The following is a 68604-nucleotide window of genomic DNA, read 5'->3' as shown; positions in this document are numbered from 1 at the left end:
GATGGTAGAGTAACATATTGTGATAATGCCTGTAGTGGGGTCTTAAAGTCCAAGGCTTTGGACGGCATCCTGTTCAGTAAATATACAGCGGTAGTAATACTGTCACTCCAATATCTACCCGGCACCTGTGCTCCAAATAATAATGCCCGTGCTATTTCTAAGATATGTCGGTTTTTTCGTTCTGCCACTCCGTTTTGTTGTGGAGTCTGACTACAGGACATTTCATGCAAAATCCCTTTCGTTCGAAAAAATTCTACGAAGTTATGATTCACATACTCCCCCCCATTATCCGATCGAAGGATCTGAATATTTGCTGAAAATTGAGTATGAACCATAGCTTCAAACATACAAAACACATCAAACACTTCATCTTTACGCTTCAATAAATATAACCATGTCATTCTAGTACAATCATCCACAAATGTTACAAACCAGCGTATGCCGGAAACAGTGGTAATTGGTGACGGACCCCATACATCAGAGTGAACCAGGGCAAAAGGAGTATCACTTTTATTCAAGCTAATCGGAAAGGATACACGATGACTCTTGGCAAGAATGCAAGTTTCACATTTAAATTCTGCATAATTCAAATTCAAAAACAATTCTGGAAACAAGTACTTCATATAGCTAAAAGATGGATGTCCCAACCGATAATGCCAAAGCCAAATCTGATTTTCTTTTGTCAGTAGTGATCGTCTCACGGTGTTGACATTGCCGATGTTGAAGTCATCCATGTAGTATAACCCCTCTCTTTTAGTGCCACGCCCAAGGATCTCCTTCGTGAGGATATCCTGAAAAAGGCAGAATTTTGGATACATTAGCACAACACAATTTAGGTCTTCGGTGACTTGGCTCACCGATAACAATTTATTTGAAAGAGAAGGCACAAGTAACGTGTTGGTCAATAATAGAGAGGTTGATATATGCACGGTTCCAGCCCCTGTGACAGGGTAGACCACCCCATTGGCATTAGAGATACCCGTTCTCCTCGGTTCTGTGGTGTTTGAAAAATCATCTGAACAATATGTCATGTGGTCCGTTGCACCAGAGTCCACAATCCAGTCATTTTTAGATTCTGTGTTACCTTGGTCGTTGGGCAGACTGGTGGCAGCTTCTCCGGATTCAACCAACGGTGCTAATGATAGTTGGGGTTTAGTATTTGCCAATGATGCTTGGCCTGTGTCCCCAGATGAGGTTCTCTGTTTCCTTGTCTTCAATTCACTCCACCAATCGGGATAACCATGCAATTTAAAGCATGTCTCCCGTGTATGTTTCATATTTCCACAATGGGAACACCCACTGCCTTCACTCTCCACCTGTCCTTTAGGCCTTGCTAGGTGATGCAAGTTACGCCCTGCTGTCGGCGCCATCCCTGCTCTGTTTATTTGAAGTGTTTGCTGTCGTGGTAAATAAGTTTTCCCCCCTCTAGAAACCATTGTTGCAGCAGTAGAATTTCCGTTATTAGTAAGCATGACAGTCTGCCTAATTGCTTCCCTCCTGACATAGGCATAGGCTTGTTCAACAGTTGGGAAGGGTTTCAATTGGAGTACATCACTCCGTATATTGTCAAGCCTATCGTCCAGCCCATCTAAGAAAGTATACACTCGATTCTCTTGCAGTAGATCATTGAATCGTTGTATATCAGCAGCACATTCCATAGGATTAGGTCTACGGAAATCAATTTCCCTCCATAAACCTTGAAGGCAATTGTAATAAGTTTCTATGGATTCTCCTGATTGTTTCATCCTTGTTACTCGCCGCTTTAAATCATATACTTGAGAAGTATCAGATCCATCAAAAGGTCATTGTGCAAATTCATTTCCACTAGTTCATAAGAGTGAAATAACGTTAGCCCGCACCAGCTTCCTAAGACTGACAAGAAATATCAGGTTAGTCAATAATTAATTAATTAATTAATTAGTGCTTGACAATATCAAGCTTCTCCCTTTCGTGGAAAGATACTCTCAGGATTTTCTCTAAAAAAAAATAAATAACTTGCACTGTAAGTAAAACAGAATAAATAAAATAAAGCTTAATTTGAACCACTACGTACTAGCTAGCTAGCCGGTAATTCGTTTGGGGTTGAGTGTTAAACATGCATGATTAGCTAGCTAATGCATTATTAGAGATGATATTGGCAAAAATAAAATAAATTAAAAAAAAAAACTGATGAAATAAGTAGAAGGGAATTTATTTTTTCAGGCATTAATTTCTTTCCGTGGAAGACAGACGTGAAACACATTGTGGATAGCATGAGCCCGAGAAGTTTTAATTAAAACTGCAAATGATGGCAGGATGAGAAAGAGTCGCAAAAGCATTGAAATTAAAGAATAAAGGCCACAGCACGAATAATTGTAGGATCTAGCTAGCTAGGGGCAGCCAAGGCATGATGATCCTTTGCCCGATAGAGAGAGAGAGCGATCATCATCAGGCATTGATAATTTCCAATAGCAAAATTCATTTCAAAGAGATATAAAGTATTGATCTACATCTTAATATACCTAACATTAATATTTTTGGTTTTTTTAGAAAAAACATTGAGAAAAGCTGTGGAGATTAAAAAATAAATATTTAAATAATATCTATTTTAATGCTTGTGGCTTGTATGAATGACTATATATATATATATATATAGCTCTTTATTAATTTGACTATCTTTAATTTGGAGCTGCAAAATTAGAAGAAAAAAGCTAAACAAAATTATTATTTTTTCTTTAGGCTCTTTTTTTAGCTAACAATATATATATATCAAAAGGTCATGGTGCGGGCTAACGTTATTTCACTCTTATGAAGTATCAGATCCAATTGATGCAGCCGTAGTGTCATAGATAACCGATGGGGTCTGGGTCTGGGTCTGGTTTTGGGTTACAATCTGAGCCATTCTCGTCGTGAGATCATCAAGAGTTGCCACCGTATTTTGCTGTTCTTGTTCTGTCATTTCAGTTGGTGTTTCCATTCTGTATTTCACCCTTACGCCTTCTGTCAGATTTTTGAGTAGCAAAGAATGAACCTTTGCTCTGATACCATGACAATTCTAGGAATTTCACTTTCTTTCTTATTTTGAAATTAGGTTACAAACTCTTTCTCTTATAGAGAAGCTTTACAAGATGACTATAAAACGGCAAGTAATTAAAGAATCCCTACAAATCGGGATACAATGAATTAGAATCAGTTACGGAATAATTCCTATATTGGACTCTACAGCTCATGCTAATATTAATTCCTAAACCGTACAGCTCACGCTAACAATGTAGACCCCTGAGAGAGAGAGTCGTTCATTTTCTTGTTGAGTAAAAGGGAAATTAATGTGTACGTACCACCAGCTAGAAGATGAGTACTCCCGTGAAAAGAAATCACGTACGGGACATGAATCCATTAATTACTGATCTCTATATATAATACCCAGCAGCACTATATATGATCCCTCTTGAAATGAACATTATTAATTATTCACCCCTATTTTCCTATTTCTTTTCACAGTATTTCTCCGTAAGAATTAGTCCCTTGCTAGCTAATGAGTCATTCTCTGATATTAAGAAAATAAAATAAAAAATCGAAGAAAGATGACAAAAGAAAAGAAGAGGCAATGTGAATAACCTTCGATCAAAGTTGCTGAAATGAATGAAATCCTTTTTTGTTTTGTTTGAATAAAGAACAACCAATCAATCGATTGCCTGGAAATATTGTCGCTGACTCTTGGAATGCATGTCCAGTCTATAAGTCTATTGATCATTTCCGAGTGATCGTGAAAGAAAATGACAAAACATATATAATTATATTATTGATGATAATATTTATTATTGAAGAACTGGATTAACCCATACATTTCAGTAAATGATTATTAATTCATACATGTAATTCATGACGTCATTCCCTCGTAAGAATACTCATCCCTTTTCTTCTCTTGAAGCGAGTATAGCCCCTCCTCCTTAGACTCTTTTTTTTTTTTTTTTTTTTTCTCTTTTCTTTTAACTTTTAATTTAAAACGCCGAGTCCATCTTTTTAACTCCAAAGGGTTGACATTATAATCAAGAAGATTCGCTCTCTCTTTTTTTTTTTTTAATTTCTTTTTATAAGTTCAAGTCTCGAGACTAGGTAGGATACAGAAGGGATTTATCACATTGATGCTGTACGATTTATGATATATATATAGTTTAATATTTAGCTGGGTACTTGAACCGTGATGAAATCTTCATCTTGAAACCTTGCATGCCGATAATTGATTATTGGTGGTTCGCAAGTAAATAAACATAAACTAGTCATGAACAACATATCACATGGCAAACAACAAGTATGGATCATTTGATTATGTCTTGATCATAAACTGATTTCTACGGCACTACATTTACTGGTGAAATTAATTAATAAATATAGCTAGGATTGAATTGTGAAGATTGAGAGAGGATCAGCTCAGCAGAAGGGAGTAATTAATATTTCAAGATATTTAATTATATATATATAAATCACCTACGGTGCCTTGCCTTCAGCCCGAAAGCCATCACCTCTACTTCTAGCTACCTTCCCCAATATTTATAAATAAATTAATTAATAGGGAGGAAAGAGTTAAATGCCCAACAGTACTCCCATCTGATCAGTTAATTTCCCACAACTTGAGCTAGCTAGCTTGGTTAGGATCACTCGGTCAATGTTCTTGCAGCCATACGTACAGAGACGAATGAAGATTCAACCCTCCCTTTTCTTTTGAGGAGATGCATGAGAGAAATATTAATATCATGTTTAATTAAATTGGATGTATCAATTGACTAAATATTAACCTGGCTGGGTCAGATTGACCAAGATATATATATGCATGGAGAGAACTCTCAACTTTGGCAACTTCGGAAATTAATTCCCGACCTGCCAAACTTATTATGATCAGTCATTAAATTGCATTTTTTTTTTTTACTATTTGACCCAGCGCTGCTATGACTTGAATTATAAGGCATTAGGAAAATAATAATTAGAAATTAATGCCTGTTTAATGTGTTTTCATCAGTTCACTAATTAAAAGATCCTCTATATATGTACGTTATAATTAATTCAGAGTACCCTTTTTATTATTTAAGTCAACTTTCTTTTCATTTTAATTAATTAATATCATCATCCTCCTTACCCCCTCCATTGAATAGTTTTTTTTTTCTTTAAGTAATTTGTACTCAATTGCCGAGAATTAAAGTAAAAGACAAGGCCATTTTTTATGAGATGGTGAAAACTCAGGTGCAGATAATGGATTTAGCTGAAAAAAAAATAGTAAAAATAAAGCACCAATCGCCAGCCCATGGCATTAATTTTTTTATTTGGTAAAAATTGCGATTCAATATTTTGAAAATGGTTTTTATATTTTTAATTAGGATGATAACTAATAACATTGTTGTTTAGTTTAAGCTAGCAACCTATTAGCGTCTCTTTCAAATAATAATAATAAAAAAAAAAACCCTATAATTAAAGATATCTTCATTTATTGAACTTTGGTTTGTAGTATAGAGGTAAGGAGTCGCTTTAGAGTGCAAGGATCCATGTTCTTAGCTCGAATCCTATCAATTATCTTTTCAACTTTTACATGTAAGTTTATGTATAATCATTGGTGGATATATTTTGAGCTGACGAGTTTTTAAAATTTTTTTTATTTTTTTATTTTATTTTTGTTTTAAATTAATATGTTTTTGATGTTTTCAGATCATTTTGATGTGTTGATGTCAAAAATAATTTTTAAAAAATAAAAAAAATATTATTTTAATATATTTTTAAATAAAAAATATTTTAAAAAACAATCATTGTAATATTTTCAAACCTTTTATATATTATATATTGAAAAAGGGAGGGGGAATAGATAACAGAATGTTTTGACCGCTATGTGGTGATGAGGTCGGACTTCAAGAAAGACAGGCTAACAAATCATATATAATATTATTCAATTAGAATGGAAGGTAGCGGTCAAAATCTCCTTCTTTCCAAGAAATCTCTCCCTCCACCTCTCATGCTTTGCGTATACACACCTCCATGACTTCCATGCTTAATTATTTCCCACCAGGTTAAATTAAATTAAAAAAAAAACAAACAATTACATAGTTGGTAGAAATATTTGACGTGTGTTCTGTTCTCGCCACCTCCAAGCCATTTCTTATGAATTATCCACTATTCCAGCATTTGCACTAATTATTTATATTTCAATATATATATAAAACTTTAATATATACTTGTCGGCAAGAGTTTCAATCTTAATTAATATATGAAAATTAATTACCCCTATATATCCCCCACACAATTTGGAGAGAAAAATAAAATAAACAAATAAAGGTGAACAAGCTAGCTAGCTAGCTAGCTAGCTAGCTGTGAGCATTGTGCAAATTCATTTCCACTAGTTCATAAGAGTGAATTAACGTTGGCCCGCACCAGCTTCCTAAGACTGACAAGAAATATCAGGTTAGTCAATGCTAGCTAGCTGTGAGCATTGTGCAAATTCATTTCCACTAGTTCATAAGAGTGAAATAACGTTGGCCCGCACCAGCTTCCTAAGACTGACAAGAAATATCAGGTTAGTCAATAATTAATTAATTAATTAATTAGTGCTTGACAATATCAAGCTTCTCCCTTTCGTGGAAAGATACTCTCAGGATTTTCTCTAAAAAAAATAAATAACTTGCACTGTAAGTAAAACAGAATAAATAAAATAAAGCTTAATTTGAACCACTACGTACTAGCTAGCTAGCCGGTAATTCGTTTGGGGTTGAGTGTTAAACATGCATGATTAGCTAGCTAATGCATTATTAGAGATGATATTGGCAAAAATAAAATAAATTAAAAAAAAAAAACTGATGAAATAAGTAGAAGGGAATTTATTTTTTCAGGCATTAATTTCTTTCCGTGGAAGACAGACGTGAAACACATTGTGGATAGCATGAGCCCGAGAAGTTTTAATTAAAACTGCAAATGATGGCAGGATGAGAAAGAGTCGCAAAAGCATTGAAATTAAAGAATAAAGGCCACAGCACGAATAATTGTAGGATCTAGCTAGCTAGGGGCAGCCAAGGCATGATGATCCTTTGCCCGATAGAGAGAGAGCGATCATCATTAGGCATTGATAATTTCCAATAGCAAAATTCATTTCAAAGAGATATAAAGTATTGATCTACATCTTAATATACCTAACATTAATATTTTTGGTTTTTTTAGAAAAAACATTGAGAAAAGCTGTGGAGATTAAAAAATAAATATTTAAATAATATCTATTTTAATGCTTCTGGCTTGTATGAATGACTATATATATGTATATAGCTCTTTATTAATTTGACTATCTTTAATTTGGAGCTGCAAAATTAGAAGAAAAAAGCTAAACAAAATTATTATTTTTTCTTTAGGCTCTTTTTTTAGCTAACAATATATATATATATATATATAGTGTTACTTACAATCAGTCATATTTATTTGACTTTTTATTTATTTATATTGTATGTATATATTAATTTATGCGAGTCCCACAAAATGCATGTTTGTGCATATTTACCATACGTACGAGGAATGTTAAATATTAAAAAAAATAATAAGGAATTCTCAAAAATACATTAATATCATTACACAATACTAAAGTTCGTGTAATTATATCATGAATAGTTTTATTTTTTCTCCTCGAATAGTATTTTCATTGAAATTAAGAAAATTAATAACCATTAATTAATCTCGTGTTAAACACGAATGAATATTCTTAGTCTTTTGACGAGCATCAATTGTGGAAAGCGAAAGAATTAACATAAATGAATGAATGGAAGCTGCAGATTCTGGGGGAGAAAAACTTCAAGCAAACAATTCCAGCAGTAAAAGTTGAGGAAGTGACGTCTGATAAGACAACAACGGCGATGAAGAGGTCAGCCACCTCTCTCTTGTTCCGCTTTGCAGGCTACTGACGGCCACTGGCCTGCTGAAAATTCTGGGGCCTTCTTTTTCCTTCCTCCTTTTCTAAGTACTATCTCTTTATTATTTTTTTAATTTCTTCTTCTCATTAATTAATTAATTTTACAAAATCCCACTAAATCCAACTCGGTAATGAGAAACATAGAAGAAATTTATATGAAATGTTCTATACAGTGCTGTAACTAGGCATATAATACAATGAAATAAAATAAAATAAATTTTAAAAATATGTTTAATCATTTCATTTGATGAGATGGTTGAAATAATTTTATGATTGTCTAAAATTATTCAATTCCTTGATTCCCTTCTTTTATTGATTAGAAAATAACCAATAATATTTACATTGGTTATTTTCTTAACTTGTTCTTTAAAGCTATGATAATTTTATTTTTCATGAGTTTGACATGCACTATTTTTATTATCATTACAACCTTATCTATTTATATTCAATAACTGTATTTTTCTAAACACGACTATTCTTAACCATTTTTTTTAATTGTCACATTTCTCCAGCCAAACATCTTTTTTTTAAATTTAGTTTTTCAAGTGGCTATTCTATTTTGACTCACTCTTCATCAAACTAATGTTTTCTTCTTATCATGGCTTCTTGCCCATTTCCCATCTCTTTCTCGAGGAAAACTTTTTTTTTAATGTGCGGTTTCTTTAGTAACATTTTATCTTTTGATGTAGAATTTCAATTTTTTTTTGTTGGGCGTTTTCATCTTACACATCTATTTATTTTATTCTTTGGATGTTATTTAATCATTTACATGATCTTGAGATTTTTTCTTATCATTAATTGATTTATCATTGAAAAATGATAAAAAATAAAATATTTGATAGACAACAAAAAAAGATTGTAAACAAATTAAGTGTTTTAAAATGATCAAATGAATGACATAAAATCATTTGTTGAAAAAGTCAAAGCTAATATGCAAAGCAATATATGATCTACTCTGATATCAAGAAAAACTTTAGAATAAAATAGCATGTTATTATTTGATAAACTTTATATGTGTGTAGCTAATTTAAAAAAAAAAAGGATTTTGATAATTATGCTTAGACTAATGATATAAATTTCTTTTAGTTTTTTTTATTGCTATTTTCTTTATCTTTTCCCAACAATATATATATATATATATAGTTGTGATGGTCATATTTATTTGACTTTTTTATTTATTTATATTATATGTATATATTTATGCGAGTCCCACAAAATGTTTGTCAATATCTACCATACGAGTAATGTTAAATATTAAAATAATAATAATAATAAGGAATTCTCAAAAATACATTAATATCATTCTTCAATACTAAAGTTGGCGCAGTATCAGTAGTTTTATTTAATTTTTTTCTCCTCGAATAGTATTTTCATTGAAATTAAGAAAATTAATAACCATGAAATAATCTCGTGCTAAACACGTACGAGTGACTATTCTTAGTCTTTTGACGAGCATCAATTGTGGAATCCATGGGAGAGAAGAAAAGGAAATGGTAAGAAGTTTTGAATTACTTGACTTAGGAGAGGACCAATCAATGGGGGCTGGGAAACTACTCCGACTATATGATTCCAACATCTTCCAAGAATTAGAAAGACTTAATTAGGTTTGATTCTCTTTTGTGCCGGCTCGATGCACACCTATTTAACTGTTAATGATGGCACCGATTAATTGTAAATTAAAAATACAATATTTTGATTTATTAATTAGATGTAAGTGAGAAATATGGAAATATAGATTTATTTGGGACTAAATTGTGTTTTTTTATGAATTTAAAATCTTAATCATGGATTAAGAAATCTAATTAAGATTACCCTTGGATTTGATCTGATATAACATATGTAGAGTTGATGCTCTACTGCCTCTACATGTATTGGAAGAACGTACTAGGTAATTAATCCATCCATCCTTCACGAACCAAACTAAGAATAAATCAACCGGAGCTAGTGAAATGTTATTAATACATCAAGATTATTTGAACATGCATGTGTGATCCATATATATATATATATGTGTGTGTGTGTGTGTGGGTGCATGTATGTGCATGTATGATGATGATAGTGATGATAATAGCTAGTGCGTAGTGCAGCTGGTGGTCGAGGATTTGGTCTTTGTTCAAACATGTAAACCTAAATTGAATAGAATAAAATAAGAAAACATTATGTTTGTTGAAGGAGTAAGATTTTGAAGAAAGAAACAATGCGTGCCCTATGATCTGTTCTCCACGCACAACTACATCAATGGCGGTATTTTTTTTGCTGTAAATTATATACGACGACGACGACTTCTTTTAACTTTTAATTGGTCAACAATGGCAGGGTTGAATAATTTAACGATGAGAATTGGGCTGCCCCACCACCCTCTCCATTCCTCTTTATAAAGAGCACCTTCGAAAGATAACCTCCACACTCATTACTCACTGCTCCCTCGTCATCTTATCACTACAAAACTCTCCGATCCGATCCTTAGATCATTTTGATCTCTTTTTGTGGTAAGTCGTTTGTGCTCTATATGCCTACTCATTTGGGTTGCTCCAGCTAGCTTGATCACCCTGTAAAATTATAAGCCTTTTCTCTTCTCTTTAATTTGATATAATCCCAAACCAAGATTTGTTCTACGTATGCATGGAATATATATGTTGATCATCCAGTAGTTATTTCGTAAAGCTAGCATTTACATGGATGATAACTAAGAACGTGATTTAATTTGCATATGCTTAATGCAGGGATTGAAGGGAGGAATTAAGGGAGATAAATTAATATTAAAGATCATATATTATAGTTAAGAAGAGAAGAGATCAATATATAATCATCATGTGGAGGCTAAAGATTGCAGAGAAAGGGAACAACCCTTACATTTTCACCACGAATGAGTATGCTGGAAGACAGATATGGGAATATGATCCTAATGCCGGAACTCCTGAAGAGCGAGAGCAAGTGGAAGAGGCTCGCCGGAACTTTACTAAGAACCGCTCTAAGGTCAAGCCCAGCTCCGACCTTCTTTGGCAATATCAGGTACGTACTCTAAATATCTTCTTTTATTCTTCCTCAAAATTTACTAACAATTAATATATACTGCTTTTTTTCTTTCCTTAAAAAAAAAAAACAAAATCATGTGAAGCACGGATTAATTACTAAACTAAATAACTACTCCCCATATTGATTATTGGAGTCTTTTTATTTTTTTTAATTTTGTAAAATAAAAAAATCATAAAAATTGTAGTAATATATATGGCATCCTCCTTAATTAATTCTTTCTCGAAATTTAATAACAATATTTATCATTGCCTCTTTTCTTTTAATTTATGCAAAGCTTAATTCTCTTAAAATAACCACTCCCCTTATATATTGATTATTATGGAGTTTTTTTTTTTTTTTTTTTTAATTTTGCAAAATAAAAAAAATCCTTTAGATAGTACTATTCAAATACGACGACTTGAAAAATATTAGGATATCATGCTTTGATGTTGACATATTAAGATTACTGTAGATGGACATATTAAAACAAGAATAAAATGATGCCGTAGATTTCCATCCGCTGTCTTAAGCTGATTACTTCAAGTAAAATATTATATTAATTTTAGTGTGAGATTAATTCAATCGGTCCATATAGATTTTGCGAAGGATTTAATTAAAGTAGTCAACCTAGTTAATTAATTACTTAACATTAATAAGACCTCCGACGACCCAAATCAATGACTATATGTTAGTTAATGCATGTAATTATGTGGAATAATGACACGTTTTTACCATGATTTGTGTGATACGTACTATGATCTCTCAATCATAGTAGCTAATTATTAATGTTAATATTGTCTTAACCACCACCAATTATGAGATGGAGGGAAAAGAAATGAACGCGAAAGAATTAACATGAATGAGTGATCGATGCAGATTCTGAGGGAGAAAAACTTCAAGCAAACAATTCCGGCAGTGAGAGTTGAGGAAGGTGAAGAAGTCACGTACGAAAAGACAACAACGGCGATGAAGAGGTCAGCCAGCTTTTATTCAGCCTTGCAGGCTAGTGACGGCCACTGGCCTGCTGAGAATTCCGGGGTCCTCTTTTTCCTTCCTCCTTTCGTAAGTGCAATCTCTCTCTCTCTCTCTTTTTAATCTCTTCTTCTTCGTCTCATTAATTAATTCTTTTTTAATAAAACCCCACTCATGACATCACCTTGGTAATGATCAGAAACGTGTGCCAAACCATGGCTGCTAGCCTGCCTTCCTTATTTATTCCACTAGATCTGTTGATCATTTCTTAATTAATTATCTAATTAAAAAATGTGTGTGTCTATACCTTTTGTAATAGTGGTACTAAATATTTATGCTCTTAGAGTTTATGTGTGTGCAGTCTGCTCTTAATTAATTATTTCTCGCCAAAGAACAAAAAGAATTAAAAGAAGGAAAGAAAAGGGACTTTGGTAATTGAAAGATAATTAACCAGGACAAAAAACATTAATTGCAGGTGTTTTGCTTCTACATTACTGGGCATCTCAACACCATGTTCCCTCCTGAGTACCGCAAAGAAATCTTTCGTTACATATACAACCATCAGGTAATTAATTCCGTATCACTTGAAATAAAAATTAATTTCTTCATCAGAAATCTAATTAATTATGCAAAATCAACACTTTAATTAACATGATATGTATGCTGCAGAATGAAGATGGTGGGTGGGGTCTGCACATAGAAAGTCACAGCAACATGTTTTGCACAACCTTCAGCTACATTTGTCTACGTATGCTTGGGGTAGGGCCAGATGAGGAAGCTTGTGCAAGAGGAAGAAAATGGATTCTTGACCGTGGTGGTGTCACTTCCATTCCCTCCTGGGGCAAGACTTGGCTTTCGGTATGATTGTTTTTTCTTTGGGTTATAAGGATTTTTAGACAATCACACTCATATATAACACACACACACACTAGCTAGTCCAATTTATGATTGATAAGTGGAGTGTAACAATGTTTCTTCTTGATTTTGTTATAGATTCTTGGCCTGTTTGACTGGTCTGGTTGTAACCCTATGCCCCCAGAGTTTTGGATTCTGCCTACTGCCCTTCCTGTTCATCCAGGTAATTGATTAGCAAAACAGTACGTTTCATTGTTTTAGCTTGATTTGCAAGTTAATGATGCTAATTAATATAAAAAAAAAATGCAGCAAAAATGTGGTGCTACTGTCGATTGGTTTACATGCCAATGTCATATCTGTATGGAAAAAGATTTGTTGGACCAATTACACCTCTGATTCTGTCATTGAGAGAAGAGCTGTACCTTCAGCCTTACGAAAGCGTAAAGTGGAAGCAAGTCAGACATTTATGTGCAGAGGAGGATCTTTACTATCCACATTCCTTGATTCAGGATTTCCTTTGGGATAGTCTGTATTTGATGTCTGAACCTCTTCTTACTCGCTGGCCCTTCAACCAGTTGGTCAGAAAGAAGGCTCTTGAAGTAACAATGAAGCACATTCATTATGAAGATGAAAACAGTAGATACATTACTATTGGTTGTGTTGAGAAGGTGCTGTGCATGCTTTCTTGTTGGGTGGAAGATCCAGATGGTGTTGCTTTTAAGAGGCATCTTGCTAGGGTTCCTGATTACTTGTGGGTTGGAGAGGATGGAATGAAGGTCCAGAGCTTTGGGAGCCAGTTGTGGGATGCTACTTTTGGTTTTCAGGCTTTGTATACTAGTGAGCTTGGTGAAGAAATCAAGCCGACGCTCGCTAAAGCATTTGATTTCATCAAGAAATCTCAGGTACTAAATCATGAATTCAACCCAATTATTTTTCTTTTCTTTTCTTGCTATAATTTGGTGGCCTTAACTGATCAAAATGAACTTCAAATCTGCTCAAGGTTGTGGATAATCCAGCAGGTGACTTCGTGGGCATGTATCGTCACATTTCTAAAGGATCATGGACTTTCTCTGATCAGGATCATGGCTGGCAACTTTCTGATTGTACAGCCGAAGCTTTAAAGGTTAAAATCACATCAACCGAAGTTAAATTTTATGATAACATTTTTGTAAAATAAAGCAGCACTAAATTTTATTCTCTTTTGTACAGTGTGTTCTCTTCGCTCAAATGTTGCCCACTGAATACATTGGTGAGAAAATGGATCCTCAGATGATATTTGAAGCAGTCAATATCATTCTTTCACTGCAGGTGAGTGATTTTTGCTGCTTTGTGTTATGAACTGTTCTGTTCTTCACATGTTTTTTTTCTTTCAAAGAAATTCATCTAGAGTACTGGTATCGGAATTTTGATCTTCATTTGATCTTCATTCTATAAATTCAGGGACCAAGAGGTGGTCTAGCAGGCTGGGAGCCGATTCGCGGTGAAATGTGGTTAGAGGTAACTTCTATGCTAACATTTTTCCTGTTCTTTTTAGAATCAAAATTTTCTTTTAACACCATATATATATCAACTGAGTATTTTTTGGTCCTTTTGTGTTCTTAGAAACTCAATCCTATGGAATTCCTGGAGAACATAGTCATCGAGCACGAGTAAGATTTTTCACACAATTCCTTCTTCCCATTTTTGGTTTCTTTTTTACCGTAAATATTAATATCATCCGAGCCTGATTTTATTGTCATACAATGCAGCTATGTTGAGTGCACATCATCTGCAATCCATGGATTTGTGATGTTTATGAAGATGTACCCTGGACACAGGAAGAAAGAAATTGAGACTTTCATTGCAAGAGCTGTCGATTATCTCGAAATGATTCAAATGCCTGATGGTTCATGGTATGGAAACTGGGGAGTTTGCTTCATTTACAGTACATGGTTCGCACTTGTTGGTCTAGCAGCTGCTGGAAAAACCTACTATAATAACCAAGCAATGCGTAGAGGAGTCGATTTTCTACTCAGGGCACAGTCTCCAGATGGTGGATGGGGCGAGAGCTACTTATCTTGCCCAAATAAGGTAATTAACTTCATTTCTTCAATTGAATTATGACTAGCCAAGAAGACAGATACATTGAATAAATATTAATGTGTGTTTCATTGCTCAGATATATACACCTCTCGAAGAAAAGAGATCAACTTATGTGCAGACAGGATGGGCTATGCTTGGTTTGATTCATTCTGGCCAGGTCAGTTCCTAGTGAACCTGTTAATCTTTGCCTAGTTGCTATGATTTTGCATATACTTTATGCTCAATTTCTTTCCGGATTTCAAGTCATGTGGTAATCTTTTTGTTATGGTTTTTTCTTGAAATAGGCGGATAGGGATCCGACTCCACTTCACCGTGGTGCTAAGTTGTTGATTAACTCTCAAGCTGAAGATGGAAGCTATCCTCAGCAGGTATCTTGATATGACCTAGTCGTTGTAACAACACACACACACACACACGTTTGATTTGGTCATTATTGCTCAAATTTTCTTGAATTTTCACTTGATTTTGTTTAATGATCATTCAAATATTTTGTGCAGGAAATTACTGGTGTTTTCAAGAATAACTGTATGTTACACTATCCAACATATAAGAATGTTTTCCCCTTATGGGCTCTGGCAGAATACCGCAAAAATGTTCCATTGCCTTCCAAGAAGCTTTGAGTCAATCAAAGGATTTTGTACAAGAGAAAGATATATAGCTGTTTGTGTAGAGAAGCTGGAAATTAAATTGTGAATTTTAAGCCATATGCTTATGGTTCTGGGGCAGGTCATAATAAATATGCTCACAGAAGCTTGTAAAAAGTTGAACCAAAAAGCAAGGTTCTCTTAATACCATGTATCCATTATATTAATCAAAATTTTTCAATCTTTCTGGTCCTGTAAATTAGCATGGATGATCTTCTAAAAGAAACTACTCATTACTTCGGCGCAATCGATCATCTATTCTAGGCACGAATCATTTACAATCCCAGCTAGTTTCATCTGTCAATATGGATTTTGGTGATTTGCTTTGATTTTTGTTTCTTGTTAGTGCCTAAGTAGCCAACAAAGCAAAACTTAAAACTGAAAAAGAACATCAGATAGTGGCTGCATAGATATAGCAGGTCAAACAATTAGTCCAACATTAGACATAACCTATAATTAGCATATCTGCTTAATATAGCAGACCAACTACTAATCAGCATAACAAAATCAAAGGCTGGCCCTGGATCTCTCCTGTATTCATCGCAACCTCTAAAATACTTCCCTTCTAAGCTGTTACACAGGCAAATCTTAGTCACTTAGCCAACTTCTATTTTTCCTTTCCATTGTTACCTATGATGCATCCTGATCATCTTTACTATTCCTGGCATTGCACACCAACTTCATCTCTGTCCTGGCTAATGCATTTTGCATTCCTGCAAGACCAAGAAAGACAAAAATATGTGATTCAAAACTTCTTACATTTGAAAATTCTGGAGAGAGTAGTAAGCATTTGAGAATTCTTGAGCATTGTACTAATGGTAATGGCTGCGCACGTAGCTATGCTTGCGCGCGCAACCACCTCATCATTAGTCCTCCTTGTTCTTGCATTCGTGTTATCTATTGTGGTTACATCATTTGGCTCACCAGATTCTGATGCCCTTTTAAAGTTCAAGGAACAGCTAGTGAACAATGAGGCTATTAGTAACTGGAATGTCTCAGTGAATCCATGCGAAAGGGATAGATCAAATTGGGTTGGTGTGCTTTGTTTCAATGGAGGCATTTGGGGTTTGCAGCTTGAACATATGGGACTCGCTGGCAATATTGATTTGGATGCACTAGCTCCCTTGCCTTCCTTTCGAACGTTAAGCCTTATGGACAACAATTTTGATGGTCCATTGCCTGATTTCAAGAAACTGGGGAAGTTAAAAGCGTTGTATTTGTCAAACAACCGATTCTCTGGAGACATTCCTGACAAAGCATTCGAAGGCATGGGTTCATTAAAGAGACTGTTTTTGGCAAATAACCTGCTTACAGGAAAGATTGCTTCATCACTTGCGATCTTGCCTAAGTTAACGGAATTGAAGCTTGATGGAAACCAATTTGAAGGCCAAATACCCAATTTTCAACAGAAGGGTATGAAGACAGCAAATGTAGCCAACAATGAATTGGAGGGTCCAATCCCAGAAGCCCTGAGCAGATTGAGTCCAAACTCATTTGCAGGTAATCGTTTTATCCAGCCACGGATTACTTATGTATCTTTATGATTTATCTCTGACCTTTTTTCAGCAGCATTTCCCTGATAAAATCTTTCTTAACTAAATCATTTTCAGGCAACAAAGGACTTTGTGGACCGCCTCTAGGACCATGCATACCCTCTCCACCTTCTACCCCTAAAGCCCATGGGAAGAAATTCAGCATTCTATATATTGTAATCATTATACTGATTGTTCTGCTAATACTAGCAGCCATTGCTTTTGCTTTCCTTTTGTTTTCCCGAAAAGAAAGTAAAAGACGAACGCAGAGGAGAGCATCAGAGAACTCCAACAGAATTATGTCTTCCTATTATAGAGATGTACATCGTGAAATGCCAGAGACTAATTCGCATTCAAGGATAACTGATCATGGAAAGTTGTCATTCCTGAAGGATGACATTGAGAAATTTGATTTGCAAGACTTGCTTAGAGCATCAGCAGAAGTTTTGGGGAGTGGGACATATGGATCTTCATACAAAGCTGTCGTCGGTGGACAACCTGTGGTTGTTAAGAGGTATCGGCATATGAACAATGTGGAGAGAGAAGAGTTTCATGAGCACATGAGAAGGATAGGGAGGTTGAAGCATCCAAACTTGCTGCCTCTTGCGGCGTATTATTATAGGAGGGATGAGAAGCTTTTGGTTACCGTGTTTGCCGAGAATGGTAGCTTGGCTAGTCACCTTCATGGTAAGTTCCTTTGAAATCAACTGTAATTTTTCTGAAACCATCAAGTCTTTGTATTCTTACAGCCATTGTACCTGTCTTCCTCAGGAAATCATTCACTGGAAGAAGATGGACTTGATTGGCGTATCCGCTTGAAAATCGTCAAAGGAGTAGCCAGGGGCTTGGCTTTCCTCTACAATCAGCTTCCTATAATTGCTCCTCATGGACACCTGAAATCTTCCAATGTGCTCCTCGACGAGTCATTTGAGCCTCTCTTGACAGATTATGCTCTAAGACCTGTGATCAACCCTGAACATGCCCACGTGTTCATGATGGCTTACAAGTCGCCTGAGTATGCACAACATGGCCGGTCATCGAACAAGACAGATATATGGAGTTTTGGCATATTAATACTGGAAATATTAACTGGCAAGTTCCCTGAGAACTATCTAACACCAGGGTATAATAGCGATGCAGACTTGGCAACTTGGGTTAATAACATGGTGAAGGAAAAGCGAACAAGTGAAGTGTTTGATAAGGAAATGCTGGGAACGAAAAATAGCAAGGGAGAAATGATAAAACTTCTGAAAATTGGATTGAGTTGTTGCGAACAGGAAGTTGAGAGAAGGTCGGACATTAAGGAAGTTGTCGACAAGATTGAGGAATTGAAAGAAGGAGATGATGATGAAGACTTTTACGGAAGTGAAGGGAATGCATGCAGTGTTAGAGGAAATAATCAAGAAGGTTTTTCTTTCACGTACGATCGATGATGATCGGCAAGTATGAAGGAAAAGGCATATAGAACAATATCACAAGGGCTAACAGGTTTCCTGGGATTTCCACACGGTGAAGAACACCAAGAGTGGAATGATTGTTATGGGGGCTGTTAGCTTTCCTCTATCAACTGTAAAAAAAATGTTGTAAGTCAATAATGGGGGTTGATTAGCTGATAGAATTTTATGCTTTTGGGTTTTGGGCAAAAAAGGAAAAGCATAAAGAAAAAATATTTTTCAGTCAGTTCATTTTTTGTCATCATCTGTGTTATCTCCCCACGTTAAAAGTAACAGGTATACCTGATTTACAAAATCACAGCAAACCAGGTCTGCCTATACAGCCACACTTGTGCATACACGGAAACCTTGGCATTGTTTTTTGTACTAGTATACTTGACATTCAATTTGACAATGCAATTAATTTCTAGCTTCCTAAGCTGCTATGATTCCCATGCATGCCCTAGTCCTACCATATATTCTCTCTCTCTTTTCTCAGCAAGTTTATGACGTATTTGAATTCTTCCTGCAGTTTATGCTCCTGCCATGAGGTACCTTAGGCTTAAGCTTTGCCCTCGTTCTCAAGGTTGAACTGGGATCTTAAGTAATTTTTTTTTCTATTGGGAAGCCCTACAATCACATGCTGTTAAGGTCCCTTTAAAGGCTTCAAATTGACAGTTAATATTGCAAGCTTTATAACCAGATATCAGAAAAGATTTCTTCAAGAAGACATAAAAATGTCTCAATTTTGTTTACTGAGAATTTTATGCCATCAGACTCATTCATACAATTGGAAACAAGAATCAGCAGATTTAAATAAATTACAGACTGCATCCTGCAGTGCACAAGGACTTCTGATCTAGCAGAAGGTGGAAATATATATACACTTGATATTGGTACAAGAAAGTTTACATTACAAGCTAATATATCAACACTTTAACAAGAAAGGGAACGGAAAATATTTAATGGAAATGAACATCTTATCTCATTTGTCATTTCCTTGATTTCTATGCATATCACCTTCTTGTGAAAGGGAACAGCAGTTGCTAACAGTTGAGCCATTTATCTGTTTCCTGAGCAAATCACCATCTTGAGAATTTTGAAGCTTTGCCTGCCAAGTGGGCTACTGAAATTCTTTTTTTACCTTGTACCGTTAATTAAAAATTTGCATATTTTGAAAAGAATACAAAGATACAGAGGCCATCAATATGTAAACTTTATCGAAAACCATTCTTTTTTTGGTAACATTGTACGTGTATTGAAATGGCGCAGCTTCATTCTTAGCCATCGATAAATATAGGTGACCTAAACAAGGACAGAGAGAAAATGAGAAAGAGCGAGAGAGAGAGAGGGAGAATGAAGGGTGTCATTTCTGCTGGTAACACACAGAGAGGCTTGCATCCAATTGACATTTCCCAACAGAAAGCACATAAAACTCTTTGACCACAAGGCATCATACAAAATTGTTGTCTCCACAGAGATAGAAGAGAGGTTTTCTAGGTCTCTCAGGTGGTCTTTTGTAAACGACTGTAAGAATTGTTATCCACTTTTGTGAATATATTTTTCCTGTCCTTTTCAACTCTTTTTTTTTTCTTGAGTGTTGAGAAACAACACAGAAAATGTGGCTTTCAAAGGGACAGTGGAGCAGGAAGGGAGGAGAAGGAAAGGGGTTGGTGGCAGTTGCAGTGGACAAAGACAAAGGGAGCCAAAATGCATTGAAATGGACTATGGAAAATCTTCTCTCCAAAGGCCAAACTGTTGTTCTAATCCATGTTTTTAGCAAATCATCATCATCATCATCATCATCATCATTTGTTACTAGTAACTTCTTTTCTCTCTGATTCATTATCTACAATAATAATAGATTATAATTATGATGATACTGCAACCTACGTGCCCTACATTGTAAAGGGGGTTGCTCAACTTACATTCAACGTCCTGCAGCTCCTTTGATCTCTTGAGTGAATCTTCAAATTCCAGGTTTCATGTTCTAATCTTTTCTTTCCACGTGTTTTCCTTTTTTCTTGTTTCACAATCAGGCCACGGAGCAGCTGGTGATTATTTTTCACCAGGGAAGCAGCAGCTTGAGAAGATGGCCAAGGATCTCTTCCTTGCATTTCGATGCTATTGTACCCGTAAAGATGTAGTTTTTAAGCCCTGTCATTGTCATACCTCCTTTCAACAATAAAATCATGCATCTGTAGGCACCTTGCATGGAAAAAGTCTACAACATGAGAAGAACAGAAGGAACTTAAAAAATCTGCAGGCATCTCTTATAAACATATAAATATATGCAATCCCAATGATTGAAGAAAACCCTCATTTGCAAATTCTCATGTCATGCAAATAGATGATAAATGTACCTTGCTTTTCTCCTTTCCTTTTCATCATGCAGATTTTTTTTCATGCATCAGGTGCGTTGCCTTGATGTTGCACTTGAAAGCACTGATATAGCAAAAGCAATAACAGAATATGTTGCCCATGCTGCAATCGAGACTTTGGTTCTCGGCACCCCGTCACGGAGTGGATTTATGAGGTATTTTTGCACCCCCTCAGCCCCATCCTAACTTGGAAACTCTACTGGCACACACTCAACCAGAATATAAATTCAGGGAACCTTCCATCTGCAAAGAAACAGGAAGCGCAAGCTGTTTCCAACAAAAGAGAAACTCGGTTTTACTTGAATGACAGGTTAATGGTACACCATTTGGTATTGCGGTTCTGGTTCTTTCCAAAGTGAATTTTGGTTTATGCCTTTTCAGGTGTTATTTTTTTTAATGGTTTTGAGATCCTTATATCAAAACCATAAAAAAAAAATGAAATGTTTTTCATATCAAAAGCACTTTAAAAAAAGCATTTTCAACCACTATAAAAGCAAAGCAAGCCACTAATAAGCCATTCTTTTCTCCAAAGCAAGTGACAAGTTCCCACATATGTCAACGTTCAGAACACTAGCAGCACTTTTATACATTCTCAACTCTGAAATTTGTTTGGAAATCTCTGATAAGTAAAATACTGAACAGTCAGGATGACTTTATGTACGGATGGAAACATAATCAACAATTACAATCATGAGAGAGATGGCAATTGACAAATGAATTCCATTTTCTTGCAGATATTTACGTGCATTCAGTGACTACAGATCCTCTTAACTCCAATGGTTTTGTTATACAGAAAATTCAAGGCCGATGTCCCAAGCACTGTGTCAAGAGGGGCACCGGATTTCTGTACTGTGTATGCAGTCTCAAAAGGAAAGGTCTCTTCCATGAGAAATGCTTCTCGTGCCGCCCCATTTGTCTCCCCACTGCTAGATCAAATAAAAAACCAACAGAATGAAAAAAGTGCAGGAGACGACTCTCATGAAGCACTATACAAACATAGTTGGAGTATAAAACGTTTGTACTCTCAATTATAATGTGTTTTATTATATATTGTTTTAGTCCTAATCCAAAATCCAATTTATGGTCTTTTGCTGACAGAGAGGACGGCGTCAGTCAACCATCACATCTCAGTTGATGAAAACTTCAGGTAAGTGAGGAGTGCATCAAATCATTTTAAGAAATTGGGGGATGAGGGTGAGCTTAGTATAATATAATATGATGTGCATATATAATCAGTAAATATCTTAGAAGAAAGTGATAGACTGGGATGTCTTGAAATAATTTCTTGGTTTTGGTTGCTGTGGCTTGCCTATGATTTGATTTGTTCAAAGGCTAATCTCAATACAATTGTGGGTAACAACAGGTCACCGTTTGGAACAGGAAGATATGGTCATAGTGTAAGATCATTTGCAGATTTAATGTCAGAAACTGACATATCATTTGTAAGCTCAAGCAGGCCAAGCACTGACCGCATGTCTTCTACAACCTATGATTTCATGGATTCTGGACTAGCCCCACGGCTTTCAACTAGTTCAGCAACTAGTTTTGCATCTATACATTCAGGACCAAAGTCCATTGGCCCCAATTCCCAGCAGGGATTTTCATCAGTTTCACATGATAGTGGAGGAACGTCATTTTCCGGTTCAACACATAGCCTGGTAAGGAATTAACCACCTTGACAGAAGCATGATTTGGTAAACAATCATCCCTAACCATCAAACGTGCACCGCAAACATTTCAGGAAATAAAGGATGTTTATCCTAGAGTTATTATTTGATCAACTAAGATAGATTGAGCAACGTCTTATGATGGCTAATTATAGCATAATCTTACATCTTTACATGCTTGAAAACAGCAACTTCATATTTTGATTTCTTCATTGTCTTTCACGTGTTGTTTTAACTTTAAAGTGAAGAAGACTGCAAAATGTGTGATCACAAGCACAGATGCTTGATCTAAATGATTTCTACTTATCTGTATTGTAAACACATAGGATGACATGGAATCTGAGATGAGGAGGCTAAAACTAGAGCTGAAGCAAACAATGGAAATGTACAGTGAAGCATGTAGAGAAGCACTTACAGCAAAACAAAAGGTACAGAGAAGTCATGTTTGCCATGTGCACTTGTAAGATTCCCTGTAGGTTCTAAAATCACACGCATATAGGCAACGGAGCTGAATCGCTGGAGAATAGAAGAAGAACGAAGATTGGAAGAGGCAAGATTTTCTGAGGAAGCTGCACTATCAATTATAGAACAAGAGAAAGCCAGGTGCAGAGAAGCCATAGAAGCTGCTGAAACAGCTCAGAGGAGAGCAGAAATAGAAGCACAAAGGAGAGTCATCATAGAGAAAGCCCTCAAAGAAGCTGCACAAACGAAGAAATCAAAGGGTAATCTATCCTATAATGATATCAGATACAGGAGATACTCAATTGAGGAGATTGAAGAAGCAACACAATACTTTTCGGAATCAAAGAAGATCGGGGAAGGAGGTTATGGCCCAGTTTACAAGTGTTATCTTGATCATACACCAGTTGCAGTCAAGGTTTTACGTCCTGATGCGGCCCAAGGAAGGTCACAATTTCAAAGAGAGGTGAGGAACAAAGAAAAACTGGTTAATAATGCTCCTGTCTACTCGGTGCGTGTTAGGTAATGCGGTTGAAAGTTCTTCCTGTGTGAAAAAGCACGAATTTGATGGGTTTTTTTTTTCTATGGTTTTGACTTTCTTATATCAAAACCATAAAAAAAAAACATCTGAATCTAAAAAAACATCAAATCCCACACACACTTTGAAAAGCACCCTAACCACAATACCATATGGTGCCTAGTGTTTTACATTGAAAGAGAAAAAAAAAACAATAAATAAGCATACCATTTTCAAACTCTAGCATATGATAGTGTTGAATCGAAGTTATGGAGGTGTAGTTCTTTTAAGACAAGACAACGATCATTTTGTGAAAAATCTAACCTGTACCTTTCAGGTTGAAGTGCTTAGCTTAATACGGCATCCAAACATGGTACTGCTTATAGGAGCCTGCCCAGAGTATGGCATTCTAGTCTATGAACACTTGGCAAAAGGAAGCTTAGAAGATTGTCTTTTCAAGAGAGGGAATACCCCAGCTCTTTCTTGGCAAATCAGGTTTCGAATTGCAGCCGAGATAGCCACAGGTCTACTCTTTCTTCATCAGACCAAGCCAGAGCCACTAGTGCACCGTGACCTAAAGCCAGGAAACATTTTGCTAGACAACAACTACACCAGTAAGATTGGGGATGTTGGATTGGCCAGGCTTGTTCCTGCTACAGCTGAGAATGTAACACAGTACTACATGACATCAGCTGCTGGAACTTTCTGCTATATTGATCCAGAGTACCAACAAACTGGAATGCTTGGTGTGAAATCTGATGTATATTCCTTAGGGATCATGCTTCTGCAAATCATAACAGCCAGGCCACCAATGGGGTTGACTCACATTGTTGAACAAGCTATTGAAAATGGGGCATTCAAAGAAGTTCTAGACCCAGATGTGCCTGATTGGCCAGTTGAAGAGGCTTTAAGTTATGCAAAGCTTGCACTCCAATGTGCAGAACTGAGACGGAAAGACAGGCCAGATCTTGGCACAGAAGTCTTGCCAGAGCTCAACAAACTGAGAGATTTGGCTGAAGAAAAGACGAACTACCTTTATTTCGCTGGCAGTTTCGGTCCTTATCCCAACCACAGCCAAGCTTCAATAACTCCCCCCCTCAGCCAAACTTCAATGACTCCCACCAACCTCAGTCAATCTTCAGTAAATAAGGTAAAACTCCCAGAAAGTTAACCCAGGAAAAGCTCCTAAAGAATGAGATTAAAAAAATAAAAGGAATATTACATAAAAATCCCAAGACATGAGCATTAACTAAAAGCCACCGCAAGAGTTCACATGAGCATTGTTTTGTAGAGGCAGGCATATAAATTTTCCACTTTCCCAAGTAAACAGGGGTGGATAGATTTTGTTCTAAATATTGTCGATAAACATTCTGCAGGAAATGACGTGTGATTTCGTAGTTGAAAACCCATGAAGCCGAAGGAGCCAATCAACCGCTAGCTTCATGGCAAACAAAAGCAGAAGCAGGTACTAAATATTAGGAAACAAGATGGCCATACAATTGCATAGAAATTAAAGTCATCTTGTAATTAACTTGTTTAAAATTCTCTACTCACAGAACCAACACCAGAAGGCTAAAAGAAGGCGACTGGTAGCTTTCTTGCAGCAACATTTTTTTCCAGAGAATCCATCCAACAGGGCAATTCTAGCCCGTGATAGCATAAACATGAAGCTGGGGAATTTGCATTGCTTTTGGTTTGCAATGGACATGCACTTACATACTTAGATTTTGTATGCTTGTTCAGACATGAAAAGAACATGTTCAAAATGTATCGAATAAACACATGAAACACTATTAGAAAATGTTTCTAACCAATACCTGCATTTTCTGCTACCTTCTACTCTACTCTGAAAATCTGGGAAACAGGAAAAAGAAATCAAAATCCTCACTTAAACACACTCACCATAGTACCACAACACCCTAACCTACACCACTTCCATACATTTTAACTTGATCTCATTTTTTTCCTTTCAATTCTCAGTGAAAATAAATTTGATTACTAATTCCTAAGAGAAAATAAATTTAAGTACTTCCTTTATATGTTCAATTCTTATATTTCTTAATCCATTTATAATTCAGCGCTTCCTTTAGTTTCAAGTAAATTATTAAATTAAAGATGATTAAGAGATTATTTAATTGCTTTTATCCAATAGGGACTAATCAATCAATTAATTAACATAAGTTATAGTTAAATCAAAGAAAGTAATTAGTTTTTTTTTTTTTAGAAAATCTAAAAAAACCTTCCATCTACAGGTAGTTTCACTTTTATTTTCAAAAAATTTTACAACAAATTTGTTTTTTATATTTTAGAAAATCTTAACCGAGTCTCTTCATCCTCAATAATAAGTAATCTAAATTTTATCTACAAAATATGTAGATCGGAAAGGAAAACCTACTTGTGAGAATTTATTTTTTTATTCCTGAATCAATTACTTTAGTACCACTTTAATTATTAAAACCAAAGCGATATTCCACAATACGAACATCTTTGTAAATCTTGTCAAGTTAATGCAAAGAGTCAAGATGGAAAAAGAGAAAGATAGAATTATATTCTTTCAATAATGAAAACTAATGATTTCATATGGGTTATGTCCCTTTATATATGATTAGAAGAGACGATTGCTTCATTTAGTAACTTCTTTAATAACTTGGACTAGGCACATCTATCATAGACAAACCAGACCTAATCCAATAACCAACAAAATATTTCATATCAAGTTATACTCTCTCTTTTTCTTAAATAACATTATTTTGTAGGGTCGTTTTCTATTAAATAATTCTAACAGAAGGTATCGAACTTTTTGAGGGATGAAATTGATATAAAAATGTGTTTGAAGGTAAAAGTGATACTAATCCAATAGTTGGGGGAACATGTTTGAAGTTTGCCCCTTTATTTTTGAATAACAACACTTAACTCACTCTCATACCAATCAAAACGGCGTAGCAATAACATGCTTTCTCTTTGTCCCAGTCAGGGTTTTAGGGTTTTAGCTAGAGCAGGAAGAGCCTCGAGTTTTAGTTTTCGATGCAGCATCACTGCCCAGTTCAGCTATGACTACCAAATCCCTTTCAATCCCTCTGGACTTCCCATTCCCATCTCCAAAAGCTCACCCCCTTCCCACACTCCACCCCAAAATCCAATTCCCTTGTAAATTCCCTCTCTTTTCTCTCCCACAAAGAATCCAATTCCTTAGAAACCAATGCCCCCCCAAATGCCAAAACCCCAACGACAACAATAACCCAGTACCATACACAAGTCAACAAGAAGCCCACTTTACTGAAACCCAAGAAGCCATCTCTCAGTTTCTTCAAGAATTCGGAATCTCCGCAGCGGAATCCAACTCCATTGCTTTGAATTCTCCAAAATATGCTAAAATGTTGTTTGATAGTGTCAAGGATTTGGAAGAGTGGACTTCGTGGAAAAGTGGCGGGGATGGAAATGAATTTGCAACCTTGGGTTTTAAAGAGAAGGTAGCTTACATGGCAAAAGAGAAAGGTGATAATGGTAAAGTTGCTTTCTTGGAGAGTCTTGGATTAAGCTTGTCTTCTTCCATGAATGTTGCTCGGTACCTCCATGGAGAGTCACTTCCTAACCTTGTTCACAAGGTAAAGTTTCAAACTTTGTGCTTCCTTTTCTCTCTCTTTTGAGTTAGTTGATAGTGAAGTCGGCCACTTTATGTAGTATGGATACACTATTGAACTGTCTTGTATCTTGGTGAAATAGAAAAGTGCAGTTGATTTGAATAGCAATTTTTTTGTTTTATGTTCACCGGAAAATGAATCGAAGTGACTTCTATAATTCATTTGAACTTTAAAATTTCCTTCTTTTTTTTTGTTCTAAATGTATCTACAATCTACAAACTGTTGTTGATTAGATTATTCGAATAAGGATTTGTTCATATAACTACGAAGCTTCTGTTGATATTGCTATATAGTCTAGTTGTTGCTTGTTAATCATTCCAGTGGTTAGTTGGCTAGTGAAAAAGCCCATGTAAGTAACTGAATTCATAAGGATAAGTCATATTAGTCATCTAAGCCTTGCTTTCCTACTGTTACTGTTTTGTTTCCCTATCATTGTACTTTGGCACCATGTGTCTTCATTTCAAAGGTTGTGCTAGATAGAGAAGAATTCCATTGAATTAGTTGATCGTTTTCTTTTTCTTAGGAAAAGCTCCTTGCTTTTATTTATATGTGGATAAATATTTCTTTCTATTCATTCTGCAGAGTTGTTGCTTATTTTTTTATTTGGCTTTTAGGTTAAGTATATGAAGGAAATATTATTTTCTGACAGTGATGATAAAAGGCTTGTTGGAAAATATGCTCGCTGTATGATGATGAACTTATCAATACCTATTGATGAAGACTTGCAGCAGACCTTGTCACTTTTTGAAAAGGTCAGGGTGGTTCTCTCTTCATTTAGAATTCGTATTATGAAAAACCTGCCTCTTACTATAAAATTTTGGTTGAAAGAATTTTCCTTCATCTCCTTGGAGGGGTCTCTGTGTGCGTGGTGAGGAGAGGGAGGCAATCCATGCACCACTTTACCTCTTAAGCTGTAGCCCAAGGATTTGTTTTTTAAGAGGAACTGATGAGCTTAGCTGGGCATTGTTTTTTATTGGTTTCAGATTGTAAGATAAGCTTGCTGTGCTATGATGTAGGTTGAAGCAAGGCGTGGAGGTTTAGATATGTTGGGTTCTTCAGAAGTCACTTTTCGATGTCTAGTCGAATCATTTCCACGTATTCTTTTGTTGCCATTAGATTTGCACTTGAAGCCCATGGTGGAATTTCTTGAAAGTATTGGAGTCCCAAAGGAGCATATGAGAGAGATATTCCTATTATTTCCACCTGTTATAATCTGTGACATTACAGGCATTAATAGAAAAGTTCAGGCTCTCAAGAAGGTAACTTTTCATGTGTGAAACAGGGAACACCATCTTTCTTGTGTTATATGTTTTAGTTTGTGCACTGAAACAGAGTAGCTTCATTAGATGGATTTTATGCTATCACTTTGTTTATATCTTGCCTTTCTGTGATATAAGAGAATTTTTTCATCCGTTGGTTTCAGGTTTGGGCATTTGATAAAGATTTTGGTAAAATGCTTCTAAAATATCCATGGATTCTTTCAACAGCAATCCAGAAAAATTACAAGGAGATCGTTTCTTTCTTTCATATGGAGAAGGTAATATTGCGTAAGTTCATACTTGCTGATGCTGAACATTGGATTTTGTTTCTGTTTCTTGTGTGATTTTTCCATAAAACCATGCTTACTTGCTGATGCTGAATTGCTCATACAGTAGGATACATTGGGATCACGTACTTTTGGGGAAATATCATTCTAGATAAGTCTGTATAATTGTTTGCTGTAAGAATATCAATGAAAATTGAAGGCCAAGGTTGTCTTAGCAAAGAAAAATATATAAAATACATGGTGCACCATGTAATTTGTTATTCACTTCTTCTAAGTTAAGTGAAGGAAACAATAAAATGATTTCCAAACTAATTTAGATCAGTGTAACTAAACTCCTATTAAGTAATAGGTTTTGCTAGACATCTTTCATTCTTGCACCTCACTACCGTTATAAAATATGAGCATTCAGTAATACTTGTCCACTCATGCTTAATGTGTATATATGTATCTACTTATGTGCACACATATATGCTCCCTCTTCAACTCCACTGATGGTTTACCTTTCTCCCTTTGTTTTTCCTTCCAATTTTTGTTATTATGTTGATTAATAAAATAGTTGGTCTGTTATTACTGATATCAGGTAGACAAATCAAGTGTTGACACAGCAATAAGAAGCTGGCCTCACATATTAGGTTGTTCAACTAGCAAGCTTGAGGTAATGGTGGAACAGTTGGCTGAGTTGGGCATTAGAAACAAGAAGTTGGGTCAGGTTATTTCCAAGAGTCCTCAATTACTACTAAGAAAACCCCAAGAGTTTCTCCAGGTATGCAATTACTAATTTTTATTCTAGTTTAACATGAAAAAACACATTTGGCAATCAACAACATCATTGTGATCTTTGCTGTTTTATTAGTTTTTAGATCAGTTTCTTAGTTGGATGCTCTATATTCCTAAATATTTTTGGTTTCTAAGGAAATCACCAAGTATTAATCCATGATAAAATTCAAGGTCCCCGCTCATGGAATGGCTGTTGAATTTTCACATGGATTTTTGGATTCACAGAGGGAGATTCTTTTTTTTGTGCGCGCGCGCAAGCACACAGAGATGGATATATGTATATGTGTATTCTCTTCTTTTTTTTGTGCATAATGAGACCTTGAATGACAAATTGGAAAATGGACAAAGAAGGGGGGAACATAATGCTTGCGAAATTATGTAGGAAAAAATCAACAAGATGTGTGGAACTGACAACCACAAAACTACGATGTAGATTAACGCCTTCTGGGAAATCCTGCAAAGAAGTTGGCTGGTGCTGCTGCTGCATCTCAGCCTTATGGAGGAATAAGTAGCCCTCAGGGCCAATTATGTCTTATGTCAGTAGTAAGATTGACATCATAGCTGGGGTGGGGAATATCAATGGTTTGACTCAGCTATCAAAGAGCAGACAAATGGAAAATAATGGATAAAAAGCATAACTGGATGATCAACTACTATTCTCTGTGAAACAATTGGCTTTCACACTTCAGTATTGCTAAAGGATTTAGCTCTTGATTTATTTTTTGGATATTTTAAGATAGCTCTAAGGAGCCTGGTTCAAGCTCAAGTTTCAAATGAGCAAATTAGCTGCAGGCTCTGCTAGTTAGCCTGTGAGATTTAGCAACATGTTTATTGAAATCTTATAATTTTGAATTATTGTAACCAAACCCTGTAACATGCCATAGAATCCAAGTGCTTCTTTAGGTTTCCCTGTGGTATAGCTTGTTCCCAAAGTTTTTGAACTTGAATGAAAAGTAAAACAATGCCGTCGATACCTTTTATCTGGCAGCTGGGAGGAAACATTCATGATATAAGTGCATTGTTCTGTCTGCACTTTTCTTTCTTGAATATAACAAAATGCTAACACTATAACGAACAGGTGGTTTTGTTTTTGGAAGATCTTGGATTTGATCGTGAAACTGTGGGACAGGTAGCCAGCCGCTGTCCTGAGATTTTTGCTGCAAGCATTGAGAAAACTCTGAAGAAGAAGATTGAATTCCTAGATCGAATTGGTGTTTCTAAAGACCATCTTCCTCGTGTTATTAAAAAATACCCTGAGCTTCTTGTCTCTGATGTCAACCGAACTATACTTCCTCGGTAATGCCTTTATCCTGATATCCTCTATTAGATTGTCACATCTTCCTCGGGTTTCTTTCTGAGTGCCCGGGTCACATTAGTTCCCCCATCCAGAGATTGTCTAGTTTACATATCAATTATTCAGTGCTAAGTTCTTTATAGATAGGCCATTCCAATGCTCAAGTTCTGGGGCTGGAACCTAATATTTATCATTGCTATGTATTACTCAGAATTTCACTCCATGAGTCATGTCAAAGCTCTCTTGAACTGTGTTTTTTACTAATTGGACTGCATGGTGGCAGGATGAAATACTTAAAGGATGTGGGACTGTCGAAGAAGGATATCGCTTTCATGGTCCGCAGGTTCTCTCCTTTACTAGGGTACAGCATAGATGAGGTTTTGAGACCGAAGTATGAATTCCTTGTGAACACCATGAAAAAACCGGTGGAAGACATAGTGGGTTACCCGCGGTATTTCAGTTACTCATTGGAGAAGAAGATAATGCCCAGATTCTGGGTGCTAAAGGGAAGGAATATTGAATGTAGCTTAAAAGATATGCTTGCAAAAAATGATGAGGAATTCGCTGCCGATTTTATGGGTTTTTGAGGGATGCATGTTCCCCCCTTCCCCTCATCACTGAACTGTAAGGTAGTGGTGTATCATAATAGTTGTTTCTCTGTAAATAGCACACCACAGTAAATGAAGAAAAGGTTTTATCCCTGTTAGCTTTTTCCAAGTAACTGATACCAGCATGCTTGCTTTACTTTGTTCCCACAAGTAATCACGTAGCGGCCCAAAATTCTGTTGGCTACCTAACCCTACTGGCCTGCCTGCTTGGCTCGAGAGTTTTGTTTTTCAGTAGTTTGAACTTGGGACTTTTCTTCTGTAAAGGCATTTCTCATCTCTGCTGGTCTCAAGTTTTAGCCTCTACAATCTTTAGTGGCCGTCCTATACCTATATCCTATATAGAAGTGATGATTTCTCTGGCAGGTAAAAATGATAATTATAATTATTATATTATATCATATAATAAAAAGAGATGAAACGCTAAATTGTTTTTTTTTTAGTTTATTTTGTTTTTTTTTAAATAACTTTTTTTGTTTGATTTAATTTGTTAATGTAAATTTTTTTTTATTTAGTTATTAGTCTTTTATAACACGGATCCCGGGTTTGACGGGTTAATGTGATTTGACGAATTAACTTGAAATTTTTTTTTTTTTTAATTAATTTTTTTTGTTTAGTTTAGTTTGTTAATGTTAAATTTCTTTCTATTTAATTATTAGACTTTCATGACACGTGTCCCGAGCTTGACGGGTTAACCCAGTTAATTTTGGGTAAACCTGTCAATTTTTTTTCTATTTAGTTATCAAACTTTCATGACGTGAATTGTAGGGAACTACTGTTGTGGGCTTAAATTAACAATGATTTTGATATTAGAGGCTTCTATTTTATCATAATTTTTTTTTTCGTTTTATGCCTTTCATTGTGGATTGCACAGTGCAGTCCACGGTGAAAAGACTGATGTCTTCTTCTTTTTTTTTAATTAATTTTTTTATTTAATTTATTGATATTAAATTTTTTTCTATTTAGTTATCAGACTTTCATAACATGGATCTTAGGTTTGACGGGTTAAGCCAATTAATTTAGATTTTCTTTTTCTTTTTCTTCATTTGTTTTTTTCTTCTTATAAGTTGTTTTTCTTTTATTTTTTCTTTTTAATTAATATTTCTTATTTAATTTAGTTCATTAATATTAATTTTTTTTCTATATAATTATCGGTTGATGCCTTTAGTTTTTTTTTTTTTGCCACTTTTATACCTTTGACTGTGGACTGCACTGTCCACAGTGAAAAGGTTGATGCCTTTTGTTTGTTTTTGTTTTTGTTTTTTTTTCTTTTTAATTAATTTTTTCCATTTAATTTAGTTTGTTAATGTTCAATTTTTTTCTATTTAGTTATCAAACTTTCATGACACGGATCTCGGGTTTGACGGGTTAACCTGGTTTGACGGGTTAGCCCAATTAATTCTGGGTAACCCATCAATTTTTTTTTCTATTTAGTTATCAAACTTTCATGACAAGAATCCAAGGTTTGACGGGTTAGCTTGCTTTGAAGGATTGACCCAGTTAATTCGGATTTTTTTCCTTTTCTTCATTAGTTTTTTTCTTTGTGTTGGTTTTTTTTCTTTGTTTTTTTCTTTTTAATTAATTTATTTAATTATCATATTTTTATGACACGGCCTTGCAACCAGACTCATATCCCAGGCTATTGTGTCTGGTATTGCAGTCAGACCCACTTAAACTTGAGTCATGTAAATTTAATGTTATTATTAATATTATAAATATTACTCTTAGATCAGATGTTGCAGCCAAACTCAAGACTCTTGGTTATAAATTTACAAAAATATCTAATATTTTTAGATCTGGCATTGCACGGTTAGTACCACATCATTTCTTGTGTAAGGCCATCACCTTCTCTTTCTTAAATTTCTCCTCTCTCTCTTGGCATAAGGTTAGTTCTTTTGTTGGACTCCATCAAAACTTGCCTTCTAATTTTATTTTTCCTTTTCTTGGTTTCTGGGCTTAGGTTTTTTTTTTTTTTTTTGTTATAAAGTTTCAATTTTCTTATTGAGCTCCATCAGAACTCGGATCTCTTTGAGCTCTGCTATCGATTATTAAATCTGAGACATAAGTTCTTGGGCTCTATCAGTTTGGAAATCTACGGCCTTGGGCTAGCCAGGTCGTGTTTAACTTCCAGGCGTCCTAGCTTGGCAGTGTCCCCTTTCATTATTTCCCTTTTAGTGTTGGGTTAATCTACAGTAGAATAGTTAATAACCTTGGTATTTATGGCGTTTCACTTGTATCGTGCTTATACCTCTTCCTTCCTTCCTTCTTTCTTTCTTTCAATATGGTACATTTATACCCCAACAATTTATTTGTTTTTTACACAAGTTCCCAATTGATCCATGTTGTATTTAGAATTAGAATGAATAGGTTGGCCCTGGGTGTTGGGGAGGCTTAGTTTATAACAAGTCTGAGGCTCTGGGGACAAGTGTTCAGGTCCGAGAGTTGCGACGGTTGATGCGCAGTCACTAAATGATGGATTTGAAGAAGAAGAACATAAGCTGTTCGATCCCAAAAAGAAATCTCTCTCATAAAATATACACTGAATGGCACTAGAGTGGTGAATGAAGTGCATCCTCCCTTCTGTGACTATAAGCACGACATGAAGACTTGTGGAATAGCATCCATCCTGATAATTGATGTATAGCACGGTTTGCTATCAATGAAGGATTTAAACCAAACTACACGTGTGTTGTTTGCAATTTAGAAAATAAAGGTAAAGGTCATAATATTCTATTATTTACATGTTCTGTCGCCAAAAGAGTTACAGGGAAGGTCTGGGGATGATGACTGTGCAGAATTAATCTAGATGGGTGAAAGCGACTCGCAAAAGAATGTCTTCCTTCTTATTGTTCTTAGTCCTTACAATGGCATGACGTGCTGGCATTTACACTGCCTGGAAAGATAAGAACACACACACAAACCCTTATAATGCTCAATTCCTTGGTGTAACTGCTCTAGTTATAATGCATAAGAAGTGTCCCTTTACTTTTCTACAATATTTTTATTATAATGCAATAAAAAATTAACATAGATGTACAAAATAAATCAAGCACAAGAATCAATTCACCTTTTCTTTCCATGGTCCTGTTCTCTTATAAACTGACGGTTTATATATATATATATATATATATATATATATATATATATATATATATATATTCACATGAAGAAAAATGTTGTATTTTTCCTTTTTTCAAGGAGTCTTACCTTTTGATAACCTCTCCCATATTTCATATTTTATAGTTGGGCTTAATATGGGTAGGTTCTGAACTTAGGGCACGACACCAAACAAATACTAGTATATATTAGGACCCACACCTTTCCTTATCGTTAAAAACTGTTTTTTCTCCCTCCCTCTCTCTGAACTCTCTTTGGTTTTGTTGAGATTTAGAGGTCAGTCGGGCCATTTTCGTTTCTATTTTCAGGTTTGGAATCTTAAATTATTGTTTTAATTTTCTTTTTTCATTTAATTGTTTTTTTTTAAGTAGTTTTACCGTTTGATAACCTCTCCCATGTTCTAGATGGGCTTAATATGGGTCAGGTTCTGAATTTAGAGCACAGCTTCAAAAAAATACTAGCATATATTAGGACTCACATACCTTTCCTTACCGTTAAAAACCGTTCTCTCTCTCTCTCTCTCTCTCTCTCTCTCTCTCTCTCTCTGTGAAGTCTCTTTGGTTTTCTTGAGATTTAGAGGTTAGTCAGGAGATTTTCATTTTTGTTTTAGTTTTTGAATCTTAAATTATTGTTCTGATTTTCTTTTTTCATTTAATTTTTCCCATAACTGGTCTATTTGTTTTGCATCTTTTTAATGGTGTCTATTACAAATATCAATATTCAAGGTCTCGACTGTGCATTTATTTTTATAGTGATTAAGAAGAATTTAGTCACAAATGCAGCATTTTGGAAACACGGTTTGATTAATTATTACCAATAAATGATTATTTAATTATTATTTCTTGTGTTTTGATCTTGAGCAGGAAGGAATTAATTTGAAAGGGGCATTATATGATTGTGGAGTTATTTAAAAATGGGGTCTGTCGTTAGCCAAGCTGCTAATGGAATTGGAGGTATTGTTGGAAATGCTTTTGCGGTTCCGATCAAGACTCTATTCGGCGTTTCATGCGAGTATGTATTAGCACTATAATTCTCTTAATGATTTTGTTCTATTTTTCAAAAGTTTAATGATTATGTTCCAGATGATGCTGCATGCATCATGGCATTTCCTGGTTTGAATCTGCAGGGATGTTTGTTCAGGACCATGGGACTTAATTTGTTTCATCGAACACTTATGCGTCTCCGATCTGTTGAAACTGTTAATGATATTTGCCCTCTCCTACATGAGTAATCTTTTTGTTTTCTTTTGTTTTATCATCTATACAAATCATCAACATAAAGTGAATGATTTCATGTCTTGTCTTTATGACTTGCAGCTTTGATGTTCTTCTACCTACTGTTCAAGATCGGGGTTTGCCAATGCATAGGAAGAAGCCTTTGCAAGATGTGTTGGGCTGCATGTGAGACATACTGGTTTGCTTTAGACGATATAGCCTGTTTCTTATGGCACAAGTTGAAGAACACAAAGCGAGTGAATAGACGCCGATGATTCCGAGACATCGAAGCTGGCTACACTTCAAGTTCAGAAACTGATTTTTCAGAAGATTATCATCATTTGGGTAGAAAACGCAAGTCAGCAATGGAAAGAAGAAAAATCCGCTCGCGGTCTTGGAGGTCTCTCCATCCTTCAAGCAGGTTTGGCGGTCGAAATAACAACCATCGGCAGCACCATCAACACCATGTCAGGTTGAAGACTAGGGAAATCTCTGTTCATGTCAAGGGTGGATCGCGAAGACCAAGGAATTCAAGACAGTTTCAGTTAGCTAGATTAAGAAATCCTCGAAGAAACATGGGAATGTTCAAAAGAAAGCGACTTAGATGATTATATTAATGAAATTTTCACTAGATAATGGTGATGGTGTTGCTGAAAGTTTGTTCCAGAGATTATCATTAGAATAGATATTATTGGGATTGAACATATTTATTTGTTAATATAGTGCTAAAACCGACTTTAAAAGAAGGTTAAAACCTTAGTATCGCCGGATTGAACTTTTAAATTGAAAAAAGTTCCTTGTTAATTGCCAGCAGACACACTCCTATTCCCCAATGTAAGCCCTCACATGTTCATGGAGAAAGGGAGAAAAAAGCAGAGAGGGGAGAGGATTATAGGTTATGCAAATTATAAGTAAATAATTTGCTCTCCACTTATTATGCTTCCCTATACCTAAGTATGTATATGACTCGGCTTTTATTTATTTCTTGCCAAAAAAAAAAATTATATCGAGTAAGAGATGATTTACCATAATTAAAGTAGAAAAAATCAAAAACTTTCAAAATGATTTACCTCCTAAAAAACTTCCCTTCTTTAAGAGCTACCCTATCTCTGTTTTTCTGACCAAAAGACTTGGGTGTTCTGCTTGGCTTCTCCTTCTCTGGTAAGTAAACATATACAACCTCTTTGTTTTAGGGTTTTTTGTATCTTGTTTATCATTAAAACCAAATACCTTAGCCTAGTACTTTTATCTTCACTCTGAAAAAATCCATTTATAAGCGAATGCAAACAAACATTCAACAATATGTATACTTGTTTGTTTGGTTGGCCTGAGGATGTAAGATATGCAATTCTGTCCTGTAAAAACTACGTTTATTTTCATTGAATTGGATAACTTCATGCATGTTTTCTGGCTTCTTTGATGGTTTTATAAATGATAGTATATGAAAAGAATGAAGAGAAAGATTGAATTTACCAGCATGATTGTTATTGATACTGAATCATATACTTATACAGGGAGGCTGCAACTGATTCCTACAAGTCAGGAATCAGTTGCTGCATTGTAGCTTCAGTAGCGACATATTAGGCATTACAATGGAAAGTGAATAAATACATATCTTCTATTTTATACAACTCTGCTATTCTATACACGGGAATATTTCATTTCCTAACACTCCCCCTCAAGTTGGAGAGTGGATATCCTGCACTCCTAACTTGCTAACCATAGGAACAAAGATCTCTTTTCCCAGGGGCTTAGTCAAGACATCTGCTAGTTGATGTGCAGAGTCGACATGTTTTGTAGTAATAGAACCATCTTGAATCTTGTCTCGGATGTAGTGACAATCCATTTCAATGTGCCTAGTTCTCTCATGAAACACTGGATTGGCTGCAATGTGTAATGCAGCTTTATTGTCACAATATAGTAAGGCAGATTCACGGTGTGAAATTCCCAAGTCTTTCAGTAGACATCGCAACCATGTTAACTCACAGCAGGCTCCTGTCATTGCTCGGTATTCTGCTTCAGCAGAAGAAAGCGAAACTGTTTTCTGGCGCTTCGACCTCCAGGATATCAGTGAAGGTCCAAGAAAAACACAATAGCCTGTTGTAGATCTCCTAGTGAGTGGACAGCCTGCCCAATCTGAGTCACAATAAGCTCTCAATTTTAAATCACTCTTCGAAGAGAAAAATAAGCCTCGGCCAGGTGCACCTTTTAGATATCGAACAACTCGAAGAGCTGCCTCCATATGAAGTTTTCGGGGCTGCTGCATAAATCTACTCAAGACATGTACAGCATACGTTATGTCTGGCCTTGATACAGTCAAATAAATTAACCGACCCACCAATCTTCTATACCGGTTTGTATCCTTGAGCAGGGTGCTCTTGTCTGATAATTTCAAGCCCCGTTCCATAGGAGTATTAATAGGAGCAGCACCTGACAAACCTGCATCCTCAATGACTTCCAGTGCATATTTACGTTGTGAAATGAAAATTCCATTCTTTGAAGTAGACACCTCAATTCCAAGAAAGTATTTTAAATCACCAAGATCTTTGATATGAAAATGTTTATGCAGGAATTGTTTAGTTGCAGCAATGTTAACCAGATCATTTCCAGTGATCAAGATATCATCAACGTATATCAAGAGAACAGTAAAGGACATACCCTGCTTCCTGGTGAATAGAGAATAATCTGCTCTTGATTGTATAAAACCAGCAGAATGCATAGCTTCGGAAAATTTGGCAAACCACTGGCGGGATGCCTGTTTTAAACCGTAAAGGGACTTGTGGAGGCGACAAACTAGATGATCCTCCCCTTGGCGCCGAAGACCTGGTGGCAGAGACATATATATCTCCTCAGCTAAGTCTCCGTGAAGGAAAGCATTGTGGACGTCCATCTAGTGCAGGGGCCAGCCATGAGCTGCAGTTAAGGCAAATAAACAACGGACAGAGATTATTTTGGCAGTAGGAGAAAATGTATCATGATAGTCGACTCCTGCCATTTGAGTGAAACCTTGGGCGACTAAACGAGCTTTGTACCGCTCGACAGAACCATCTGAATGGTGTTTAATTTTGTAGACCCATCTGCAGCCAATTGGTGTCTTGCCTGACGGCAGGGAGGTGAGAGACCAAGTGCCATTGGCTTGGAGAGCATCCAGTTCGGAGCGCATGGCCTGCTGCCATTCAGGATGAACAACAGCCTCTGCATAAGACTTAGGCTCTGGGATGGTGCTGAGCTGAGCAACAAATGCGTGATATGCAGGAGTACAACGATGATATGAAACAAAGTTGGCCATGGGATATCGCGTACCTTTGGATGGACCTGGCAGTAAGGTGGCTGATTGGTTGGAGGAAACATTGGAGCAGACAAAGTCGTTGAGCTTGGCTGGTGGAGCAGAATGGCGACTGGAGCGACGAAGTGGGGCGGGTTCGGGTGGTGGTGGATTTTCAGAAGGCCAACTGGGTTCAGGTGGGGCGGGTTCGGGTGGTGGTGTATTTTCAACTGGGGGAATTGGGTCAGAAGGCCGAGGGCGACGTGTATAGGTGCGGAGGATGGGTGGAGGCTGGGGTGATGAGGGGTGGGGATTTGAGGAGGCAAATGGCGGTGAACAGGAAGGTGCAGGTGCTGTAACAGGAGGAGAAGTTTGTGGACTGGAATAAAGAGAAGTCGTGGCATGAGTTAGAAGAGGAATAGGACCAAATTCAATGGGTGAAGGATGTTGAACAAAACCGGGTTTGACAGATGCATAAGGAAAAATATGTTCATGAAAGCGCACATCGCGACTAGTGAAAATTTTTTTGGAAGATAAATCAAATAATTTATATGCCTTTTGACCGGTAGGATAACCAATAAAAATTGAGGGCATTGAGCGAAAGTCAAATTTGTGAGAAGGATGTATATTGGTAGCATAAGCTAAGCAACCAAAAACCCGGATATGAGAAAAAGAAGGCGGTTTTGAATAGAGAAGTTCAAATGGAGTTTTGAAGGAGAGCACTGAGGAAGGGAGTCGATTGATGATGTGGACAGCAGTAAGAGCACACTCTCCCCAAAATTGGGTTGGGAGTTGAGCTTGAAATTTCAAAGCTCGAGCTACTTGTAAGATGTGACGATGTTTGCGTTCCACAACCCCATTTTGTTGAGGTGTGTAAACACAGGAATGCTGAAAAATTACACCCTTATCTTGAAAGAAGGAACGAAGTGATATAAATTCACCACCATTATCACTTCGGAAAATTTTAATAGGAGATTCAAATTGTGTGAGAACATAACTGAAAAAGAGTTTTATAAGAGATTGAGCTTCAGTTTTGTGTCGCATCAAAAATATCCATGTGAAACGTGTATAATCATCAACGATAGTAAGAAAATAATAAGCACCAGAAATGGAAGGGTGTCGATAACGACCCCAAATGTCACAATGAATTATTTCAAAAGGTTTTATAGAGGAAATGACACTAGAATTGAAAGGCAAGCGACTTTGCTTAGCCAAAGGACAAATAGGACAAACATGACTGGATTGAACAGAAAAATTTAAAAATTGCTGGGCAATGAAACTTAAACGATGAGGTGAGATATGGCCTAAGCGTTTATGCCAGAGATCAGTGGATGAGATGGTGAGGTTGCAGGCTGGTCGATGTAATGGTTGGGAAGGTTGTACCATAGATTTCTTCGTTGCTATTGCCACCAAGTAGTATAGTCCGTCACGTTGTTTACCCAAACCAATCATCCTCCTCGTAGCCAGATCCTGCAAAATACACCAATAAGGGAAAAAGGTTACCGAACAATTCAAACCTCTTGTCAAACGACTGACTGACATCAAGTCAACTTTGAATGTGGGTACACAAAGCACGTCATGCAAATAATAAGTGGAATTCAGAGGCAATGATCCCTTTGCAACAATATTAGCTGTTTCCCCGCTAGGCAGTAATACAGGAGGCAATGAGCAATTGTTATCTCGTTGAAAAAATGATTGAGATGATGAAGAAATATGATCCGTTGCCCCGCTATCAATAATCCAACTGCGGGAAGCAATTTTAGGCAAACCTGGTTTGGTTACAGTAGTTGCAGCATGTGCTTGAGAACTGGATTCGGCGCCTTTGTCATTAAGAAGAGATAAGAGCTGCTTCAATTGGGTCTCTGAAATTCCAACAACAGACTTGCCATTTTCTTTAGCAAAACTTTCTGACACATGGTTTGCTGCAGATTTGTTGTTATGGTTGAAGCGTCTGGCTGAATTGTGCTTTGCCTTGGGGTGCCCTGCTGGATACCCATGGAGCTCATAACAGGTTTGGACCCAATGTCCCGGTTCTCCACAGTGGGAACAATGAGGCCGTCCTCGTCTAGGTCCAAACCGGCGTCTGTCCTGTTCAAATCTGCGTCCTCCACTGAAATTATCTGTCAATCTGTCTTGCGATCTAAAAGAATGGTAGGAACGCTCACCTTTGTCATTAAACTTACTGTTGTTGCTTTGAACCGTCATGGCTGCACTGTTAACAGAATCATTGATGGTGTGTGCTGAACTCAAAAGGCGTTGCTTTTCTTCTTGAGAGACAAAGGAATAAGCTTGCCGAACTGAAGGAAGGGGATTCATCAAGAGAACTTGTCCACGAACAGCACTGTAAGACTCATTCAAACCCATCAGAAATTGCATTAATCTTTGTTGATCTTGCTGCGCCCCATGTAGTGAATCATTGTAGGAAGCAAGTTCATCCCACAGTCCCTTCAATTTTGTGTAATACACCGAAACAGAAAGTTGTTCCTGCCTAAAACAAGCGATATCTCGCTGAATTTCAAACATACGGGGTGCATTGCTTTGAGAAAATCGGTCATGAAGGTCTTCCCAAACTTCATGGGCGGTAGAGTAGTATATCACGCTATCTGAAATCTCTGGATTGAGAGTGTTAATAATCCATGAATGGACCATATCATTGCATCGAGACCAAGCCGCATATCCTTCAGGATCAGTTTCTTCTGAAGGGGCTTTGATTGAGCCATTAACAAAACTTAGCTTGTTTTTAGAATTCAAGGCCAGGGTCATAGCCCTTTTCCAAGTAGAATAGTTGTCTCCATTCAAGGGTTTGGAAATCAAAACCAAACCTGGATGATCTGAATGGTGAGTGAAATAGGAATTTGACAGATTCCCTCTTGAAAAATCTGTATGAGCTTCTAGGTTTGATGACGTTTCATTGTTGGTCATGGTGGCTGAAGAAGAGAGATGCTAGGCGAGAGATTTAATTGCAGTAATGGATTAGGATTCTAAGCCAGCTCTGATACCATGAAAAGAATGAAGAGAAAGATTGAATTTACCAGCATGATTGTTATTGATACTGAATCATATACTTATACAGGGAGGCTGCAACTGATTCCTACAAGTCAGGAATCAGTTGCTGCATTATAGCTTCAGTAGCGACATATTAGGCATTACAATGGAAAGTGAATAAATACATATCTTCTATTTTATACAACTCTGCTATTCTATACACGGGAATATTTCATTTCCTAACAGTATATGCATGAGTTATCCCATTTTGACCATGAAATCTGGCAATGACATTCTCAGGCATTCAAAACTTTCGCAGAGGCCTGCAATCTGCGTATAATTGATACTAATTTTCTTTTGAAAGGTTTGTACACTGGTATAAAATGTCTAGCAGGAAATAAAGATGCCGTACTAGGCAGTACTGGTTGCCTTTTTTTTTTTTTATTCTTCATAATTCTTGTAGCTTGAGAAAATGCCTCCGAGAGAGAAACCAAAAGAGGACTACACCCTCGAGGCGACATCATCTAATATTGGTGGAAGGAGAGCCATAGGCAATGACAAGCGTACCCTAGTTGAGCAAAGACAGTTTCTGTATGTCAGAATTGTGAGAGCTAATGGCTTGCCAGCAAACAATGTGACTGACACTTGCAACCCTTTCGTTGAGCTAAAGATTGGAAACAGCATGGGAACAACCAGACATTTTGAGCATACATTGAACCCAGAATAAAGGAACCAATTCTTTGCTTTCACAAAAGATAGGCTTCAGGGTGGGAGATTAGAGACCATGGTGAAGGATATGAAATCCTTCAATTTGGGCGATATTCCTACATGGTTTCCACCAGATGGTCCATTGGCTCCACGGTGGTATAGATTGGAGGATCGCAGTGGGGTCAAGGTTGCGGGAGAGTTGCCGTTAACTGTTTGATGGGGAATCAAGATGATGATGCTTTTCCGGTTGCTTGGCATTCTGATGCAGCTGCTGTTAGTGGAAAGCGTGTCAAACACTCGTTCTACTGTAAACAAGTCTCCTAGACTTTGGTATCTTAGAATTCAAGTGATTTAAGCACAGGATTTGGCACCTACAGACAAGAATAGGAAGCCCGAAGCTTATGCCAAGGCTATTCCTGGGAACTTCGTTTTGAGGACTACAGTTTCAAAAGATAAGAGTCTGAATCCTACTTGGGATAAGGAAGTGATGCTTGTTGCAGCAGAGCCAATTTGATGATCCTTCGGTTTTAAGTGTGGAGGATAAGATAGGAGCCAGCAAGGAGGTATGTTAAGGGAGGTCTGTAATTCCTTTGTACAAAGTGGAGAAGAGATTGCTGACTGGACCTATTGGGTCTCAGTCGATTAATTTTGAGAGGTATGTTGTGGAGTGTGAAGAGAAGAAAGAAGTGAAGTTTGCCTGTGGGCTTCATTTGAGGATCTTTTTAGATGGTGTGCGTCTTGTTTTGAAGAACCAACTTACTACAGCAGTGATTTGAGGGCAACATCTCCCTAGTTATGACCAAAGAAAATTGGGGTATAGAAGGGTTGCTTCCTACGAAGTCCAGGGAAGGTTGTGGAATCACCAATGCTGATGATTGCGCAGCGAAACGTGGGGAGAAGTGGGATTTCTGCTCCAAAAAGGAATGAGGAAATGCTATTGGGATCGTCTATGATCCTATTGGCTTTTTATTATAATTGTCATTTACAGGGAGGGGATAAGAATGGAGGGATGAAGGATCCAAGACTCGGCAAGGATCCAGCTGTCTGCTCTCGAGATGTCCTCTAGATTCAGTCTTTGATTTCACAGACGGCAAATAGACAAGGGGTGGTCAAATGGCTGCTATGTTATTTGGATTCCAGTGCGAACGTAGGCTACAGGTATGGATCCAAGTGTTCGCAGACATTTCAACCTGTAATCCCATGCATGTCATCCAGTGAATTAAACTGAAAACAAACCCTGCTCGCATCATTAAAGCCCTGATGGATCATTAAGCAAGCACTGAGACAACCCCTACAGGCCGACAGGTAGAAGCATGTTGACACCTCCATGGCCATGGGTGTCAATTATGAGAGAGAGTTTTTGTACTAAAACATATCTTTTTTCTTAATTTTAGTATCAAATCCTCCACAAAACATGCCAAACCAAACAAGTTGCCCCTACCAAAAACAATCAGATCGCCTGGTTGCTATAACAATCCTTTATCTAATGAGGCATTTTGTCTGCGAGATTTCCTCACTGTACAGAATAACACAAGCATTTTACTTGAAACAAAAAAAAATACAAAATTCATAGATACGATTGGCATTGTTTGCCCTATGCATGCAGCTTAATATCTCATTTGCTGGAAGAAAACATGGCAATACAAAGGTCAAAGGAACCTTCTCTACAATAACAGAACATATCCAGGTATCACACAGTTCATCATTTCGATGACATGTTAACCACCGCCATATATTTTGGTCAACCCAAGCAAAATCCTGCAATTAAGTGCCTGCTACCCTTCAACGTCTCAATGTCCATGCAGGCAACTCACCTATAATTTCTAGCATCCAATTACAATCCCAGAAATAATGATTAATTTCTTCTTCAGACGCATTGGCAGTGGAAAGTGCAATAGTGGCTTCCAAACTGAGAGATGATATCTACAAGACCTTCATAACCTCCAACTGCAGTCACCTGAAAGGGCAATCGGGGCAAGAGCATGAGAAGCATAGTGACAAGCATTAGGGGTACAGAAAAGGGAATAAATTGAAAAACCAAACGGGAAATAATAGGAAAATACCCCTGATGGGTGTACAGAAACAGAGAATGCTGATTGAGGAGCAGATGGTATTTGAGAAAGAACTGCCCCATTTATGTCAAAACGACTCATTACAGGCTCTGCTCCGACAGCTAGAATCTGAGATGGTGATACAATGATTATCAGTGTCTCGGAACAGATGGCGTGAATTTAAGAGAGTGAAATTTTAAATATTACTGTGCAAAATTTTTAATTTTCAGAGAGAACGTGACTAATACTACACACTGTCAGGCAAGTACAATGAGACACTGTTCACTACTTCAAAAGCATGGGATATCAAGGAAGATCATTGTGGAAGTACAATAGAGTATAGACCATTGTGTACAATACCATATAAATTCTTATAAGGTGGGTTCGATGAGATTGGAGAACAACAGATAATGATGTTGAAAAAAATAGGGAACAGATAAACCAACAAAAAAAAAAAAAAACAGAAAACTACTCCACACAAATGAGAAATCAACTCTTTTTTTTAGGGTAATCAAAGATTATTTATTTATGGCTAAAAAATTAAAGTAGCAATAAACAACAAATGCTTTTGGATGCCTTGTGGAGATGCATGACAGGAAAAGGGAGACTTATGCAACAAGCTTAAACACTAGTTTTGGGGCCCAGAAAACTTGTCAACTGATACAAAAAATTCACAGCCATCACCGGCAACTACCTGTCATGACAGCTATATTCTATATGACCCCCCACCATCCCCGAAGAAAGAAAACAGAAAAACAACGTTACTTAAAGTGAAAGGACTTGTTTTATGACAGAAGTTCCAAACACTTTGGCAATTCACAATTGTAACTTCAGAAATAATTTCTATGCAAAAAGTGTTGCAGTCCTATGCCCTATGCCACCCATTAATAATGTCCAAAACCTGATCAAACTACAACAAGTATATGAATGTCAGCTATAGTGAAGAGATCTATATACTCTTACACATTCAAAAAAAAAAATTCACTTACTTGATTGTCACTAAATATTACATCCTGTATGGATGCACGAGTGCACATCCTTGAAACACATTCAGAAGCAGGAAGATTCCAGACCGATAAACTTCGACCACTGCCACAAGCCTGAGGTAGAAGACTTGATCAAATGGCGTCACGACACAAGCCACATAACCACAACAGCGAACTATTCCCAACACTTGAAAAGAATAATAAATAGCACGTTCACTTATTTGGCTTACATCCCGAGCATTTGATTCACATAGCTATGGCACTTTCACTAAAAAAGCATGTTATCATAAATTATTTATGTCAGCATGCAAGAAAGTAAGTGGCTTCTATTCACTTCAAAACACATGCTTTTCATGAATACTTTTTTCAGCACACACTCCCTTCTATGAACCTCAAAAATAAAAATAACTACAAAGTAGGCTGTCTACAAAAAAGGAAAAAGTAATGGCATCTTGATTGCATGAACTCTCTTACCAACCAGCTCTCACTTGCATCAAGAGCAACACAGCTGACAGATGAGGAAAATCCTTTGAACTTCTCATCCTTCACTGAATCAATTACCCGGATACACTTTCCACTTCTGCAATCTGAATAAAATCTCATTAAGTCATAGCACTAAGAACAATCACCAATAGCTACATGATAAAAAAATATAAAAGTTATGCAAACAAACAAATCTTAGAAGTAATAATGTGACCTGACTCACTTTGGATGGTGGTGCCAAAGGAATAGTTCTAGAAGTCACTTTAGATGATCTAGTAGATATCCACTCTATTCAAAAATTATATTAAATGATATTAGTTACTCAGATGGAAAGATCATCTGCTAAGTTCAAAGAAGGCACTTGCTCTTTTAATCCCCCTCCCCCAAAAAAGGAAAAGACAAGGTTTTGACAACATGCTCTCCCCTTCTTCTTGTCTTTACAATTAACACCACCGTTACAATATCTGGAGTTTTGAGTATAGATACATCCAAAGAAAGAAATATCTTCTAAAATGATTGTCACTATTTACAATGAATACAACCCATGCCAGTATAATCTTATTTGGATTTTCCAGCTACATGACTTCCAATGAATCAATTTATTCTTAGGTATACCGAGTCATGATTACAAAGTTGCAGATAAAATTGAAGGAAATAGCATGAAAGTTGACAACATATGCATATTGTCATGTGTAGACTTTGCGGCTGAAACCAATGACAATCAATTACTGGATTTTACCCCAAAGTCTTGCAGAACCATCCTCTGAACCAGTTATGATCTGAAAGACAAACAAGATAAAACAAATAAATAAAGATAGGAATCACACACTGATTCTGCAACCCAAAATACAGCAGCCAATGTTGTTGTTCATGGCTCCTCTACAAATAAGTTAAAAAAGAAAGCAAGGAGAGACCAGTAAATACGAATGGATCCAACCCATAATTTAGCCCAAAATATAGTGTTTTGGAAGCATGGTTATTTAGCCACCATTCATAGTGGACATGTATGATTTCTCTGCATTAACTTTGTCTCTGCTATAAATTTAGGAAAAATTAGGAATACAGACTATTGCGGACAACAAAGCATGGAAAAGGATCTATTTCTGCAGGTAAAACAACATTTTCATAACTTTTTTTCCTTCTCTTTTCTTGCAAATTATTTTTGTAACACGCATTATACTACATGGTTAGAAAGTAGCTGGTGTATCAATTTTCCCACAAAAGTTTGTGTAACTCCTCCTCTTCCAGGAGACATGATGATCTACATGAAGCCTTGGAATTCAGTAACATAGTTAATGCACAATATGTGAGTACTGAACTCTTGGTACATTCCTAGAATGATCCTAAGATGATGCATATAAAAAATATCTTGTGAAATATGAAATTGCTTTTAAATGATATCTAGACATGCTCACACACATACACGCTAGTAGAACATCCAAATTGACATAATTTACAAGAAATTAGAAGCAACAAAATTCTGATGACCAACAAATAAAGGAGGCATGACCTGATTAGTGGAGTTACGAGCAACTATACAATACAAGTAGTCCAAGTGTCCCTTAAAACACATTTTGATCTTACAAGTTTCCTGAGAAGATCCACAAACAATCATTCCATTGTTAGTGCAACAAATCAAACATATGAAGTTATCTAGAATGAGATGAGATTCAAAAATATTTCACAAATGGAAGCTAATAATATGAAAGGTTCGTTCACCTTGAACAAATACATACCACATCCCAACAATATGCACAAGAATCCCCGGCAGCTGAGAAAATGGAACCCCTCTGGAGCAGGAGATAATGTTAATATGCAAACATAAGCAAATAATTGCTTGCCAATTTACGAAAGGAAGCTGAACACAATTGGAGGAAGGGGGTAGTTTATGGAGAGAAAACATCTTGAACCTGGGTATCCACTGCAATGGCATTGTTTTCTGGAATTGGGGATAGAGCACCCCAAGGACCCCTGATAGATAGGAGCAAGACAAGATATGCATTTTAAAAAAGTGCTTAGGGGCTAGGGCAAACAAGCATATTCTCCATATAATAGATGATGATTCACAATTTTATCACAGACATAACAAAGGTGTGAATCTCAGCTTGGCATGGGTGTCATGCCAGATAACAGGTTATTTCTACAAATTCTCCTTGTATACAAATATTAAAACAAAAAAACTATGCAAAGATGCACAATAGCATATCTCATGATGTTGGTGATCACTCACTTGTGCTGGGGATTCACCATATCAACTATTGGCTCTATGTGATTTCCTGACAAAACATTGAACATGAACAAATAGAAATGGACATAATTTCATCACATACATCTGAAAAATATTGAGAGAAAAACTCTGCAAATCAAGGAAGGGAGCTAGTAAAGCAAGAAATGGTATGATAAAACTGGCTTTGCGATGCTCTTGATGTTTTTCAAACATGATTTTTCATTATCTATTACCTTGCAAAGCAACAGGCACCTGAGATTGCATAAATTCCTCCCACCTCCATCCTCGAATTCGACCATCATCACCACAACTACAACAAAAATTAAGAAACCCATTAAATATCAGACCAATTAGATATCAAATCAAAGAAAGCACTATTAAATTAAAATATTACAAAAAAAAAAAAGAACCTCAGTAATAAAGCATCTTCTTCAGCATTGCCATAAAATTTGACATCATAGGCAGGTCCGTCATGTCCTTGAAGGAATGCATTAGGTTTAACCCTAACAACAATGAATGAGCATAAACCATAAAAGAAATAACTAAGGATCAAGCAAACACAACCCACCATACTTACTGTGGTGCCCTTGAATCACTAAAACCCAATGGCTGTAATAGGAGAAAAAAATAAAATCAAATTCAACTATACCACAATTAGCATGTTTTTTGAGTGATTAAAGAAAGGGAAAAGTACAATTTCGGAGATGGAGTAAGAGGTGAGTGAGCCATCGCTGGAGGCGAGGACGATAGTGTTGGGGTTAGGGTTTGAAGATGGTGGCCACGCAGTTCTAAAGACAGTTAGGGTTTGGATTTCTCGATCTTTTAGAATGCTCTCTTTGTATGCATCCTCATTCCAGTTCGTTGCGTCTCCAAACATTTTTCACAATATAAAGTTGACGCGGAACTCAAACCTGTTATTTTCTGAAACCATGCCAGGATTGTGAAGAGATCAATCTATTACTTGGCAAAAAACAATAATAGAACAAAATGCTATTAGATAAATAAAAACGTGATATTATAAACATCAAAATCAATAAAAATCAAAACCTGCTCAAGCGCAAAATACACACTCAAAGAACACATGAAATTTCATACTTATAACTGCACAAACAATAATCAATGGATACTTTATATTTAATTTGAATTCCATAAACCTAATGTCACTCAATACTCAGTACACATGAACATTAAGGTTTCACATTGAAGCAAACCCTAGCTAATCTATACTGCTAATTACAAGTAAACTACAAAATCAATCGGTACCTCAGCGAATAAGTGAAGTCTTCTCAAACACTATCTAATCCTTGGACTCTTTCCAAACCCTAAGTAATTTGTGCAAGCATGGAACAATTAATTTTATTTTTTTGAAAAAGTTAGTCCGCAAGTAACAAAGCCGAAGGCAACAAGGAAAAGAAAAGAAAGAACCTGAGCCATCAGGCTCAAATGATTTTAGAAAAAAGGCGATATTTTCTGCATTAATTTACAGTTCCTCAACTAAAACGTCAATAAAATAATACTAAAAGATCAAGAAAACAGACTAACCAAAGCATAAGCAGTAGTGGTAGTGTTGAGGAATTCTTGAATGGTAGTATCAAGTTGGTAATAACACAGAAAAACACAACTAGAGGACATACCCTTTTAGTCATAAAAACAAAATTCAAGAAATAAATAAAACCAAATTTATTCATGAAGACGCATTGTACAGAGAACTTACCTTGGATACAGAGGCGGCGGCGGAGGAGGAGCGAATGGTTACAATGGCGCGGCGGAGGAGGAATACTTTGGATGGGAAGAAAAGAAATGGTTTTTATTTATATGAAATTGACTTATTTTTAAGTTTAAGAAATTGTTTTTGTGTTTTAAAAATATTTTTTTAAAATTTAAAAAAAATTATTTTTATTTTATTTTAAATTAATATTTTTAAATTATTTTAATAATAAAAAAAATTATTTTTAAAATAAAAAAAATTATTTTAAAACATATCCAATTAAAAAACTGTACCTCGAACAGACGCAAAGTATCAAATGCTGCGTCATTTTCCTTTTTCCCATTTTAACACTCGCAGCCTTCTTGTCACTGCACTTCCACTCTCTGCATGCCTAGACGGATTCTGTTATGTCTGGTTAGTCACTTTGTGTTGTTCCTTTAAGGATTTATTACGTAGTTTTGCTTTTGCTTATTGAGAAAAAAGTTTGGAACTTTTAATGTTAAACGAGAAAGAACATGGGTTAGTGTACTTAATTGTGAGATTAATCGTGTTTTAATTGGTGGGTTATTGTTGTGTTTTGTTGTTTTGTCCATAGATAATAAAAATTTTGTTTCTTGCCCTTGTTTGTGAATCTGAGAAGTAGAAAAATGTTGTATTTTTCCTTTTTTAAGTAGTCTTACCTTTTGATAACCTCTACCATATTCTATAGTTGGGCTTAATATGGGCAGATTTTGAATTTAGAACATTACTCCAAAAAAATACTAGTATATATTAAGGCCTATATTTTTCTTTATCGTTTAAAACCGTTTTTTCTCCCTCCCTTTCTCTAAACTCTTTTTGGTTTTGTTGAGATTTAGAGGTCAGTCGAGTCATTTTCGTTTCTATTTTCATGTTTGGAATCTTAAATTATTGCCTAATTTTTTTTCATTTAATTGTTTTTTTTTAAGTAGTTTTACCTTTGATAACCTCTCTCATGTTCTAGATGGGCTTAATACTGGCCAGGTTTTGAACTTAGAGCACAGCTCCAAAAAATACTAACATATATTATGATTCATATACATTTCCTTACCGTTAAAAACCGTTTTTCCTCTCTCTCTCTCTCTCTCTGAAGTCTCTTTGGTTTTGTTGAGATTTAGAAGTTAGTCGGGAGATTTCCATTTTTGTTTTCAGTTTTTGAATCTTAAATTATTGTTCTAATTTTCTTTTTTCATTTAATTTTTCTCATAACTGGTCTATTTGTTTTGCATCCTTTTAATGGTGTCTATTACAAATATCAATATTCAAGGTCTCGACTGTGCATTTATTTTTATAGTGATTAAGAAGAATTTAGTCACAAATGCAACATTTTGAAAACAGGGTTTGATTAATTATTACCAATAAATGATTATTTAATTACTATTTCTTGTGTTTTGATCTTGAGCAGGAAGGAATTAGTTTGAAAGGGGCATTATATGATTGTGGAGTTATTTAAAAATGGGGTCTGTCGTTAGTCAAGCTGCTAATGGAATTGGAGGTGTTGTTGGAAATGCTTTTGCGGTTCCGATCAAGACTCTATTCGGCGTTTCATGCGAGTATGTATTAGCACTATAATTCTCTTAATGATTTTGTTCTATTTTTCAAAATTTTGATGATTATGTTCCAGATGATGCTGCATGCATCATGGCATTTCCTGGTTTGAATCTGCAGGGATGTTTGTTCAGGACCATGGGACTTAATTTGTTTCATCGAACACTTATGCGTCTCCGATCTGTTGAAACTGTTGATGATATTTGCCCTCTCCTACATGAGTAATCTTTTTGTTTTCTTTTGTTTTATCATCTATACAAATCATCAACATAAAGTGAATGATTTCATGTCTTGTCTTTATGACTTGCAGCTTTGATGTTCTTCTACCTACTGTTCAAGATCGGGGTTTGCCAATGCATAGGAAGAAGCCTTTGCAAGATGTGTTGGGCTGCATGTGAGACATACTGGTTTGCTTTAGACGATATAACATGTTTCTTATGGCACAAGTTGAAGAACACAAAGCGGGTGAATAGACGCCGACGATTCCGAGACATCGAAGCTGGCTACACTTCAAGTTCAGAAACTGATTTTTCAGAAGATTATCATCATTTGGGTAGAAAACGCAAGTCAGCAATGGAAAGAAGAAAAATCCGCTCGCAGTCTTGGAGGTCTCTCCATCCTTCAAGCAGGTTTGGCAGTCGAAATAACAACCATCGGCAGCACCATCAACACCGTGTCAGGTTGAAGACTAGGGAAATCTCTGTTCATGTCAAGGGTGGATCGCGAAGACCAAGGAATTCAAGACAGTTTCAGTTAGCTAGATTAAGAAATCCTCGAAGAAACATGGGAATGTTCAAAAGAAAGCGACTTAGATGATTATATTAATGAAATTTTCACTAGATAATGGTGATGGTGATGCTGAAAGTTTGTTCCAGAGATTATCATTAGAATAGATATTATTGGGATTGAACATATTTATTTGTTAATATAGGTGCTAAAACCGACTTTAAAAGAAGGTTAAAACCTTAGTATCGCCGGATTGAACTTTTAAATTGAAAAAAGTTCCTTGTTAATTGCCAGCAGACACACTCCTATTCCCCAATGTAAGCCCTCACATGTTCATGGAGAAAGGGAGAAAAAAACAGAGAGGGGAGGGGATTATAGGTTATGCAAATTATAAGTAAATAATTTGCTCTCCACTTATAATGCTTCCAATAATGTTTTGTCGTTGAGCCCTATACCTAAGTATGTATATGACTCGGTTTTTATTTATTTCTTGCCAAAAAAAAAAATTATACCAAGTAAGAGATGATTTACCATAATTAAAGTAGAAAAAATCAAAAACTTTCAAAATGATTTGCCTCCTAGAAAACTTCCCTTCTTTAAGAGCTACCCCATCTCTGTTTTTCTGACCAAAAGACTTGGGTGTTCTGCTTGGCTTCTCCCTCTCTGGTAAGTAAACATATACAACCTCTTTGTTTTAGGGTTTTTTGTATCTTGTTTATCATTAAAACCAAATACCTTAGCCTAGTACTTTTATCTTCACTCTGAAAAATTCCATTTATAAGCGAATGCAAACAAACATTCAACAACATGTATACTTGTTTGTTTGGTTGGCCTGAGGATGTAAGATATGCAATTCTGTCCTGTAAAAACTACGTTTTTTTTCATTGAATTGAATAACTTCATGCATGTTTTCTGGTTCTTTGATGGTGGTTTTATAAATGATAGTATATGCATGAGTTATCCCATTTTGACCATGAAATCTGGCAATGACATTCTCAGGCATTCAAAACTTTTCTGGCCTCGGTTTTTATTTATATGAAGTTGATATGTTTTTGTGTTATAAAAATATTTTTTATTTTATTTTAAATTAATATTTTTAAATTATTTTAATAATATTAAAAATAATTTTTAAAAATAAAAAAAATTATTTTAATATATTTTCAATTAAAAAACTATACTATCGAAGACACGCAAAGTATCAAATGTGGCGTCATTTTCCTTTTTCCCATTTTAACACTCGCAGCCTTCTTGTCACTGCACTTCCACTCTCTGCTTCCCTTTCATCTCCTAACACCGTAAGATCAATGTCCTCTTCCTCATCAACGGCCACGATGCATTCCCCACCGGTTGCAAAGAAGGTCGAGCACAAGATGGAGATGTTTGGTGACGTTAGGGTGGACAATTACTATTGGCTTCGTGATGATTCACGAACCAATCCTGAGGTTCTTTCTTATCTTCAGCAAGAGAATGCCTACACGGATTCTGTTATGTCTGGTTAGTCACTTAGTGTTGTTCCTTTAAGGATTTATTACGTAGTTTTGCTTTTTCTTATTGAGAAAAAAGTTTGGAACTTTTAATGTTAAACGAGAAAGAACATGGGTTAGTGTACTTAATTGTGAGATTAATCGTGTTTTAATTGGTGGGTTATTGTTGTGTTTTGTTGTTTTGTCCATAGATAATAAAATTTTTGTTTCTTGCCCTTGTTTGTGAATCTGAGAAGTAGATATTTGTAATTTACTTGCTAAAGAATTTTTTTATGAGATTTCAGGTTGTTTGTTGAACTTAGCGAAAGTTGGACTTTATTCACATTGAGAAATCTAATGGATATTGAAAAAAAAAATGAGTGAAACGTGTGAGTGTTGTTTTTTTTAGAACTTGTTATGTAGTAAATTGATGAATTTGAAGATTTGACCTTAAGAAACTTTCATTGCTGAGTTTGGCTTATACGGTTAGATAAGAATCAACTTTTATGTAGTGATCATGAAAGCTAAATTTGAAAGTTCATTCAAATTGAAAAAGCGCTTTTTGTAGAAACAAGAATTAATGGAGTGTATAATGTGTTTTAGGAACCAAGCAATTTGAGGATCAGCTATTCAAAGAAATACGAGGGAGAATCAAGGAGGATGATATATCAGCGCCTTATAGAAAAGGGCCTTACTATTACTATACAAGGAATTTGGAGGGAAAGGAGTATGTTCAGCATTGCCGCCGGCTTATACCCAATTACAACACAACACCATGTTCTGTCCATGATACAATGCCAACTGGACCTGATGATCCTCCAGAGCATGTTATTCTTGATGAGAACGTTAAAGCCCAAGAGCACAGATTTTACAGCATTCAGGCTTTCAAAGTAGAAAATCTAGCTACCACTGCTTGATTTTTTTTGTTCCTGGATTTGAGTTGTCTTGCATTTTTTATTTGTTGATTTCTGTTTTTTATTTTTAATTTTCATCTGTTTCTTCAGGTTAGTCCAAATCATAAGTTGGTTGCATGTGCTGAAGACACAAAAGGTGATGAAATTTATAGTGTTCATGTCATCGATGCAGAGACTGGAGCTCCTGTAGGGAAGCCTCTGACAAGTGTAACATCTCATGTTGAGTGGGCCAACGATGACACTTTGGTTTATATAACAATGGATGAGATCCTTCGGCCTGATAAGGTACTTGTAATCTGTTTTAATTTTATGCACAGAATTAATTGCTTCAACTTTGACAGTAGAATTACTTTCTTCTTACCTTTCACATGCACTTAGTCCATGCTTCACCATGTTTCTCACACTTCTAATTGCAGCTGCGGTTCACTATGCCTAGAAAATTGAAGAGCAATTGGTTAAAAGCTTATCATGTTTTTTTTAACTTGGTCCAAACTAATAACCTCTCAGAGGCAGAGAATTGACATGCATAACAACTTTTCTGTCCTATACATTATACAGTCCCCCTCCCATGTGAAGGAAACCAATTATTTATTCAGCTGTACATTAATCCCTAAGAGATGAAGTATGGCTGCGTGTTTATCATGTTAGCTATGGTTTTGCTTCTCAAGCATGTGGTTCTTTAATTGCACTATATTAGATTCTAAGGGTACTCTCTACAATATCCTAACCCTTTTTGTAGTCCAATTATATTTCTTTGTGTAAATTTTAGTTTCTTATTTGATCAAGCTGCCCTGACTCTGCATTTTAAAGTATACTCTACTTCATAATATGAAACCAGTATGTGGCCCTGCATAATTTATTATCGCAACCACCCTGCAGTAAATGAATTTCTCATTCAAAACCAGCTTTCCCTTTTTTAATCGGAACTCCATCAATTTTATCTTCTTTGTTGGATTAATATAGTGATGGCTTGGATTTATTTCTTATGATAGGTGTGGTTACATAAGCTGGGAACGGACCAATCAAGTGATATTTGCCTTTATCATGAGAAGGATGATACATTTTCTATTGGTCTTCAAAAATCAGAGAGTCAAAAATTTTTGTTTGTGGGGTCTGAAAGCAAAATTACAAGTTTTATCTTTTTTATTGATGCTTCCAAACCCGAGGATGGTCTTAAGGTTTTGACTCCTTGCGTTGTTGGGATTGATAACCGGGCCAGCCATCGTGGAAATCATTTCTTTATTATAAGAAGAAGTGAAGAGTTTTTCAATTCAGAATTAGTAGCCTGCCCAGTGGATGACGTGTCTGTAACAACAGTTCTTATTCCTCACAGAGAAAGGTAACATTCACTTTCTTAGAAATGGGATTCTCTTTTTTTGGTTGGATTGAGGTGGAATCTTGTCTTGGAACCAAATATATCTGCTCAAATGGAAAATATTTAATGTGCCAAATTGTAATCATGCACTGTATTATGTTCACAACTGTTTTGTGCAATGCGGTTCTCATGAAAATTGCTTTGGATTTTATATATAAATATGAAAAAGATAATGTCTGTCATTGCTGACTCTTATTGTTCTTATCTATTTTGGATTTAAACCAGAATAAAAATTCAGGATACCCATCTTTTTGCCAACCACCTTGCTGTATATGAGCGTGAAAATGGTTTGCCCAAGGTAACCGTATATCGCCTACCAGCTGTTGATGAGCCACTTACAAGCCTTGAAGATGGCCGGGCTATTGACTTTATCGACCCTGTATATACAGTGGATCCAGCAGGATCAGAATTTAATTCTAGCGTTTTGAGATTTTCTTATAGCTCATTGAGAACGCCTAACTCTGTGTATGACTATGATATGAACACGGGCACTTCTGTTGTTAAGAAAATTGAGACAGTAAGATATGAACAAGCACTTTTCATATATTACTAATTATTTATCTAGGCATTACTTGTGTGGGGCATGAGACATTTGTTTCCTTTACAAAAAAAAATTGTTACTGTTGTCTTTGAATATTTTTTCTTCCTACATGTTGCAAAATCAACGAGTTTTCTCTGTGTTAGACTTCAAGCTTTTTTATAATCATGCAGCGTTTGCCTGCATAGTGAAATGTAGAAGCTTCACATTGTTTTTCCTAAATTCTTCACAAGTCTTATGCTTGGGAACTGCAGCAAAGTAGCTTCTCTTCATCCTTCAGTGATTTTGCTTTTCAGATTCTGCATTTGTTTTATGATAACTTTCTTGTGTTCCTATTTCCTTTGTGAGAAGTTTACAGCATTTGATATGCTCAGATTGATCCCTCTCTCTCACACGCACAAGCATGAAAAAATTTTCTTTTGCAACATTATCAACTGTCACATTACTTTTGGGTCCTTAAAATAGTGTTTATAGATATAATAATATCTTTTCTGGTTCAAATCCCACAAAACATGCATCAAGTTAGTGTTTTCAATAAAACTAGAACTTGTCAAGGCTTTTTTTGTAAATATTTATGCACCAAATTCTTTTCTGGCAACCAGAGTGAAATCAGTGAATTCAAATAAGTTAGATGCACCTTCTTTTATTCTTCATATATGAAGTTTTTTGTTAATCATTTGCATTCAAGTAGTTTGTGATAATCACGTGTTATTTTGTTCACTATTGTACTAAGGTCTTGGGAGGCTTTGATGCATCTGAGTATTTTACCGAAAGGAAATGGGCCACTGCTTCTGATGGCACTCAGGTCCCTATGTCAATTGTCTATAGGAAGAATCTTGTGAACCTTGATGGATCTGATCCATTACTTCTGTACGGATATGGTTCATATGAGGTAATATGAGAGTTGAATAAGTTGTTGCCACTTACCTTAAAGTGTTGTTTCTTTGCTTTTTATTTGTCACGGATTTGCTTGCTTTTGTGTAATTTATTTGAAGTGAATCTTTTTGAAGATTAAGGTTTTTAGTGGGCATTATTGTGAGATATGATGTCAACACATCCTTGTGTCATTTATTTAGTGTGGGCAACTTTTAATTCAAGATAGAATCAAGTGTGATGTCCACATTCATCTATAGTTTTTCTTCCATCATGATTTAGTTATGGCTGTGCAGGTCATGAAAGTTTTAAGTCATAGTTTATTTAATCACTTCAGACTCACAGGATGCCATTCATGAAAAGTGTGCATGCAGATGCTAAGAAGTCTTTGGCTCTTCTATATTCTGATTTGCTTATTGCTTATTTAATTATTGGTAAACAATATATAACTAGAGTCACTAGACAAATATTTCCTTTTATTTTGTTCATCCAGAAAAGATAGTGACCTAGTTATGATTCTTCCAAGATGAGGTCCTGATTGGAAAGGATGTGGAGGCTGTCTTACTCTTTAGTGCCTTTGCAGGAAGCAGCTGCACTTTAACTCTAATATGCACTCTTCTTTTTAAATTTGTCAGTCACCAGTGGCATGGAATTTTCAAGTTTGCATGCATGTTAACTAGGATGCAGTGTCTTTTACATTATGGAGTCTAAAGTCTTAAGTTTTTCTGATTTCACTCCTGTGTTTTAAAGTTCCATTTGAAATGCTTGATATCACAGAATCTTTTGTTGTGGGTAGGTATGCATAGATCCCTGGTTCAAGGCATCAAGATTATCTATATTAGATCGTGGTTTTATATTTGCCATTGCTCACATTCGTGGAGGTGGTGAAATGGGAAGACAGTGGTATGAGAATGGGAAGTGCTTAAAGAAAAAGAATACTTTCACAGATTTTATTGCTTGTGCGGAGTATTTAATAGAACAGAGGTACTGTTCGAAGGAAAAACTGTGCATTGAAGGAAGGAGTGCAGGGGGGTTGCTTATGGGCTCTGTTCTTAACATGAGGCCTGATTTGTTTAAGGTTGCTTTTGCTGGAGTACCTTTTGTAGATGCTTTGACGACAATGCTTGATCCAACTATCCCCCTTACAACTTCAGAGTGGGAGGTAAAAAATTTTCCCCTTGAAATTTGAGCTTTATCTACCTTTAAAATTGACTTTCAATGGGATACATTTATATGGAATGTGACTTTCCACTGATTTGATGACCTGGTGCATCCATCATACTTTCCACAACATATGATGTGCATAAAGCAGCTACATATGGATAACGCCATGTAGTAACTATAATATCTTTCTCCTTTCTTTCCCTCTCATTTTGTGCTTAATCCGCATATATGTATATAAACATTAGTTCTGTGGACCATCCAACTTGATCACCTCTGAACCTAGTGGCTTGTGATAGAAATAGCAGGCTCCAATATATATTATATATATTAACATCTATGTATGATGATGTCTTGACATTTGAGGTCCTGCATTTCATGGAGAGTTCAAATTTGTCCTTCGGAATTGAGATCCTTTTTTTATATATTTATATATAGATAGATATATATTAGATGTTCATGGTTTGCCTGCTGCAACTATAATATGTGTTGGTGGCTTGGTGCTAATTGCTTATCACTTCTTTGGTTACTGTAGGAATGGGGAGACCCTCGGAAGGAGGAGTTTTACCACTATATGAAGTCATATTCTCCTGTTGATAATGTAAGTTTTCAGCTATGAATTGGTTCCTCATGTTCATGATCAATAGCACAGTACGCATGAAATCAGAATGTACTGTCACAACTTGATAAAACAGCCTAGCTTTATACTATTCCTGTAGTGTTATTCTTTATCTAATTTTTCAATGACCAAGACCTGTGATTTTTTCTGCACAGGTTAAGGCTCAAAATTATCCTCATATTCTTGTTACAGCCGGCTTACATGGTGAGTGTTTTCTTTTAGTTAGTTAAGATCTTCCATTACAAGTTCTTAATGCACATGAAGTTTTTTAGGATAGACAGGTGGATGAGTGGGGAGATTGTTTTCATTGCTCATCAAAACTGACCTTAACTATCTGCTGAAGCTGATTCAGAGTCCACTATAAATGAATTTCTTGCTTAAAATTTTCTATTGTTAGAGGGAAGTCTTTGGAATGAAAGTTGTTTGTACAAGTTTTAGTAGCATGGTGAGTGTTTGCTTTTAGTTAGTTAAGATCTTCCATTACAAGTTCTTAATGCACATGAAGTTTTCTAGGATAGACAGGTGGATGAGTGGTGAGATTGTTGTCATTGCTCAGCAAAATTGACCTTAACTATCTGCTGAAGCTGATTCAGAGTCCACTATAAATGAATTTCTTGCTTAAAATTTTCTGTTGGAAGTCTTTGGAATGAAAGTCCTTTGTACAAATTTTTGTAGCACTCTTAATAAAAAGAGAAGGCATTGGTTACTGCCATTATTTTGTTAGGTGGCCCATCAAACTCATTTTTACATCTTCATCAGCAAGGCATTAGGCCTCATTGATGTCAAAGAACTATTTCAACCCAATAGCTTAAGCTGTTAAGTGAGGTCCCAGGATATGATTTATATTATTCTCTAACACACCCCCTCAAGTGAAAGCATTTTGGGCTTGAAACTTACACAAGTCCATATTACCTTGTGTTTGATTTTTATCAAATAAATGGGGATGGTGAGATTCAAACTCGTGACCGCTTGGTCATCAAGGCTCTGATACCATGTCAAAGAACCATCTCAACCCAATAGCTTAAGCTGTTAAGTGAGGTCCCAGGATATGATTTATATTATTTTTTAACAATTGAGAGTGTGGACTTGAAATGAAAACCTGGGTACTTGGTACTGACTCGTAGATTTGTAGCGTGTTAAACATTTTCTTCAAAACTCACTCTTAATCCTCCGGAGGTGATGTAGAATAGGGTAATAACAAAGATAGATGGAGCAGAATCCCTTATAGGAGAAGGATTAAATAAAAGACAAAGAAGAGAATAAAGAAGTCCCATTAGGAGAGGGATAAACAGAGAAAAGAAATGAAGAAGAGAATGATGATAACAAAGTTAAATATCAATTTTCAATTCAATTATCAATAAGCCTGCATAAAACATTTAAAAGATGCTCTTAAATAGGCACCAAAACCCTAGTGATATCTTTTTTAAAGAAGTAAAGTTATTAATGGTGATTAAAATAGAAGAATTCTAACAGGCTCAAACAACTAAAATTATGCAACCTTATTTATGTATATTAGAGGAACCACTGTGCTCAAAAAACTTTGAACTTTTCTGAAGACCATGCGCTATAATGCATTTGCTAATTGGTAATCTTCGACCAGTCTTTCAGGGATAGACATCTAATATTTAAACAGCATTGCAAATTTTTAAAGTTTCTTTAGATGTTCAAAAATCGGGTTGCTCACATCATCAACCAAGCAATCACATTGATCCTTTATGATATTTTCAACGTCTAATGCTTGTAGTCCTTCTTTTAGCATTTGATCTATATTTTGGCATGTTACAACAGATCCTCGTGTTATGTACTCGGAACCTGCCAAGTTTGTGGCAAAGCTAAGGGAGACCAAAACTGACAATAACATACTACTGCTGAAATGTGAATTTGGTGCTGGACATTCATCGAAGTCAGGAAGGTAATGTTTTCTGCTCTGTCTAAAGTTACTCATTTCATTCCACGATTCCAAACTGTGAAGAGGAACTTGAGCAAGAGAGTAAGTTGCATTGAGGATGATGTTAGAAGACCTGATTTGTGCTGTTAAGGATTGCATAACTAAGAGTTTTCATGACCTCTATACTATCTTTATCTTGAAACCATAAATACGAGATTTCTTCGTTTTTCCTCTCTTTTAAAATATAGGGGTGACTTTTTAGCTAATCTGTTAAGATGTTATATTTTGTTTGGTGCAGATTTGAGAAGCTTCAAGAACAAGCATTCATATATGCTTTCATTTTGAAAGCACTAGATATGATTCCTGAACTTAGCTCTAGCCTCTAAGCCTAATGAACCACACCTAGAAGCTGAAGGCCTGCTTCATGCAAGGAATTATTGGTGCCGACTCTTCCAAAAACAATGTTTGTTTTTTCTTTCTTTGACACTGACTGGCAGTTTTATTATCATTGAAATCAACTTACATGTAATGCGATCTGCACCTGCAATTACACATATAATTGAAAGTTGGACTTGGTTTTTTTTTTTTTTGGGAGTGCAAAAGAGAGAACCAATGAAAAAAGAAAAAGGTAGAAAAGAGTGGCTATGTGTTTGGAAGTGTGGTAACGGTTGTTTTTCAAAGTATTTTTTGTTTAGAAATATATTAAAATAATATTTTTTTATTTATTAAAAATTATTTTTAATATTAAAATATAAAAACATAAAAAAAAATTAAATAAAAAGTAAATTTTCAATGGAGAGCAACTTGCACACACGATGTCTTAGTGGCTGATGTGTTAACAGCAAGTCAGGCATACGTGGCCCACACTTCGAGCCTGGCTTTAACTTCTATTTTATTTTTTTATAAAGTGAATTGATGACACATGATCCACTCCTTATTTAATTAATTTATTTTGTTTTAAACCTTCTCTCCCACTTGGATTTATGTAAGTGTACCACCTATCTAATCATCTAGATGGTAACCCATTAATAAGAATTTAGAACTAAAAGATTTGTTCTTTTTGTAGTTTCAGATTCGAGCTTTGTAGTTGCTTATATGATGGCCACTGGAGGCTTACATGATCGTTAACTTCAGGGTCCGTGAGATTAGTCGAGGTACGTTCAAGCTGGTCCGGATACCAACGTTAAACAAAAAAAAAAAAGTACCAACTACCTATTAACAAAATGATTAAATAAATATATTTACTAGGTTTAAGTAAAGCACATAAGTAACCTAATTCTTTTAAAAGTATTTAGGTAATAATTGAGAGAAAGGAATCTAAACGCAGCATCACTCATCACTATCTATTATGGAAGCTAACGATTATTTTTTATTTTAAAATATATTTAAATAATATTTTTTTATTTTTTAAAAATTAATTTTTATATTAATGCATTAAAATGATTTTAAAAAATTAATTTAAAATAAAATAAAATTTAAAATTTTTTAAAGTTACTTTAAAACATAAAAATAAACGGATGTCGTAAGTGATCTCAACTCCCTCCCACGACAAAACAATCCTTATCCCTTCCAACTGATCCGCCATTTTGATACATTAAGAGAATCAGTGCCCTTCACGTCTCTGCTACTTCCCACCCCCCATATCTTCTTTTTTAGCAAAATCTTCCTCTCCGTCCATTTCACGCTCCCGTAGCTCACTCAACATCTAAACCATGCCCTCATCCTTCACTGTCTCACCATGTGAAGATTCCCAAGAAACCAACTACCTGCAAACCCTTTTGGCCTCAGCTCGTCCTTTCCTTAGAGGAGAGCTAGAATCCATTGATAAGAACTTGCCTTCCCTCATTTCTGTGTTACGTTCTGTTGGTGCTGGTGAATGCTGGCACAAACATGGCAGCTTTCTTGATCACCTAGTTGAAATTTACCGTATTCTCAAGATATGGAAAGCCCCTGACTCTGTCTGTCTCTGTGGCCTTTTCCATTCTGCCTATTCCAATTCTTATGTCAATCTTGCTATCTTTGATCCTAACACCGGTCGAGATGTTGTTCGCAACCATGTTGGTGAGGCTGCTGAAAGGTTGATTCACTTGTTTTGTATTGTCCCTCGCCAATCATTGATCCATGATGATCTGTTGTTCAAGTATTCTGATATAGAACTTGTTGAACACCTTAAAGCTTCTGAGTTGTCACTGAGGAATGCAGGAGAGAAGGGTTTGTTCAATGGAGAGGAGTCTTGGAGGAAGAAACTGGCTTCTCTTTTGCCTGCCAGTGGGATAACAGTGAAGCATATAAAGAGTGGAGAAGATGTTTTAGTGACCAGAAGAATGGTGGGTGTTTTTCTCTTGATGACCATGGCTGATTTTAGTGATCAACTTTTTGGTTTTCAAGATTTGTTGTTTGAAAACTTTGATGGTCGTCTTGAGTTTCTAGGGAATAATTTTGGTGCTTTGTGGCCTGGAGATGGCAAGCCAGGGCTATGGATCAATTCAATATCAAGGATGGGTGCAATTTACTCTTTGATTGTGAGAGAGGAAGAGATTTTTATTGAAGAGAGGAAGAGGGCTGGTGGTTTTGAAGTTGACAGAGAGAGAGATGAAGATATAGAGCTTGTGTTGGCACCAGTTTTTGAGAATTGTACTCAAGTTTTGGATGCAAGAGAGCAGGTAGTGGCAAGGGACTTGTATTGGGAAGCTGTTTGTGATACCTCAAAGGGAGGGTTGGAGAGGGCTGAGGAGTTGTTGGTGAGCAGCATTGAGAAGAACCCTTTTGTTGGTGAGCCTCATGTGGTCTTGGGTCAATTTTATTTGACAAAAGGGAGGTTTGAGGAGGCCGAGAAAGAAGCTGAGAGAGGGGTCACACTCTTGTTAGAGTGGGGTAGTCCTTGGGATAAGAGGATGTCTTGGGAAGGATGGATTGCTTGGGCCAGGGTCTTGTTGATGAAAGCTAAAGAGAAGTCATGGCCGCAGACATCTTGGGGCATCCTTAATTTAGGGCTTGTGAGGTAACTGGTTTTGTCGCTCCATTCATGTGTGCAGGCACTAAATAAGATGCGCACTACCTAGGTAGGTAGAAGAAGGCAGAGTCAAGGCACTACTATGGTGACTTCTACCCTTTGCTTAAATGGCCTGAAAGAACACAATATTTAGTATTTTGTTTTGTGAAGATCCATTTACTTCTCCGGGTTTTCTTTTCAATTGTGGACCTATAATGGTATGGCTACTTTCTCTTTTTTTATTTGATGACAAGGATATATATCATATTGAGACTACGGCTCCATTATGGTTGGTTGGATGTGATTTACAATTTTGTTGATAACTTGAGAGAAAAACAAATTGACCTCCTGAGTCCTGGCTCCAACATTGATATAGGAAATGGGCCAAACCGTTTGCCAGGAAATGGCAGCCTCTCCCCACTTACCGGATCAAGGCCGAGCTCTTAAAATGGTTAAATTACCTGGTGCCTCCTCATCTTACTCCCACTCTAATCAAAAATATATTTTTAACAGTTTAGGAAATATCTTGATCGATTCAAATAAAATGAATTCAAAAAACACTTTAAAATAAACTCAAAAGATTCTCTCTAAATAGGCTCAACAAGAATACTCCTTAGACAAATTACAACAGGAGTCTAAAGAATGGGCTCGGGGATAATAGCTCGAACCCAACATCCAAAGAGCCTAGCTCAGGCTGTTGCCCGTGCTTATACAGGGTGCACACCCAGATTGGGAGTGCACCCCTGTAGGCTCGGGCTTCCATATTCGAGCCCAACATACTTAAGTCCACGTAGCACACCTGAATCTATTTCTCACCTTTAATATACCAGAGCCAATGTGTTTAAGTCCACATAGCCCATCCGGACCCACTTCCACCTCTCGTGGGCTCAGGCTATCACACCCGAACCCAGTGTGTTTGGGTCCAGACAGCGCTCCCGGACCCACTTTCACCTCTCGTGGGCTCAGGCACCTTGCTTGAGCCCAACACTCACAAGCGATTTTTTCTTAGACCTCATATGGGTCTCTCGGTATTTTATACCGATCCAATACGTATTATTTTGAATAGATTACACCACATACCCTCCTCTTTGTAAAAGGACAAGACTCATGGGATATAAATACACCATAAGACCTTCAGAATAAAGGTTCACAATCTCTTCATTCTCAACATTTTTAGCATGTATATTTTTAGAGTCTATCTCTCTAAAATATCATTATATTTTCTCTCTCTATAAAGTTACTGACTTTACCATCGAAGAGTCCCAACCTTCATCAAATGGGACCTTTTGCAGGTACTAGCCACAAGCCACATTGACCTACCAAACACTAAGTATAAGTTATCAACCACCTTTGGCTAGGAAGAATAGATGAGACTTTTAGGACCAATTAATTAACCGGTTATCCAACCCAAAAGCCCTATTCCTGGACTACTTGGATTTTTTTTGGACATCTTTAATGGCTCTGTCTGTGGGAAATTGATCAAAAAGCCATCAGTTTCTAAAACTTATTTTTGACATTTTCAGGTTATTCCATGGCACACAATTAAGACACACATGGGTCAGGATGTAAGGTAAATTTACTTGTTATCACGAACACTTCTACCCAACCAGACCTTCAACAACTCACAAGTCAAGTGCAATTTCTCACCTAAACAGTATTGGCAACTCAAGGTCAAAATCAGACCTTTCCACCCCAACAAGTCTTGGCAACTCTGGTAACACACTTGAGCCCATCACCATCACCATTGGTCGCTCCCAGCGTCCATATCTCGTTACACTACTCATAAAAGTTTGGGCAAAATGACTTTCAGAAGAGTATTTTGCCTTCATAAGGTCCCTTTAGGGGTCGCTCGTGTCATTGCGATACCCGCGTATATAGATGGTACTCCAGACACGCTCTCTCAATTACCATGGGATGGACCTTAGTTACCAATCTTGTTGTTTCATACCAAACTCTTCAGGCTCCTTGAATCCCAACGAATCATCTTATGATGTATAATCTTCAATAAGAATGTAAGTTTATTTTTTAAATAAAAATAATATATCTTTAACATACATTCCCTAACTACAGATCTCAAGTGAGGGCTTTCGGCCACTCTCTTCGAAGAGAATTGATTTGGTCTCCCTAAATCGATATCCCCACAATCACCAGGGGTTGATCTGGGATCCTCATTCTTCAAGAGATGCCTAGGGGCCTCTCACCAATTCATTAGGGGTTGATCTAGGATCCTCATTCTTCAGGAGATGCCTAGGGGCCTCTCACCAATTCATTAGGAGTTGATTTGGGATCCATATTCCCCAGGTGATGCCTAGGGGTCTCTCACCAATTCGTCAAGGGTTGATCCAGGATCCTCCATTTCCTAGGTGATGCCTAGAGGCCTCTCACCAACTAACCAGGAGTTTATCTAGGATCTTCATTCTCCAAGCGATGCCTAGAGGCCTCTCAACAATTCACCGGGGGTTGATTCGGGATCCCCCATTCTTTAGGTGATGCCTAGGGGTCTCTCACCATTTTATTAGGGGTTTATCTAAGATCCTCATTCTTTAAGTGATGCTTAGGGGCCTCTCGCCAATTCATTAGGGGTTGATCTTGGATCCCACAACTCTCTAGTACAGTATCGGACTGGCAGCACTCTTTAGTGGGAGGCTTTCATGTCTCATATCATTCTAGAGAGGTCACATATCTCTCACACACCACTGACCATTCTTCAGTGAGGGGCTTCCAAGCCTTCACACCATCACAAAGGAGGTTACAGACCTTTAAAGGGCTCCCAAACCCCCTATGCACCATCAAAAAGGCTACAAACCTCCCGCTCTTCAGTGAGATCTTTCTTCAATTAAGGGTTTTCATGTCTCATGTCATCTAGTGAGGTAACATACCCTTCATACTCCAGTGCGACCACTCTTCAAGGGATGGACCTGGTTTTTCTAGTACAATAAAACCACCCTCTATGGATCTGTCCCTTCTGCCCTTTAGAAATATTTCCAAGTATAGATATCACCAAGGATCACCCTCCAAGGGTTTCCAGCACCCTCTATATATTCCCCTCAGCTCTTTAAAAAAATTTCTAAGTATGGAGTCTTTTATCTCTTACCTCGCCCTCTTAATTATTTTTTTCTAAGTATGGGTTCCTTCATGGTTCCCTTCTACATACTTAAAAAATTTTCAAACATGGTGCACACCCCTACACATGGGCTCTCCGGTTTATTACCCGGGTTTTCAACCCCTCTTTTTATATGAAGAAAATTTGACGAACTCGTCAATGTAACTAGGTATTTTTACATGTTTTTATGGATTAATACCACAAAGACTTGGGATGATACAACCACAAAGGCTTGGGGGACTGGTGATGGGTCCAAATAAAATGGACCCAAAATAGACCTAGAAAATTCCACCAAAACAAACCCAACAAGAATACCCCTTAGGCTTGGGCTTGGTATCTCCAGCCTAAAATACAGCAGGGGGTTGAAAGAGAGAAGGCTTAAGCATGGTAGCCCGAGACAAGCACCCAATAAGCTGGGGCCCAAGCTTAACTCCCTAGAGGGCATGGGCTCGGGCAATAAGCTGGAGCCCATGCAAGGCACACACCTTGTTAGGCGTCCACCTAATGTGGGCATGACATGCCCAGCACCCCTGTGGGCTCAGTCTTGAAAACGCGCCCTAAGCCCAACATACTTAGGTTTAGGCAATGCACCTAGACCCATTTCTCACCTTTAATAAGCCCAAACCCAGCATGTTTGGGTCCATGCATGATGCTCAAACCCACTTTCACCTCTCGTGGGCTCGGGTTGTCAAGCTTGAGCCCAGCAAGTCTGGATCCAGATAGCGCATCCGAGCCCACTTTTACCCCTCGTGGGCTCGGGCTGTTATACTCGAGCCTAGTGTGTTTGGGTCCAAGTAATGCTTTCTGACCTATTTTCACCTTTCGTGAGCTCGGGCTGTCATGCCCAAGCCCAGCGTGTTTAGGTCCAGATTATGTGTCTTGACCCATTTTCACCTCTAATGGGCTCGGGTAAAATTACACTCTAGACCTATCTCTTCACAAAAGCACAAGACTCATGGGCTATAAATACACCGTGAGAACTTCAAAAAAAAGATTCACAATCTCTTAATTATCAATATTTTTAGCATATATATTTTCAAAGTCTATCTCTCTAAAATATCATTACACTTTCTCTCTCTACAAAGTTATTGACTTTATCATTGAAAAGTCTCCATCTCCATCAATTGGGATCTTTTGCAGGTACTAACCACAAGTCACCTTGACCTACCAAGCATCAAGTATAAATTATCAATCACCTTGACTAGGGAAAATGAATGAGATTTCTAGGACCAATTGATTAACTAGTTATCCAACCCGAAAATCCTTTTCCTGGGCTATTTAGATTTTTTAAGACATCATAATATCCCTAAACC

The 68604-nt window shown here is 36.5% G+C and overlaps 9 protein-coding genes and 1 long non-coding RNA gene across 23 annotated transcripts; 7 read left to right on the top strand and 3 right to left on the bottom strand.

Annotated features, from left to right (window-relative positions):
• Positions 1–10258: 10258 nt before the first annotated feature.
• On the top strand, positions 10259–15670 carry LOC7497756 (beta-amyrin synthase-like). Its single transcript, XM_052454469.1, has 15 exons — positions 10259–10398; positions 10633–10921; positions 11801–11986; positions 12372–12461; positions 12566–12754; positions 12890–12974; positions 13061–13653; positions 13752–13874; positions 13961–14059; positions 14192–14248; positions 14354–14400; positions 14500–14821; positions 14910–14990; positions 15118–15201; positions 15331–15670. Exons 2-15 carry the CDS (start codon positions 10721–10723, stop codon positions 15451–15453), a joined length of 2280 nt encoding a protein of 759 aa, XP_052310429.1. The 5' UTR covers positions 10259–10398; positions 10633–10720; the 3' UTR covers positions 15454–15670.
• A 104-nt stretch (positions 15671–15774) lies between these two features.
• LOC7465580 (pollen receptor-like kinase 4) lies at positions 15775–18704 on the top strand. Its single transcript, XM_024605156.2, has 3 exons — positions 15775–16977; positions 17088–17696; positions 17781–18704. Exons 1-3 carry the CDS (start codon positions 16293–16295, stop codon positions 18440–18442), a joined length of 1956 nt encoding a protein of 651 aa, XP_024460924.1. The 5' UTR covers positions 15775–16292; the 3' UTR covers positions 18443–18704.
• Positions 18705–19805: 1101 nt separating this feature from the next.
• LOC7465581 (U-box domain-containing protein 35) lies at positions 19806–25280 on the top strand. 3 transcript variants are annotated; one of them, XM_052454467.1, is made up of 12 exons: positions 19806–19951; positions 20059–20263; positions 20482–20585; positions 20857–20978; positions 21617–21837; positions 21922–21970; positions 22187–22481; positions 22817–22918; positions 22990–23415; positions 23804–24616; positions 24843–24931; positions 25023–25280. In XM_052454467.1, exons 2-11 carry the CDS (start codon positions 20062–20064, stop codon positions 24876–24878), a joined length of 2370 nt encoding a protein of 789 aa, XP_052310427.1. In that variant the 5' UTR covers positions 19806–19951; positions 20059–20061; the 3' UTR covers positions 24879–24931; positions 25023–25280. The 3 variants fall into 3 exon arrangements, with proteins under 3 accessions (XP_052310427.1, XP_052310426.1, XP_052310428.1); XM_052454466.1 differs by having other exon boundaries at positions 19827–19971; XM_052454468.1 differs by lacking the exon at positions 20059–20263 and having other exon boundaries at positions 19831–19971.
• LOC112328180 (uncharacterized) lies at positions 19881–23942 on the bottom strand. Of its 5 annotated transcripts, none has more exons than XR_002982835.2 (5): positions 23797–23942; positions 23284–23377; positions 22906–23188; positions 20806–21749; positions 19881–20666 (listed from the first exon to the last, which is right to left on the bottom strand). It is a non-coding gene; the product is annotated as an uncharacterized LOC112328180 (long non-coding RNA). The 5 variants fall into 5 exon arrangements; XR_008059696.1 differs by having other exon boundaries at positions 23791–23927; XR_008059694.1 differs by having other exon boundaries at positions 22906–23377.
• Positions 25281–26388: 1108 nt separating the features above from the next.
• On the top strand, positions 26389–31430 carry LOC7465582 (transcription termination factor MTERF2, chloroplastic). The gene is made up of 7 exons (XM_002310318.4): positions 26389–27071; positions 27722–27859; positions 28124–28366; positions 28531–28644; positions 29234–29416; positions 30509–30726; positions 31008–31430. Exons 1-7 carry the CDS (start codon positions 26517–26519, stop codon positions 31309–31311), a joined length of 1755 nt encoding a protein of 584 aa, XP_002310354.2. The 5' UTR covers positions 26389–26516; the 3' UTR covers positions 31312–31430.
• A 5886-nt stretch (positions 31431–37316) lies between these two features.
• LOC127905570 (uncharacterized mitochondrial protein AtMg00810-like) lies at positions 37317–38550 on the bottom strand. Its single transcript, XM_052454584.1, has one exon. The coding sequence runs from the start codon at positions 38548–38550 to the stop codon at positions 37339–37341; it is 1212 nt and encodes a 403-aa protein (XP_052310544.1). The 3' UTR covers positions 37317–37338.
• Positions 38551–44135: 5585 nt separating this feature from the next.
• Positions 44136–50276, bottom strand: LOC18101254 (THO complex subunit 6). 7 transcript variants are annotated; one of them, XM_024605720.2, is made up of 15 exons: positions 50080–50179; positions 49908–49986; positions 49060–49319; positions 48943–48974; positions 48776–48868; positions 48599–48675; positions 48369–48414; positions 48049–48109; positions 47875–47928; positions 47649–47729; positions 46878–46917; positions 46130–46242; positions 45659–45769; positions 44682–44798; positions 44136–44575 (listed from the first exon to the last, which is right to left on the bottom strand). In XM_024605720.2, exons 3-15 carry the CDS (start codon positions 49240–49242, stop codon positions 44486–44488), a joined length of 1098 nt encoding a protein of 365 aa, XP_024461488.2. In that variant the 5' UTR covers positions 49243–49319; positions 49908–49986; positions 50080–50179; the 3' UTR covers positions 44136–44485. The 7 variants fall into 7 exon arrangements, with proteins under 7 accessions (XP_024461488.2, XP_024461489.2, XP_006380848.3 ...); XM_024605721.2 differs by having other exon boundaries at positions 49060–49286; XM_006380786.3 differs by lacking the exon at positions 49908–49986 and having other exon boundaries at positions 50080–50276.
• Positions 50277–50354: 78 nt separating this feature from the next.
• On the top strand, positions 50355–52610 carry LOC18101255 (uncharacterized). Of its 2 annotated transcripts, XM_024605723.2 has the most exons (4): positions 50355–50487; positions 51497–51644; positions 51760–51860; positions 51950–52610. In XM_024605723.2, exons 2-4 carry the CDS (start codon positions 51547–51549, stop codon positions 52453–52455), a joined length of 705 nt encoding a protein of 234 aa, XP_024461491.2. In that variant the 5' UTR covers positions 50355–50487; positions 51497–51546; the 3' UTR covers positions 52456–52610. The 2 variants fall into 2 exon arrangements, with proteins under 2 accessions (XP_024461491.2, XP_024461492.2); XM_024605724.2 differs by lacking the exons at positions 50355–50487; positions 51760–51860 and having other exon boundaries at positions 51504–51644.
• Positions 52611–53552: 942 nt separating this feature from the next.
• LOC7465587 (uncharacterized) lies at positions 53553–61782 on the top strand. The gene is made up of 11 exons (XM_002310323.4): positions 53553–53859; positions 54432–54718; positions 54833–55027; positions 55735–56081; positions 56343–56634; positions 57389–57547; positions 58325–58690; positions 59225–59290; positions 59464–59512; positions 61097–61220; positions 61495–61782. The coding sequence occupies exons 1-11, from the start codon at positions 53568–53570 to the stop codon at positions 61580–61582; spliced, it is 2265 nt and encodes a 754-aa protein (XP_002310359.3). The 5' UTR covers positions 53553–53567; the 3' UTR covers positions 61583–61782.
• A 135-nt stretch (positions 61783–61917) lies between these two features.
• LOC7465588 (uncharacterized) lies at positions 61918–64480 on the top strand. The gene has a single exon (XM_002310324.4). It carries the CDS (start codon positions 62909–62911, stop codon positions 64199–64201), a length of 1293 nt encoding a protein of 430 aa, XP_002310360.1. The 5' UTR covers positions 61918–62908; the 3' UTR covers positions 64202–64480.
• The last annotated feature ends 4124 nt before the right edge of the window (positions 64481–68604 follow it).

Source organism: Populus trichocarpa, chromosome 7 (genome assembly GCF_000002775.5).
Source record: "Populus trichocarpa isolate Nisqually-1 chromosome 7, P.trichocarpa_v4.1, whole genome shotgun sequence".
Taxonomy (NCBI): Eukaryota; Viridiplantae; Streptophyta; class Magnoliopsida; order Malpighiales; family Salicaceae; genus Populus; species Populus trichocarpa.
The sequence above is the reverse complement of the archived record's forward strand: the minus strand, read 5'-3'. Positions and strand labels throughout refer to the sequence as shown.

Bases quoted from the DNA above. Each gene is read 5' to 3' on its own strand.
- LOC7497756 (XM_052454469.1), top strand. From the start codon at position 10,721: ATGTGGAGGCTAAAGATTGCAGAGAAAGGGAACAACCCTTACATTTTC. The intron at 11,987-12,371 runs GTAAGTGCAATC...CATTAATTGCAG, and splicing joins TCTTTTTCCTTCCTCCTTTC to GTGTTTTGCTTCTACATTAC. The intron at 14,249-14,353 runs GTAACTTCTATG...TTGTGTTCTTAG, and splicing joins GCGGTGAAATGTGGTTAGAG to AAACTCAATCCTATGGAATT.
- LOC7465580 (XM_024605156.2), top strand. From the start codon at position 16,293: ATGGTAATGGCTGCGCACGTAGCTATGCTTGCGCGCGCAACCACCTCA. The intron at 16,978-17,087 runs GTAATCGTTTTA...AATCATTTTCAG, and splicing joins GAGTCCAAACTCATTTGCAG to GCAACAAAGGACTTTGTGGA. The intron at 17,697-17,780 runs GTAAGTTCCTTT...TGTCTTCCTCAG, and splicing joins CTTGGCTAGTCACCTTCATG to GAAATCATTCACTGGAAGAA.
- LOC7465581 (XM_052454467.1), top strand. From the start codon at position 20,062: ATGTGGCTTTCAAAGGGACAGTGGAGCAGGAAGGGAGGAGAAGGAAAG. The intron at 20,586-20,856 runs GTAGTTTTTAAG...TTCATGCATCAG, and splicing joins GCTATTGTACCCGTAAAGAT to GTGCGTTGCCTTGATGTTGC. The intron at 21,838-21,921 runs GTTTGTACTCTC...TTTTGCTGACAG, and splicing joins ACATAGTTGGAGTATAAAAC to AGAGGACGGCGTCAGTCAAC.
- LOC7465582 (XM_002310318.4), top strand. From the start codon at position 26,517: ATGACTACCAAATCCCTTTCAATCCCTCTGGACTTCCCATTCCCATCT. The intron at 27,072-27,721 runs GTAAAGTTTCAA...TTTGGCTTTTAG, and splicing joins TTCCTAACCTTGTTCACAAG to GTTAAGTATATGAAGGAAAT. The intron at 27,860-28,123 runs GTCAGGGTGGTT...GCTATGATGTAG, and splicing joins CCTTGTCACTTTTTGAAAAG to GTTGAAGCAAGGCGTGGAGG.
- LOC127905570 (XM_052454584.1), bottom strand. From the start codon at position 38,550: ATGGACGTCCACAATGCTTTCCTTCACGGAGACTTAGCTGAGGAGATA.
- LOC18101254 (XM_006380786.3), bottom strand. From the start codon at position 49,242: ATGTTTGGAGACGCAACGAACTGGAATGAGGATGCATACAAAGAGAGC. The intron at 48,415-48,598 runs GTAATAGATAAT...ATGTTTTGTCAG, and splicing joins GGTGCCTGTTGCTTTGCAAG to GAAATCACATAGAGCCAATA. The intron at 44,576-44,681 runs GTATTTTCCTAT...TTGCCCTTTCAG, and splicing joins TTTCTGTACACCCATCAGGG to GTGACTGCAGTTGGAGGTTA.
- LOC18101255 (XM_024605723.2), top strand. From the start codon at position 51,547: ATGGGGTCTGTCGTTAGTCAAGCTGCTAATGGAATTGGAGGTGTTGTT. The intron at 51,645-51,759 runs GTATGTATTAGC...TTGAATCTGCAG, and splicing joins CTATTCGGCGTTTCATGCGA to GGATGTTTGTTCAGGACCAT. The intron at 51,861-51,949 runs GTAATCTTTTTG...TATGACTTGCAG, and splicing joins ATTTGCCCTCTCCTACATGA to CTTTGATGTTCTTCTACCTA.
- LOC7465587 (XM_002310323.4), top strand. From the start codon at position 53,568: ATGTGGCGTCATTTTCCTTTTTCCCATTTTAACACTCGCAGCCTTCTT. The intron at 53,860-54,431 runs GTTAGTCACTTA...AATGTGTTTTAG, and splicing joins CACGGATTCTGTTATGTCTG to GAACCAAGCAATTTGAGGAT. The intron at 54,719-54,832 runs GTAGAAAATCTA...CTGTTTCTTCAG, and splicing joins ACAGCATTCAGGCTTTCAAA to GTTAGTCCAAATCATAAGTT.
- LOC7465588 (XM_002310324.4), top strand. From the start codon at position 62,909: ATGCCCTCATCCTTCACTGTCTCACCATGTGAAGATTCCCAAGAAACC.